This window comes from Lolium rigidum, chromosome 6 (genome assembly GCF_022539505.1).
Source record: "Lolium rigidum isolate FL_2022 chromosome 6, APGP_CSIRO_Lrig_0.1, whole genome shotgun sequence".
Lineage (NCBI taxonomy): Eukaryota > Viridiplantae > Streptophyta > Magnoliopsida > Poales > Poaceae > Lolium > Lolium rigidum.
In genome coordinates this window covers 25,544,389-25,606,210 of record NC_061513.1, presented here as the reverse complement: position 1 = coordinate 25,606,210, position 61,822 = coordinate 25,544,389, and the positions used below count along the sequence as shown (strand labels likewise).

Genomic DNA, 61,822 nt, shown 5'->3' with positions numbered 1-61,822 from the left:
CCGACCCGGACGTTTGGGACCCGGGGACGCTGGAGGATGATATCGAGGTCACTGATTCTCTGTTGAGATTTGTATTTAATATAGTGTTCAGTTTATACGAGAGGATTACATGAATTATACATGCAGAAATACAAGTGGTGATACGAGATATTTAATGTCTGACATACATCTTTAAATGCCACCAGAGTACTTCCATAAAAATCAATCACATCGACTACAGCATATTGAATGCAATCAACCATCTTGCAGTAAAACGGGTTTTTCCACCGGACACCATATTTTCACAAAACAAACCGAATCTCCGCTTCTAGTAAAATTTTGAAAAACAATTGTTGTGCTCATGGTTCCCCAGTATAACAGTAATTCTGAGAAAAAAATTCTCTATAATGTGTGGAACGTTTTGCTGGCAGTGATTAATTAGCAAACACGGTTACAGTGGAGGGATTAACTTAGTTAATTCATCTTGTCATGAGACGGACACAACCATATTATATGAGAAAAGTTCGAAGTTGGCCACTATCCACTAACAGTGATTATGACGATAAAGCTCATAATTTGAATTTGTAATATGATAAAAAATGGACATTGGAATATATAAACCTAATTTTATTTATATTCTATAAATTTTTACCTTAGAACAACAAATAAAGCTCAAAATTTAGTAATTAGGCTTTGGAAAACATTATTTTTAAAATAGGGAAAGATCCATTGGCAGTTCTCTCCAATCAAGTAAAATTACAAAATCATAATAAAAACCTATTGCATTTAAAATTATTAAGTTAATAGATCGATTTTGTGCATGCATGTTGAGTAATCCTCTTTCTGATTTGTCCATGTGATAAATATATTTAGTTCACCAATTGTTCGGCGAGTTCTGGATAAATTCATGAACACAAGTAACATTTTCTTAACACTGAACCATTTGGATCGGAAGAAAAAATATACTACTCCGTATGTTCTTTCTACCAAATAGGAATGAGATCAAGAAAAATCTGTACAAAATCCAACGCACAAGACGACTGCGAGAAAACCAAAAGAAATATGTCAAGAGAATCCGGACGAGGACGACTAGGCGGCGTAGAGGGAGACGAAGGCCGCGACAACCGTGATTGTGCCGGTCGCGAGCACGGCGACCAGGAAGCAGAGCGCGAAGAAGAGGAAGCAGAGGTGACACACGAACCTGCGCAGCTCCACGACGGCTTCGCCGCGTGACCTGGCAGAGAGCGTGACGACCTCCCCTGGTGGACACGAAGAGTGCGCCACCGAGCGTGCTGATGGCGACGAAGGAGACGACGCTGGCGAAGATGTCCGTCGCACCGTTGCCGAGCGAGAGGAGCGTGACCCCGAGCCCTGGCTCGCCGCGTCCTCGCCGGTGAGCATCTGAAGGAGGCGCCGCCTCGACTCCCTGTCGGCCTGGACGAAGGTGGGCGGCACCTCGACTCACCATTGACGGCCGCTGCTCACCGCCAAGAAGCCCTTCTCCGCCGCCCGAGCTATCTCGCAGAATCGCATTGTCGCCATGTTGGGGCATGACGGCCAGCCAGGAGGTGCGCTGGAGCTCGAGTGCACGCATGCCGGTGAGCGTCTGGATGGCCATGGCCACTGGAACAAGCAACAACCCGGGACAGTGGGAATCCTCTATTAATGGAGGTCATCTGAAATATAGAGCACATGAGGGCAATCAACAAGGATTCGAACGAGAACCTACACATAAAAACTCGGATTTGGAGAACCGGATCTGGATCGACTGAATAATTAGGATTGAACCAAAACGAACAACTTACGTTGCAGGTCGTTTGGAACGGAATCCATCCTGGTGCTTGCGGCGTCCTTCGTTCTTCGTTCTTAATCAGGTACAGAGTTAGGAATCACCGCCGCCCGCGCCTACAGAGAAGCCGACGGAGGTGATGAGCAGGCCGAGATCCGGGTCCAGCATCGATTAGAAAATCCCTCCAAGGCCGCCAAGCGCCTACCAAGAATCCGGCGGAGGTAATGTGCCGGCGCTGAAGGCTTGTGCGCCCCGCCGAACACCACCTTGACGGCCGATGCGCCCCGCCGCCGGCCTCCGCCACCAGAGCTAGCCCGGCCAACAATCCCTCCTCCACCGCCCGACCAAGCCCCCAGCACCGGCATTGCTGATGTGGTGCGGCATCACCGCAGGAGGAACGACGGCGCGCGGGGCCGGTGAGCTCGAGGGCGCGTGGGGGGGCAACCATCTGAGGATGGCGAGGAGGAAGAGGGGATGCGGTGTGCGGCGGTCGAGGAGGAAGCGGTGGGAAGGAAGGAGGAAAGCAGGACGTCAGAGGAATTAATGCGAATATGCATCGATGACCAAAATATACATATCGTATACGGGATGGAAATACACACGTTGACGCTCTCTGATTGGCTGGTTTTCGTCCTCGCGCGTTGCCGGGTTCCGATTGGGGTTTTCGGGAGCCAGACTAGTATCACTGACATAAAAGCTGTTTTGGATGACAGTGTTTTAGACTAGTCACAATACATAGTACATATAGAAGTATCATAAGTATGATACTACTGCAATGCATGGTATCATATACTAGTATCATAATTTTCTTATATTAATTGTTTTGTAGAATCTCAATGCAAATATATATATATATATGCACAAGATTTACTTGACATTAATTTTTTCTAGTAGTATGTGATATAATACAGTATACCTATGATACTTCCATTGTGAGTAGTCTTAGCATGAAACATGGGTGGATGTAGTACCAGACGGTTAAAATCTTTCCGATCACGCTGCTCTATGTCTTTTTTATGTCGATGTAGATATTTTTCGATAAAGATGTCGATATAGATATAGATGATTCTTTCATGCCAAATGTAATAGTAGTACACATGCGAAGTATATAGCTTGTGTATGTACGGTTGCATGAACAAATGCATGCTTTGGAGATGACACAGGCTTATATCCAGCGAGAAAAAGGATCAACATACTTTGCTGATCCTTTTTTTTCTTGGACTTTTGCTTAAATTATCTCCCTCTGTTTCTTATCCTCTTCATACTTTGAGAGGCTATCTAGTATCTCTGCACCGTATTTATTTTTATACCCACTTGCTCTTTCTACAACTAACACCAAGGACAAAGCTTCCTCCGTCCTAAAAAGGATGTCCCAAATTTGTCAAAATTTAAATATGTCTATACACTAAATCTTTGTGGCATCAATAGTTATCTCCATGTCTCACTAGTAGGAAAACCCTTATAGGCGATTATTAATTCTGTGGCGCACCGTTTAAAATGCGCCACAGAAAGTTATTTTGTGGCGCACCAGACACGGTGCGCCACAGAAATAGCTTAATTTTGTGGCGCACCAGGGATCCATGCGCCACGTAAATTTGGTGGGGCCAACCCCAATCATTGGTTTCACTATTTCGTGGCGCACAGATCACGTGCGCCTACGTAAATAAGACATTCTCGTGGCGCATCGGGCCCGGTGCGCCACCGAATTAAGACTTTCTCGTGGCGCATTGTTCCCGGTGCGCCACCGAACTAAGACTTTCGTGGCGCACGTGGGATGGTGCGCCACGTAAAGCCTTATTTCCGTGGCGCACATGAGTTCCATGCAACTCCACACCCCCCCCCCCGTGGATCGCCTTTTTAACCTCTCGTAAAAAATAAAAAAATAGATAAAAATTTCAAAAATAAATCCCTTCAAGATGCCTATGTATTATGTCATCTTTTACCACCGAGAATTAACAAACAATAATTTCGACTTTTTTTGCAAAATTGCGTGGGAAAATCATCAAACTCTGATTTCTGGTTGCATACGAACTCGGAAAAAAACGCATAATATATCAAAATGTTCCCACGAAAAATCTACATCCGAATTCACCCGGGCTTGCCCGGTTGGACAATTTTTAGAATCCCAAAATTCGAAAAGAGTAAAAAGTTACGGCCAGCTAAAGATTTTTTGCTGCAAAATACAAAAAAAAGAAAAAAATTCTGTGGCGCACCAAGTGCCCATGCGCCACAGTAAATAACGTTCGAAATTTGAAATTTCTGGCGCCCACTTCTCCTTCTCTACTCCATTTCTCCACTTCTCCCCTTCTCCCATTCTCCACTTCTCCCCTTCTCCTCCTCTCCTCTTCTCTTCCTCTCCTCCACTTCTCCACTTCTCTCCTTCTCCTCCTCTCCTCTTCTCTTCCTCTCCTCCACTTCTCCACTTCTCCACTCTCCTCTCCTACTCCGGCGACCAACAACTCCGGCGAACTACTCCGGCGACCACGACTACCAACACCTCCTCCGGCGACCACCTCCTCCTCTACCACCACCACCACCACCACCACCACCACCACCTCCTCCTCCTCCTCCGGCGACCACCTCCTCCTCTACCACCACCACCACCACCACCACCACCACCACCTCCTCCTCCTCCTCTACCACCACCACCACCACCACCACCACCACCACCACCTCCACCTCCACCACCACCACCTCCACCTCCACCTCCACCTATTCCACCACCACCACCACCTCCTCCGACCGGCCTCATCCTCCACCCACCCATCCCACCCACCTCCGGCGACCTTCCAGAAAAATTTTAAAAAAAATTCGGCGGCCCCAGATCTAGATCCAGATCTAGATCTGGCCGCCACTTTTTTTGAAATTTTAAAAAAAATTCTGTGGCGCACCGGCGGTGGTGCGCCACGTAAATAAGACTTCTCGTTTCGTGGCGCACCACCGTCCGGTGCGCCACGTAAATAAGCTTTCGTGGCGCATTGGCCGGTGCGCCTACGTAATCCTTATTTTTGTGGCGAGAATTCTGTGGCGCACCACCCATGCGCCACAGAATGTGTTTTTGGTGCGCCACTGATGAGGCTTTTCCTACTAGTGTCTACTTTAAACGTCCATTTCTTCTTCTCCTCTCTAGGTTTGATGCATTTTTCTTTGTTGAAACATGCTACTCCCCTTCCTACTGGTTTTATTAGGGTAACAAGTAGTTCAAGAAAAAACTCACTATAAATATAGTAACCAAATATAAATTATATACCATGACAATTATACCACTAGAACCTATTTAAAATGTGAATTAAATAATGTAATTTTTCTAACATATAATTCAAATTTTGTTGACCAAATTAATGGCCAAACTTTTATTTAAACTACGTATTACCCTAATAAACCGACACATATGAAGTATAGTCAATCCCCTAAACTTGTGCATATTACTGATTAGGGCCGCCGAGAGGAAAAATGCGTCGGGTCCTGCTCTAGCGGGGCGACGCAAAGTGATCGGGACGTCCGCAACGATGCAAACCGGGCCCAAATATGCGCCTCGGATGTGTCTCTACGGATGCTGCGCGGACGCGCAAAGTGTCCGCTCGCGTCTGGCGGACGTTTCGTCGGGCCGCCTGGCAGCGACCCTGCATCGATGCGTCTTCTCAGGCGCGCCAGCGACTGGCGCCGCTGCGTCGCTTCGGCAGTCTGCGCCACGTTAATGGTGATGCCTCGCCTGCCGAGCGGCCGCCGCCCACCTCCGCCAACGCAGTAATGGCGACCCCACGCGTCTCGCGGCAGTCGCCTGCCTCCGGCCTATATAAAGAGGGCGTGAGCTCTTCTTCCTCATCCACTCCTCCACACAAACCCTAGCGGCCACAATCTCTACTGTAGAGCTGCCTAGCTCTTCCTGCGACCCAGCCAGGCCCGCGAGGAAGTCCATGACGGGTCCTGGTGGCCAGCGAGGCGGTTGAGGCTGCGGGCCTGGGCGCCCTCAGGGATGGGGCAGGGGCCGCTGTTGTGGAGCAGCTACGGTCCCACGGTCGCTGTCATCTGCGTCCTCCTCGTCTTCGCAGGTGGAGCATTACTTCGAGTTCCTCCTCCGCATCGACGATGACCCACTCGGCATCAATCGGCTCCCGGACAAGTTCGCCGAGTTCGTCGATGGCGTCGAGCCGGCGCATTTGCAGCTACGGGAGGCTAGCTGCAACTTCTATCGGTGGACTATCGATATGTATTAGTTTGTGTTAACCATGTTCCAAATTATATATTAGTTTGTGTAAACCATGTTCCAAATTATGTATTAGTTTGTGTAAAACCATGTTCCAATATATAATGTTTGGAGCTATATGTTTAAATGGAGAAGAGAAAAAAAAACCAAGTAGAAAAAAATGTGTCGCCCCACTGGAGCCATCCCCAGACGCAAACGGACGCGCGAACAAAAACAGTCATTTTCACGTCCGCGAGGTGATGTAAATGGACGCTCGCCGATAATTAAATGCGTCGCCTCGTTGGAGATACCCTTACAATGAGCAGCAAAGATAACCCTCTGCACAAGTCAGCATGCATGTTGATTGACAATCATTGTTGGGATAGTAAAGATGAAGAAACGAAAAGCTGTTTCAGAAGTCATGAAATCAGTGCATGTTGAATTGTTGATTGACGCAAGCTGGATTTTGAGTGTGATGAATCTTGAAGAAGTCGAGCACGGCTTCCCTGTTGCCAGCAGCGGCCTCATACGCCTCCGTGAACTCGCTGCATACGAAGTCCTTGAACTTGGGAGGGTTTGTCTCCTCATCCAACATCGCCGGCGCCGGACCAACCCTGCAATCCATCTTGGGCGTGATAAGTGATGCCACCGACATCCTCGCCTTTGCCGAGTTGGTCACCGCTCGATGCTCCACGCTTGAAAGTAGCCCATTGGTCACAATCTACAAAAGAAACAAATATACAATTAGCTGATGTATGAATATGCTCTCTTTGATCTAAAATAAACTGGCCAGCACATCTGTAGAATTGATGCCATGTGAGAGTGTGAGACCTCCATCTGAAGCCCGAAGTTGATAACAAAGGCGTTGCGTATGGGTTGGACACAGATCCAGCGTCCCCTGTGCTTGGCCTGCAAACCACTGACTTCGCCCTGGGACAGAATGGTGAGCAGGTGGCGGTCAGAATGTGGCCGGATGCCCATCGTAAGGCTCGGGTCGGGGCACCGCGGGTAGTAGTTCACGTTCATCAGCGTCTCCCCGCCGCTGAGGTCCCCTTCGAAGAAATCATGGTTATCGAATCCGAGCCCCTCGGCGATCAACCGGAGGAAGCTTCGCGCCAGCTCCTGTACTGCCACCGCGTACTTGGCAAGATGCTCTCTGCGTTACCCGATAAACAATGCTGCATTAGCAAGTAGTAAACCATGTAAACATAATTTAATTGGCTCACTAAGAACATAATGTCATCAGTGGTGAAAGATTGAGGAATGAGGATGCACATTTTTCCAACCGGGCTTCCACCCCTTTCCATTGCAATAACGGAAATAACAGGTCTTACAAAGTCATATTTTTACAATGAAGAAAGGGGAGTAGGATGAACGGGAAGCGAGCTGGTGCAGTATCAGGAAACCCACTGCAAGTATTCGACATCGAATACCCGCCATGGGACAAAAACCTCATACCACAAACAAACTAGAGTTTCAAGCGACACACACATAAACCTCCACATGGAAGGACAAGATCCAAAAGCTACAGAGACTAGGGATGACAGAAACGACCACCACAACTCTGGAACAGATCCAACCAACAGCCAAAAGAAAGGCACGACTCCATCAGGTGCAAGATCAGGCTTCAGTAATCATCAACAGTTGCCCTGGAGCGGTGGAGCTGGGGCGCGAAGCATAGATGGACGAAGCTGCTGTCATCATCTTCTGGGCGCCCATCGACAGACGGCTTTTGTCCTCAGCCTTCAGTAACCCTGCCCAATAGATCAACAAAGCAATAGAGGAGAAAGTGATTTCACTAGGAGACCTCAACACATGATCATCAAAGGTCACTTTATTCCTTACCGTCCAAATGGCCCAGCAAGTAGCCGCAATCAAAGTCATAAAAAATCTCTCAAAACCAGGACTGAATCTATGAAACCAAGCCATCGTTTACCAAAAATTAGTTGGAGCACAGCTAGCCCCCATTGTTGATCCTAAGACCCCCCAGACCACTTTGGACATGTTGCAAGCAAAGAACAGATGATCACTAGTCTCAACCTGATTGCAAAAAGAGCATAAAGGGGAACCCATCCAATTTCTTTTCCTCAAATTCTCTCTGGTAGGCAAGCCATTTCTACAAAGTTGCCACATGAAAATCTTTATTTTCAAAGGTATTTTGGCTTTCCAAATCCATTTATTATGAGAACCGGCAAGAGGTAACTCCAAGAGCTTATAAACTGATTTGGTCGAGAAGATACCGTTTCTATTTAGTTTCCAAGAGATTCTGTCAGAGGTGCTAGACAAGGAAAGATTCTCAAGCTTGGAGGTAATGCGATTCCAGGTTTCAAGCAAGCCTCCATGAAGCCTTCGCCGAAAAGGAATGACATAATTACTATCAACACACTGTTGGACAGTACAGTCTTGCATTTGACAAAGATCAAAAAGAACAGGGTGAAGATCACAAAGAGGAACATCATCCATGTAGGTATCTTTCCAAAGCCTACAAATGTTGCCTTGACCTAAGGAAATTTTCCTCCCCGCCAGATAGGTATCTTTTACTTTTATTAACTTTTATTAACGCCTTCCAACATGAAGAGTCGCTAAATTTAGGTGTTACATTCGTTATCGTTTTCCTTCTCAAATATTTCGCTTTAACAATGGTTTGCCACAAGCCATCTTGCGTTTCAAGTTTCCACCACCACTTGCAAAGAAGGCTAATGTTTTGCTTATGGAGGTCTTTGACCCCAAGGCCACCTTTGTTTTTAGAGCGGCAAACTCTAGACCACTTTACCATATAGTAGCCCTTTTTTTCTTTTTGGCCATGCCATAGGAAACATCTTCTATGCTTATCAAGCTTGTCAATGAACGTTTTGTTCAAAAGGAAGAGTGACATGATATAAGAAGGGAGATTTGAGAGGCAAGCATTCACCAGCACCAATCTGCCCCCAGATGAGGAGACGCTTTTCCAAGCATCCAGCTTCTTGACAAATTTTTCATCGATAAAAACGAGATCAGAATTTTTAAGATTGCGGAATGAAACAGGAACCCCTAAATATTTCATAGGCAAAGTACCAATTTGACAACCAAACATAGAAGAGTAATGATCAGCAATGGTATTATCACCTCCAATGAGGAACAACTCGCTTTTTTGGAAATTTATTTTCAAGCCCGACATTAGTTCAAAGATGTAAAGGAGGAGTTTGAGATTTAAAGCTTTCTCCAAATCATGGGAAATACAAATGACAGTATCATCAGCGTATTGCATTATCGCCACCCCTTTATCAATCAGGTCAGGAGCTAAACCAATCAACAAGCCATTAGCTTGGGCCTCCAAAACCATTTTTGTTAAGCATTGAACCACATAATTAAAAAGGAAGGGGGAGAGAGGATCGCCTTGCCGAACCCCTTTTGCACTTTGAAAATAAGAACCCATCACATTATTTATCTTCACCGAGATAGTACCATTATGAAGGATTTGCTTGACCCTATTGCACCAGAAATCACCAAAGCCCATGGCTTTTTGACAATCAAGGAGAAACTCCCAATTCACTTTATCGAAAGCTTTCTCGAAATCAAGTTTGAGGATGATCCCCGTATGTTTCTTACTGTGTGTATGGTGCATCAACTCATGAAGGGACATAATACCGTCAACAATATTGCGGTTTTTTATGAAAGCATTTTGATGGGTACTAATGATTTTTTGCAAGAAAGGCTCCACCCTGATAGTAAGAACTTTGGTAAGCAACTTGTAAATGCATCTGAGAAGACAGATAGGTCTATATTGAGTTATCTTCTCGGCATCCGAGATTTTAGGAAGGAGGGTAATGATACCATAGTTAAGCCTTTGAACATCCAAGGAACCTTCATGGAAGGCATAAAATAAATTCATGATGTCACCTTTAACAATGTCCCAACAATGTTGGTAAAACTCAATAGGAATATTATCGGGACCCGGGGCTTTATTCTTTTTCATAGAGAAAAGAGCATCCTTAACCTCTTCCATAGTAAAAGGTTTGCTAAGGATTTCATTGTCCACATCATTAATTTTTTCATGTGATTCCCACATATCATGATTAAACTTGAAGATGTTGCCAGGTGCAGGACCGAATAAGCTTTTATAGTAAGTTGTAGCATGCTCTAACAAATTATCTGTCCCTTCAATCACAAGGTCATTATATTTTAAAGAGAGCATGGTGTTTTTTCGCTTGCGGCCATTAGCCACACGATGGAAATAGCTTGTATTCGAGTCCCCTCAAGGAGCCACTTTTCATGAGATTTTTGATACCACAAGAGCTCTTCATTAGCATATAACTCCATGAGTTCAAAAGAAATAATGGTTTTCCGAATGCTAAGAGAAGGAGGTAAATCAGAGCTTTCCTCAAAAGCCTCAAGAGTTGCTAATTCCTCTTTAAGTTCCAATTTTCTTTTCTTGGCATGGCCATAAATATTTGAGCCCCAGCCTTTGAAGAATTTCTTAAAACGTTTCAGTTTTATGTTGATGATGTCAATAGGATCACTGCTGTACACCTTTTTCCTCCAAATCTCAGTTACTAAAGGAAGGAAGTCATCCTTTTTGAACCAAGTCGTATCAAAACGAAATTCTCTACTCTTAACATTGCCAATTGGGATAGAGCCCGAGTCAAGCAAGAGAGCATTATGATCAGAGAGCTCTCTAACTAGCTTCCTAACCGAAACCAAAGGGAAAAGGTCCTCCCAATCAGGGGACATGAGAACTCTGTCGAGCTTCTCCAAGGTAGGCGACGCTTGTTTGTTAGACCAAGTAAACTTCCCTCCATGCATGTAAATTTCACGCAAACCAAGGGTATGGATAACAGAGTTGAAGAGATCTGAGGAGTGGTTGGCTACGAAATTAGTGTTCTTCTCTCCACTATGTCTTAAAATATTAAAGTCACCCCCTACAATGTAAGGCATAAGGACATTATGGCAAAAAGAGGACATTTCAGTAAGGAAATCTGGTTTATCCTCCTCATGTGGAGCACCATAAACCACCATCAAGGCCCAATTACATTTTTTCATTTTATCCCAAAGCACAAATTGAAGCATGAAACGACCAAGCTTAACCGCACTCACATCCAGGGAATCAGTTTTAATGCCACAAAGGATACCACCTGATTTGCCCACAGAAGGAATCCACTTCCAGAAATAGTTATTGTTGGGGTCCAGCTTACGGAAGAAACTCATCTTATACTCTTTTTTCATGGTTTCCTGGATACCAATGAAATCAAGGGAATAATCATGCATCATATCTTTGATGCAGGCCACAATACCTTTTTTCCCCACACTTCTACAATTCCAAAAGGCACCTTTCATTTAAAACGAGATGGTTTGTTTTTCTCTCTGACAACCCTGCCAGGATTCTGGGCAGATTTGTTATCAGAGATATTCGCAACATTCGATCTACTTCGAGTTTTAGGCCTAGAGCAAACTACAACAGGTTTCTTCCTAGCAGATCTTTTTTTCCTACTTTCAACAATAACAAAAGTGTTTTCATTGTCAGAATTATCTGCCCAGTCCATAGATAAAGGGGTATTTTCGCCTGCGTTATCCTCAATGAAAAGGGTATTAGCATGTGAGGATTTATTAACATTTTTATTAGCCAAGTCATTTCTAGCACTTTCCAAATCTCTAAGCATATTAACCGAGGAGAAATTGTTATCAGGAATATGAACACCCAATTTGTGCGCACGCAACACTAGCTCATCATTAGAGAGGACAGCAAAGGAGTTCTGGACGGGCAATGATGAGTGAGTCGACATACCTTCAAGATCTCTCTTTCTGCAGCCTCGGACACTTTCTCCATAATGTCCATGTTGACGTTGCCCGCAAGCCTGGTGCTGCATCTGGTGTCTTCAGGTATAGACTTGTCCTCCTCCATAGATGCCGAGTCTGGAGATTGCACAATGTACGCCGGAGAACCAGCAGGTGGCGATGAGGAATTCTCTGCCATCTCAGTAATGGTGGGCAGAGAAGGCCAAGATCCAGCAGACAGGTTTTGAGCATAAGGAAGAAGCAGGTTTTGCAGCGGAACCTCTGTAGGAGACAGCATCTTGTTTTCTTGGAGAATAGGACAGGGAACCAGCCACTTATTCGATGTAATTGCCTGAGAAACTGCAGGGGGAACAGCTTGAGAAGCTGCCATCTTCGCCTCATGCTCTCTAGCCATAGTCTCAATGAGCAACTCAGAGCTCCCAGCCTCATCATCTTCCTGTGAGTCTAACTCGGTGTTAACGTCAGTCACCACGACATCATCCTGTTTCCTGGTGTGCCCAACTGTATCAGACTGGCTGCCAAGGTTTTGTTTTTCAGAACTTTCATCATGGAGGTTGCTATTTTGATCATATCTAGCCCTTTTAGGGGAAGGAGCTCCCGAATGGCCACCCACCACCACAGAAGATTGAGTTTTAGGAGGACCTCCCACGACAATTTTGTCAATCTCATAGAAGAAGTCATAGAAATTATCCCCAAGACAGCCTTCCGCAGAAGCAGGGATCATCTCCACATCACGACAGCCAATAAGAACTCTGACATACTCAGGCTTGTGCAGGGTCGAAGGATCCAACTCCAGAGAGACACCAACCAATCCACCAGCATAGAAAACATTGGCATCACATCTTTTATCAAGGGGAATGTTGCTCACCTTGACCCAGGCCTTCTGTAGGACAGCTTTGGCCCCAATTGAGGTTGTCCAGGCAGATAACCTCACAGTCGCTTCTATTGTCTTGAGATGCATCTTAGCCCCATAATAGACAGCACGCTCAACCTCCACAGCAGTAGGGAACCTCATAATATACTGGTTAGGGCCCAAGGATCTTGCTGTACATCTCCAACTGTCTCCAAAAGCGACATTGAACTCTTTCTCAAGCTCTCTATGAGTTATGTCCCCCTCCAACACAGTAATCACTACACTGCTGGCTCTCTCTTTGCTCTGCTTTGCAGAACTATGGTCCGGCATATAGAAGAAGCCACGCCCATGAGCCTGAAACCCACACATTGATGGAACACACTCCCAGGGTAGGATAGTTTGACAGATCTGAGCAACATGGCCCAATTTTTTGCACCGATCACAGCGAATGGTAGGGCAACGAGCAGTATAATGTCCAGAGATGTTGCAATGGAGGCAGGGAGGGGGATCAGCGGCAACCATGGGACGATTGGGACCAGGCCCTTGAGCAAGCATGGTCTTACCAGACGGGGCTGAGGAGATAGCTTCCTGCCGGCGCTGCTTCGACTCCCTCGCTGCCCTCTCCCATCGGTCATCGGACTGCAGTGAGCCAGAGCCCCTGTTGTTGTTGGAGGAAGTCTGAGGAACATCCTCCCTCTGCCAGACATGCCGGCCGCGCCCACGAGCTGCTGGCTGGTTTCGGTTTCCCCTGCCCGGGCCGAAACGCCCGCCACCGCCATCACCCATGACACGCGGAGGAGAAGCCGCCACTTGAGCAAAGGACCGAGGATCGCCGGCTACTTTCCCACTCCACCAACAGAAGGATTCGGTAGCGGGGGACGGGGGGAAGGAGGAACCCTAGTTTTTGACCAGAAATGAGCGAGGAGGGAGTCGAGATCTGATCCGGTGGCGGCGCTGGGGTTGGGTATAAGAGGCGTAGGGTTACCTGTCCCTACCTGGCGGCGACCACCATTGTTGCGAGAAACGGAGGTCGTAGGATCAGGACACGTGCTCGGATCTCGCGTCGCCATGGCCGAGAGGGCTTTTGGGCCACGGCCCGGGTCCAGCCGACCGGGCGATCTCTCGGTTCCGAGTGGCCATGGCAGCCCACCGAGAATTCCCGCCGCCGGCGAACGCGGAACGAGCCAATCCTTCCACCGCCCTGGATCAATGAGGTGGTCCTCCCTTGGACGCGACGGCTGCGCCACCGTGAACTGTTGATGAAGAGCCCGGGGACGTGGCATGATGAGCTCCTCAATAGAGGCTGGGAATGGCGTCGGATCTGGTCTCTGCGTCTGAGGAGCCGCATCTCCCCCGCCGAAGAGCGACTCCGGCAGCAACGGCCGGGACAGGATACGAGCGTCGTGCCGGGGAAAAGCGATCGCGCCGCCGAACTTGATAATCTCATTCGCACCGAGCGCCCTCGAATCGACGATGAGCTCCTTGGAATCGAGAAGGAGGAGGCGCGCCCGGGCGTCGTGAGCCACAAGGACTCCGTCGAGGAAGGGGAAATTCCGGCGATCGCCGGGAATCGGTCGGACGGCGTTAGTCACACGCCAGGACGAGACACGCGACGAGGACGCCATCCCCTCTCGAATGAGGATGCACATGAGAAGCAGTTGTCATGCCGTTACGAGTAGATCACCATAAAATCATTTACCTGAACATTTCTGGTTGCGATGGACATTGGTGCATCAGCTTCTCGACTGGGTAGCACCGAAGCTTGAGGCAGTCGCGCCAGTAGCGTATGTCATTAGCGTCGTTATGGGACGTGAGGGAGCCGGAGAAAACCCGAAAAGGCTTGTTGTGGTCAGTGGAGTAGTACTTGAGCTTTGCCTCCTCCGGCATCCTAAAGAACTCCATTGCCGCCTCTCGGAAGCCCTGAATCACGTCTTCCCCCACACCGTGGTTCACCACCTACAAACAGCATGCATGGAATAATTTATGGTAAGGAGCACAAATTACCTGTGCATGGCAATGAATTAGCAACGCAAAGCAACGCCCATATTTGTATGCACAGAGCTAACATGCCTGGATGAAGCCAAACTCCTTGCCGGCCTCCATGATCTCGCCAACGACTTGTCGGCGGCCTTCTGCGACGGCTCTTTGGAGGTCGATGACAGGGAGGGCAACCGAGAGATCATCCAGTAGCTCGTGGTCGCAAGGGCGTTTCTCCGGAGGCAGGACATACTTGTCCGGCACGGACTTGTGTGCTGGGAAATGGCATATGAGCTTCATTGTCTATGTGCTAAGGCTTCGACTTGTGTATGTTGGCAAGTTCAACTTCCTCCACAGCAAGATCTACATCTATGGGCGTAAGGATGATCGGATCTAGACAACGATGATTCTCAGGGTATCCCATGCGGCGCCTGCGGACTACTCAGGGAATAGCCTTATTATATATTCAAGAACAAGAAAGTCAACAGCAACTCAGTCCGTTGTGGCAATCAACCCATCTACACCATTCCACCTATAGATCAATAGATAAGTAAATCAGAATCGGCATCGGATGGTAATATAAAAGGTTATCAAGGACTCTCAGCGAAAAAGAAAGTAATGAGCCATCACCCTATGCACTAGCACTACCGGAAATCACATTGTTGCTGAGTATTTCGGTCTTTGCTGAGTGTCAAATCTCGGGTACTCGGCAAAAAAAGCCTCTTTACCGAGTGGCAAAGAAAAAAACACGGCAAGGTAAATCTGTGCTGAGTACAACACTCGGCAGAGAAAACTCTCACGCCGAAATCACTAAAATACACTCGACAAACAAAAACACATGGCAAAGGATCTCTTTTCTTAGTGTCGACATTTGACGCTCGGCAAAGGGAGCTGCCATGTTGTTGTCCCCTCACACGCATGGCAGACGGATTGACATCGACGGCATTCTCTTTGCCTATTGTTTTTTAGATGGCACCCCGGCAAAACCTATTTGCCTAGTATTTTTTTGGTGGCACTCGGCAAAGATCCTCTTTGTTTTAGATGGCACTCGGCTGTCGTTGTAAGGGATTGGAAATTCCGCAACTCTTGGGACGCTAGCGTGCAGGGAAACACTCAGTTTGCCATGGAACCTCCAGCTGGCTCACATTAGGGATTTAGGGTGGCCTCAGATTGCATGGAGGTGATCAATAGCATTGAGAGTACAGAGGGCCCACCTTAGCAAGCTTAGTACTATCATTTGATTCAATCAAGAGATAAAAGGCTAGAGCGAAGGGCTTTACTACGTCTTCGTTTGTTCATGAACAAAGAAGCTCGAACATGGACGCCCATGGTCTGGCTAGGTCATCTGTCAAACCGTGAGTATGGTCATCAAGTTTGGTTTCTTGATACTCCGAACAATTTTAGTATCCCTAAAATTATTATTAATAAAAAAATCGAAAAGGGGAAACACCCCAGCCTCTGCATCATGATATGCACACGGCCTTTATTATTATGAAGTCTCCAAATCACATAGTACTTAGTACAAAAGTCACAAATCGCTCGTAGTCGATACATATATCAAACAGCAAAATTCGAAAATAAAGCCAAAATAAGCATCCTATAGTCGACTAGTTTGACACCAACCAGCATGAGACAAGATATCCCGAGCAACCGTCTGGAGATGGTTGCATCCAGTATCCATAATATCCCGCTGGTCCTGAGGTAGCAGCAAGGCCCATAGTTACACCCAATGGACCACCATATGAATAACCTGCAAAATATTGAAATAAGTTGAATTATTAAAGACAATGTTATTTCGGCACCTCCATATTAACCAGCACAAGGCCGATACACCAATGCGTATCCGATCCTTTGCTTTTTTGTCAACTCCATTCAACCAATTGCCAAACATATTAGTAATATTAGTTGGAGGTGGAAGATTAAAGTGAAATAAACCATGCGCCATAGTAACTTTGCAAAAGGACAAGCTAAAAAAAGATGTTCAATAGATTCTTGTGCACCACAAAAACAATACTTCGTACACCCTTTTCAATTTCTTTTTGCAAGATTATCTTTAGTTAACAACACTTTGTTATTACGGAACCACATAAATTTGTTGATCTTAAGTAGGATTTTTAGCTTCCATAAATATTTCCGTAGAAAATGAGTGTGATCATTCATCAAATCTTCATACATAGACTTAACAGTGAAAAGTCCTTAGGTTGTAAGATTCCAAACAAAGCTATCCGGTTCATCACCAAGATTAACATTCATTAGTCGTCTACATAAGTGCAGCCATGATGTCCATTTTTTCTCATTTAATACTCTCATAAACTGAATATTAAGAGGTATATGAGCTAACACATCTGCAACCAAGACATTTCTATGTTGTGCAATGTGATATAGAGATGGATACTGCTGCGCTAAAGTAGTGTCCCCCAACCAAACATCCTCCCATAATCTAATAGCCAAACCATCACCCAATTTAAAATGACCACGGGCAAAGAAATCATCTTTCACATGCATCAATCCCTTCCAAAATGGGGAATTAGATGGTTTAGCTTGAACTTCAGATAGAGTTTTTTTGAGATAGATATTTATTTTGTAGTAACTCATGCCACACCCCTTCCTCATTCAGTAATTTTAAAAGTCATTTACTTAACATACATTTAGTTTTTAAGACCTCAATGCCAAGACCACCTTGATCTTTTGGCCTACATATGATATTCCACTTCGTCAATCTATATTTCCGCTTCTCTTCATCTCCTTGCCAAAAAAATCTCGATCGATAAAAATCAAGTATTTTCAAAACCCCTTTGGGAATCTCTAGAAAAGATAACATAAACATTGGTAAACTTGTCAAAACAGAATTGATTAAGACAAGTCTGTCCCATAGGATAAGAGCTTGCCTTTCCAGCATCCCAATTTGCCCTCAAATCGAGTTTCTACTGGATATCAATCTGAATTTCAAAGAGTTTTGTAGTGAATGGGAACTTCAAGGTATCTAAATAGCAAAGAACCCACCTCACATCCAAAAATATGTTTATATTGTTGCTCCTCTTCCCTAGCTTTTCCAAAACAAAATAATTCACTCTTGTGGAAGTTAATTTTCAAACCCAATAATTGCTCAAATATACACAAAATCAATTTCATATTCAACACCTTTTGCAAATCATGCTGCATGACCATAATTGTATCATCTGCATACTGTAAAATTGAAATACCTCCCTCAACAAGATGGGAATCAAGCTTCCCACTTGGCCATCTGCCTTAGCACGCTCGATTAAAATAACCAACATATCTACAACAACATTGAAAAGAATAGGAGAGAGAGGATCACCCTGTCTCAGCCCCTTCCTAGTTTGGAAGTAGTGTCCAATATCATCATTTACCTTGACCGCGACGCTTTCATCTTGGACAAAGTTTTTAATAAAGCGACACCATTCAGGCGAAAAACCTTTCATGCGCAGTGTTTGTTATAAAAATGACCATTTAACCTTGTCATAAGCCTTTTCGAAATAAATTTCAAATAAGACTCCATCCATTTTTTTTGAATGCAGCTCATGAATAGTTTCATTCACTATAACAACCCCTTCCAAAATATGTCTACCCGGCATAAAAGCCGTTTGAGTGGGTCTAATCACTTTCGAAGCAATCTCCGTCGCCCGATTAGTACCCACTTTAGTAAACACTTTGAAGCTTACATTAAGTAAACATATAGGCCTATACTGTTAAATCTGAACTGCATTATCCTTTTTATGAAGTAAAGTAATGATTCCATAATTCAGTTTAGATAAGAACAACTCCCCATTATGCAACTGATTAAATAACGCAATTGAATCTTCCTTGATTACTTTCCAAAACTTTTGATAGAACTCAGCTGGAAAACCATGAGCCTTGTTGTGATCCATTTGAGAAATTGCTTCATACACCTCCTTCTCAGTAAAAGGAGATGTAAGAAGAATATTTTCCTCAACGGAAAACTTAGGTATATCCTGATTTTCCTCCTCAATTAAATACACATTGGACGGAATTGGTTCCCCAAAGAGTTTTTTTTTAATAAAAGTCTGATATATAAACCCTCAGATTGTCGTCACCGATAATGGTTCATTCCTCTTGCTCAAGTTGGTATATTTTCTTTTTTCCTTTTTTTACCATTAGCAATTAGGTGAAAGTATTTGGTATTACTTCCCCTTGCTGAATATGTTTAACCTTAGCTCTCTGAGCCCATTTAGTCTCTTCATCCCTTCTTAATTTAGTTATCTTTTCATTTGCATCCTTTAGAGTATCCCTTTCGGCTTGACTCAATGCACAAGATTCTGCTTTTAAATCAACCTCATCAATAATACCAATTAGTCTCTCTTTCTCTTTTTTATACTTTCCACTCATATTTTTTGCCCAGCCTTTTAAGAACCGTCTCAAGTGTCGTATCTTATTTTTCCATCGCTCAGTAGGGTTACGACCTGAGGTGAATGAGTTCCATTCATGTGTTACCATCTCATAAAAACCTTCTTGTCTAAACCAGAACAACTCAAAAGAGAATCTCGGCTGGTTTCCATTATGAGCTTTAATACCAAGTCTATAAGGAGAAGAGTATATATGATCAGAACTTGACCCTGTTCTTGATAGATCTCTCACAGAAACTAGTGGACATTTTTGTTCCCAATCTACTCTGGCCAAAATTCTATCCAACTTTTTATACGTGGGATTATATCGACGATTAGCCCATGTATATTGTTTCCCCGAAAGGGCAATTTCCCTTATATTGAGAGTTTGAATTATTGTATTAAAAATAAAAGGTCATCTTGCATTAAAATTATCATTATTCTTCTCTTCCTTTTTCCTGATAATATTAAAATCTCCACCTACCATCATAGGTAAATCTTGATGTTCACACATTCTTACTAGCTAGCTCGGCCAAAAATTCTGGTTTTTGTGATCTTGGGCAACCCCATAAACCGGCACAAACTTCCACTTGAAACCATCCCTTTTGCATTTCATGTGCATTCATACAGAAAAGTCCCCAGTGGTTACTTTTAGTACTTCAAGAGTATCTGAATTTATTCCCACCAGAATACCTCCAGACCTCCCATGAGGGGGGAGACAAAACCAGAAGAAATTAAAAGGACCGTCTAGACTCAAAAATGGGGTTGCAAAATTTGATCTCCCTGTCTCCAGTAAAGCAATGAAATCAAATGTATGTTTCCTTATTGACTCCTTAAAAAAGAGGTGTTTGGCTGTGTCACCAAATCCCCCTCCATTTTAAATCATACCTTTTAAATTCTGCATTTTAATAAATTTTCTTTACTCTCTTTATATTGCTTCTTCTTATATTAGATGAATCATACACCCTTCTTTGTCTTACTTTTTTCTCTTTTATAGGTGGTAGAGGATCCCCTATGAGATCATCCACATCACTAAATTCCTTTTCATCAACAACAAGATCTTCACATAAAGATGATACATTTGACATTACTAGAGTTGAGGGACCATTATCCCCTTCAATGTCATACTCAACATTTTTTTGGAGGTACTGAAAATTTCAGGTTTCTTCTACTTTTTTAATAAATAAAGTGGCGACGACGTAAAGGTCATGCTAACCATAGGCCGATGGGAGAACACCTGAGGTTGGATCGTTAGGAGGGTGGTTGTACTTCTAGCCCATCAGAGTTTAAATCCTAGGTTTGACATTTGTGTGTCTCATAAAGACGGAATACTCATTCAGTGAGAGGCGACGTTCCGTCGACAGCGAGGCGCCTGTGGTAACTTCGTCAATTTCAAGATCCAATCCGCCGGCTAAGTCTTCCGGAGGTGCTCATAGGGGTAGGATGTGAGTGTCTGCGTTCATAGGGGTGAGGGTATGCGCGTGTATATGAGCGTATGCATTTGTACTGTGTTTCTCAAAAAAAAAAAAAAAAAACAGGCCGATGGGTAAAGGCGCGGACCCGTGGAGAGCTAATGTAAAGTTTCGGCCGCAGGAACAGGTGAGATTTGCTGGAAAGCGAAAAGGCAGTTTCGATTCCAGGAGAGATTATGTATTCATGGAAGTTGTGTGCAATCGGTTTGACCTGAAGTGGGACAAACAAAAACAAAAGGGGTAACAAGAAGACTAGTGAAGAAACTTTTCTACACGTACAAGAGATTTGGACTATTTCTCTGATGTTTTCGTCTTGCTTTGTACGCTGAAAGGTGATGTCACCGAGGCGGCAACGAAGTGGTTTGGATGTGCAGTTAAGCAGGAACCGAGGACGTGTGTACAGTGTTCAAGGAGCTTGTAGTGTGACGTGCAGGATCATGTACTCTCTGCATGGCATCAAGAAATGTATGGTGATTTAACAGGCTGATAAGGCGCAATGTGAACCATGGTTGCAGTTGGGATGTTTTACGGTAGGGACAGAGGAATATGGACCGTCCAGCCAGCAATATTTGATGGACTAGATTAACTAATACTTGTGACCAAAAGGAGTAGTATATTTTCAAGAAAAGCCAAACATGGTAGGCGATTAAAACAAATCTGGCACTACATTAAACAGAAAATCACAAGGAAGGACAATTTTAGGAGCGAAAATTGCTTCACGTATGACTTTCCCGTGTACGATCTTCATGCGTGAAGCAATTTGTTGGACGCCATGGTTGCAGAGCAGCGGCGCCGGCGACTAAGGACAGCGGTGCCGGCGGCAGCAGGGGAGGACGTACGTTCTAGCAGGGGCTCCGATGACCAAGTGGCAGCAGCGAAGAACGTCATGGTTGCTGCAGAGACGCCGGCGAACAAGCAGCAGCAGCAGCGGAGGACGCCATGGTTGTAGATCAGCAGCTGCGCCGGCGACCAACTTGCTGCACCGGTACATGCTAGCTTGCTCTCGTCGATTTGCTTTCACGCGTTTGTTGTGTTTCCAGTCGGCGACGTGCAGTTTGTGCTTGCTAAAATGATCCACCTATGTGCATGTGCTTGGTTGCTTATCTTAGTTTGTAACGTGTGCATCGCAAGGCTCGCAGCGGGGCTTCAGCTAACAACGCCCAGGACACAGCGCGGTGATAGTAGCATGGACACAGCAGATAAATTATGCTCTAATCATGGATCAAATTGCACTTAGACAAATAGAAATAATATGGAAATAGACAAAGTTAATTGCCTAAATTACCCTTGCAATTAATGTGGATATTGACGCAATACTACTAGCCCAAACGACTAGTAATCCCTACCGTAAAACACCTCTTAGACACATAAGCATGTGGATGTCGATGAAATAATATAAAAGGATGACGAGCTTAGGGACAATGACATATAAGTGTAACGCTGGTGGTTCCTGGATTTTGTGGTGTGGCAACACGCATGCGCATTGAAATGCGCGCTTCAGCATGCAATGGCACGAAATCGATAAAGACGGTGTTACCTGGGAGCTTGAAATCGGCAGGATGTGGGGTGCACTTATCATCTACCATGGAGCTATGCTGAAGCTGGAGCTGGAATATGGCAGAAAATTTCACTCATCTTATAAGGGGCTACAACGTAAGCTGGCGGCTGGCGCCCAAGGGTTTGAGATATAAGTGAACTCGTCATGGATCGCGAGTGACACTTTGTTTGGACTGTCGCCCAAGGATTTGTGGTATAAGTGACCTCGTCATGGATCGCGAGTGACTACAGTAGGGCTAGGCTGAGGTGGTATTGGTTCACGGCCTAGGATACTCGGCAGGATTGTAGACAAACAACAAAGGAGGGCACTCGTGGTTAGACATGAGGTCAGCTAAGTGTGGTTGTTGTGGCAAGCAAAAGGTGCATGCTGATGATTGTCTATGAAGAGTGGGAAATGACAAGAATAACCATGGAGAAACTACAAAAATGGATGAGACAACTGCGAATTTGACTTAGCATGACTTATAGCAATAAAGAAATTCTCTCATACTTTCAGATGGGAATTTGATGTGTGATGATGTTGAGCGACTAATTTGGGAAATTAGGAGCACAAAATAACTGAGTGGTAGAACTTAATTTTGGTGAAAGCGCTGAATGTGATAAAGCGAAAACGAATTATGGTTGTAGATGGAGTCATGTGAAATCAAGGTGTTCGTGAACGGTGGCTTCAATGGGGCGGACAGGTCTTGTTAGTTAAGAAGAATTTGTTAAACATATGCACAAGTTGTGTTTGATTCCTTGATAGATGGATTTGCGTTTCCGGCAATAACATCTTATCTCTTTTCTCTTCTCTACTAATAAAATCTGAATCAGACGTGATGGTTCGTGATGGTAGGTCGAGCATTTTCGTGCTTCCCACGCATCTTCTTGGTAGGATGACCGGATTGGCCTGCTGATCGATCAAGAAAAAAAAACCAGACGTACGGGGAACTTCCGTATCGGATCCAATCCGAAAAAAGATGATACCCAAGAAAAAGTCGGAAAAAGAAAGGTCATGCCTATTCCTCGCTGAAAAACAGATGGGTCTCTCGCTCCTCTTCCTGGCAAGAAAACAAGATCAGACATAGGGGACAGCGGTGACGGGAACGCCATGGCAAGAACAACGGATTGACTCCCAGATCATACTCTCTAGGCCCGCGATGCCGTGATCTGTTGCTGGTTGAGGAAGGAGATATTGTACGAGTTGCAAGCCAACTCCTGTTGGGGCTGCAACCTGCAGCTCCCTCTTCTCTCTTCTACCTCTCAACTCTCTCTTCCTCTCATGAACACACACACGCGCACACACCATGGAGAAATAATCATGGCTTTGCCAAGAAAAATTCTATCCATGGTGTAAGAGAGAGGCTACATCTTTTCTCATTGACTTGCTCGGCTTATATGAACAGTACAAGGAACTGCCCACTAACAGGTGATCCTAAACTCATGCCATCACCCACACGTTGGGTACTACCACACCGTTCGGCCACAAAAGACTCGGCCAAACTTCAACAACCTCTAGCTAGCACCTGCACGTCGAGGCCACATCTAATATGTGTGTGCGGGGCTAGTTTACTGGTTGGCTAATAACCGTGACACTAACAACTAGTCTCACTACTAACTCAATATCAGCTTGTCTCAATAACAAGATCAGTTCCAACAACTCAATTGTCCAGATTAATGAGGTCACTATCATGTGTTCTTCCAGATTTCATCCCTACTTTATTTGGAAATATTATGTTTGACATTCTGTAACCTAAGAAAAGATTTACATTCTCGGTGGACCTACATAGTAGAGCAATGAAACATGGCCAAATAAGAAAGTGCGTTTGAAGCAAAATCGTGAGAATGTTACATAGGTATACACTCTAGATATTCAGATATTTATATATGCAACTAGGACCAAACATTTTTTTAATTCCGACGTGTAAGAAAGATGTATTTAGGTTGATTGTTTGGATTCCATAAGAACAAAATCTCATAGTTTTTTTCTAAAAAAAAAGCTAAATATTTGGTTTATTCGTAGCAACGCATGGGTAATATGCTATGCCTAATACCAGTGTCAACAAGCAATCTCTAGTAATGTTTAGCGTCTTGAAATAACAACGCGTCAAATATTTGCAAAATAGAAAATGTGGACATTCTAGATTCTATCATTTCGTAATACCAGTGTCAACAAGCAATTGCTATTAATGTTTAGTTTCTTGAAATGACAAGGCCTCAAATAGTTGCAAACCAGCAATATGTGGACATTCTACATTCTATATTTCATATAACCAGTGTCAACAAGCAATCGGCAGTAATATTTAGTGTCTTGAAATGACAAGGCGTCAAACCTTTGCAAACCAGAAATATGTGCATATTCTAGATTCTATCTTTCATAATACCAGCGTAATGAAGCAATGGCTAGTAATGTTTAGTATCTTGAAATAAACAGGCGTCAAACATTTGCAAACCAGAAATATGTGGACATACATTTTTTGATTTTCTTGGTATTAATATTAGTTTCCGGAAATATGTGTAAGTTAGGGGGGTCACCCCCCTCCCCCGACTTGGAAAAATTAGTGAAGCACATATTATTTTAGGGTGTGAAATTAAAAAGGTAGACCAATTTGCCACTCCAACATGTTGTATTTTCTCTTTTGATCCCCAACAGATCTCTCCTAGTTCTGCCACCGTATGGTTTCTACTAAATTGGAAAACTAATACGGAAGTTAATTGATTTTCAGATGAAGACAATCACGTCCAACCAAGAATACGGTATGGGCCAGGGAGGAGTTGGTCGCAAATCTTCACCCCTCCTGCCAAACGCAGATGGCCATCGTAGCGGTGCTTATTGCACTGGCGGTAGTAGTCGCAATCGTCGTCTGTGGTTGTTGCTGCAATGAGATTTGCCGAAGGGGGAAGACGAGGATTATTCACCAGCGAGTGCATCCACTCAGCCAATCCGTCTTCGACGCCTCCATACCAGCTCCTGCTCCAGCCGTAGATGCCATGGTTATGAAAGTTTGAGTCCTCGTTACATTGTTCCACTTTTGAGCAAGCTATTTCTATTTGTTTTATCAACCAATTTGGTGCTTATATATAAAATTCTGGAATTTGATGGTTGAGTGCTTCAAACTTGTGCTTGCCTTAGGTGCATGCACATTTAAAACGAATACTAAAATCTTGCAGTTAGAACTATATTTATATGAATGGTTTACGAATGGACACATATTGATTTCCAAATTAATGGGGGCACTATCATGTGTTCTTCCAGATTTCATCCCTACTTTATTTGAAAATCTTATGTTTGACATTCTGTAACCTAAGAAGAGAATTACATTCTCGGTGGACCTACAACCATAGTAGAGCAACGAATAAGAAAGTGCCTTTGAAGCTAAATCGTGAGAATTTTACATAGGTATACACTCTAGATATTCAGATACTTACATATGCAACTAGGACCAAACATTTTTTAACTCCGACATGTAAGAAAGATGTATTTTCGATGATTGTTTGCATTCCATAAGAACAAAATTTCATAGTTTTTTTTTCTAAAAAAAAGCTAAATATTTGGTTTATTCGTAGCAACGCATGGGTAATATGCTAGTATTCTTACAAACTTTCATGCGCTGCCAATGATTATTCAGGTGCAGATAGGATCGAGTTTTTAAGTGTGGAGTACAAGAGCTGGCAACCCGCTTGTTTTTTCCCTCTGGGTATCTGCATCATCTGGATCTAGCGGGGGCAGATATGGGGAGGGGATAGGCTTTGCTTGATGTGTCTTGCTTTGGTGTCCTTCCCTCTAAATTTTGGCATGTTTAAATGGCCAGGATTCCCTGATATCCCTTTGTGGGTTAACTTCATATGTGTGTTTGGTTCATGGAAAAACATGTACGGACCAGGATGGGATGAAATATATTTAATTAATAATTAATAGAAAATGATAAATATGTCATTAACACAGTGGTTAACATGCAATTAACGGGTCCTTTTCTCTTTGTGGCGGAGGCCGGACCTAGCGAGGCCGATCTCCTCCTCCTTCTCTGTGCTTCTAGGCCCCGTTTCCGCACCCTGGCTCGCTCGAGCACACTCGCAGTGGATCCCTTGCTCTTGTCTCTGTGAAGCATGCAGGGGATGTGCCAAGACCTGCCGCCCTCCACTCTGCCTCGAACCCTCGATGGCCATGCTCCCCGCCCCGCGTGTAAGACACCAGCCTGCAGTTTGAGTTACACCACGGAGGTTGCTGCCCCTACGCGACGGTGGCTTGGACACAAAAAGTCGCACGAGATGAAATGAAAGCCAAACCAGGAGTCACGCGTAGAGGAGAGTCGTGGGTGCGACAGTTTCACGTTCCTCGGTGCACACAAGGATGAGAGAGTGGATTTAAGGATTTTTTTTAACCCCAGGCAAAAGTTTTGGCTGTTCATTGATTAAAAAGAAGTTGCCTGGTTAATTATGGAAAACAAGGCGAAAACCGGTATATCATCAACACACACGCCAGTCCCGAGACCACACACCAATCGAGCCGCCGACCATGTCACCAAAGCAACCGGAGATGACACCGTACCACACATGAGCCACCGCTCTGATACCCACACCGGCCCCAAGGCTGTGCACGTGCCGAGCCGGCAACTCTGTCGCCCAAGCAACCAGAGAAGCTACTCTTCCACACTTCAGAGTCGCCGCTACGGCTACAACACCAGCACCAACATCTTCCGCTTGCCACACCGGTAGAAGCACGACTCCGAAGACGAAGCCCACAAGAAATGTCGCCATCGTCTGATCGCAATGATCAAGGGTTTCCCCTGAAGTTAACTTAGGGGAGGAACAAGAGCTTCACCACAACGGCGCCTCCAAGAAGGAAACAGCGCCCAAGGGCGTCGACACCGTTGGCTCCGGCCACGACCGGAGACATGGCTTTCACCCGAATCCAGCTCATGAACCACCACCAATATACCTTAACCGGCCTGAACAAGCTCCACACGCCAACCTCGCCATCGCGCCCTAGACTGGCCGATGGCTCCAACACCCAAGCAGCCGGAACCCACAACACTGGGAGCCGCTGCTCCGCCTTCCACACCGGCCCCACCACGCCCCAGACTAGCCGATGGCTTCGCCACCATAGTAGCCAAAACCAACACCGAAGAGCCGCCGCTCAGCCTTCCACGCTGACCCCCGAGGCCACGCACCCAAACAGATATCCGTGAGAGCCGCCCAAGTAATCAAGCACGACATCAACAAACCAAGGAGCCGCTCCTCCAACTTCCACACCGACCCCGAGGTCACGCTCGTGCCTTGCTGTTGACGCCTCTGCAGCCACACAAACACCCTCCACAACAACACTGCAGCTGGCAGCCGCCGAACATATCGTATGTCGGAGAAGGGCCTCTGGTCGTCATGCCCCTGCGCTGCACTGGACGTCACGCGCTGCTCCTCGCCGGGCCAACCGCATCAGCTGGCCTCCACATGTCGGCACAAACACCACCACGTCCCCCTCCAGTAGCCCAGCCTCGCGCCACGGTCAGGCCGCCCGCCCCGGGCCCAGATTGAGCCTGGAAAGCACCGCACCTCTGCCCCCACAATTGAGTCCCACCGCAAAACCTCCGCACGTCGCCTCCGAGCTAGAAGTCGCCACGCTTGCCGCTTTCCTCACGCCGCTCACCGCACCCTGCATGCCATGGCCTCGAGAAAACACCGCCCCGCCACCACCTTCCATGGGATTGTGTGGCTCCGTTGGCTCCTCCTCGGCGGCGGTGATGCCGGGCAAGGGTGGGGGAGGCCTCAAGGGCCGGCGTTGGCTAGGGTTTCCCCGTGTTGCCCCGATTTAAGGAATTTTAACTTACATGAGATTTAATCCCTCTTAATTTTCTTCAATTCATTTCAAACCCTGCCAGCTAACTGAACAAAGACGTCAAGGAAGCGCGGCAAGGTGAATGAGGATACTGGACGCTGATTTTGGACACACGTGACCGCCGACACCCAGCAAAACGGTTGGCCGTAGGATCTTGATCGCGCGATCGTGAGCGTGAGCGCGCTAATTACTAGAAAGTGGTCAGCCAGAAACTGGATTTCTGTTTTTTAAACTAAAATATAGATCACTCTCAGCTTATATATATACTACATCCCGCCTAGCGTATCTCCCCGCGTACGTGGTCTGAAGGGGAAAAAGCACGCTGATAACATTTCCTGTTCCTATTTTGTTTAGACGAATACACGAGGTCTCAGCCTGAAGAAGTATATGTCTCGTTAGCTCTTGCATCTTGTCTTTGATCCGCATAACCAACCACTAGTTTCAATTCGCAGGCATGGCCGACACCAACGGTACCTCTTCACTGACGCTCCACGGGCGCGTGGCGATCGTTACAGGCGGCGCCGGCGGCATCGGCTCCGCCGTCTCGAAACACCTCGCCTCCCTCGGCGCCCGCGTGGTGGTCGCCTACTTCGGGGACCCAGCGCCGGTGAGGGAGCTCGTGGTCGGCATCAACGCCACGCACGGCGCCGATCCTCCGCGGGCCCTCGCGGTGCATGCCGACGTGTCGGACGCGGCGCAGGTGAGGGCGGTGTTCGACGTAGCGGCCGCGGCATTCGGCGGGGAACTCCACATCCTGGTGACGACGGCGGCGGTGCTGGACTTCTCCTACCCGACGCTGGCGGAGACTAGCGAGGCGTCCTACGACGCCATGTTCGGCACCAACGCGCGGGGCACCTTCCTGTGCTGCCGCGAGGCCGCAAACCGGCTGGCGCGCGACGGGCGTGGCCGCATCGTGACGTTCTCGTCGTCGGGGGTCGGGTCACTGCGCCCCGGCTACGCGGCGTACGCGGCCAGCAAGGCGGCCGTGGAGGTGATGACAAGGATCCTGGCGCGGGAGCTGCGCGGCACGGGGATCACCGCCAACGCCGTGGCGCCAGGGTCCACGGCAACGCCCATGTTCTACAACGGGAAGACGCCGGAGGAGGCCGACCGGTACATCGCCGAGGCGCCGCTGGGGCGGCTCGGCTTGCCGGAGGACATCGCGCCGCTCGTCGGCTTCCTTGTCAGCGACGCCGGCGGATGGGTCAACGCTCAGGTCCTGCGCTGCAACGGCGGCACCATCTAATTGCTGTACTTTTTCTGATGAGTCCTTAGGATCCATGTGGATCTGTCGCTGGGTACACTGTTTTATGATTGCTCTCTTCCTGTTTTTTCAACGTGTTGTTAATCTTAGTGCTCGATCAACAAGCCGGCAAGGGTGTGGTTAGCGGGTTAGTGATCGATGACTTTGAGTTAATCACTACTTTATGCAATTAAAAATAGTTACTATTCACTTCGAGATAATCATTTCTTGACATAAAAATTGAATAAAAGGACCTTCTTATTAATTTGGGAATAATCATCTAATGGAAAAAAAAACAACGATGATATTCATGTTAATTTTGACTGATATCGATCTAATAATATATGCGAGTTATCAAGTTTCACGAAAAAAAAATATTTGTTATAATTTATGTAAAAAGGAGAAAATTTATCTTCTGAAATGTATTATTTTTAGCACTGTATTTTGTCTTTTTTACACATGTCACATGATAATTTGATTTTTTATGAAATAACCTTTTAAGCGTGTAACACGTGAAGATGTACGTGATAATTTTTTGTTTTAAATTTCAAAATATATGAGAGATGTATTTTAAAATAAAAGGAGCATATGTTTCAGAACACATATATCTTCAATCAATCAATCAATACAATAAAATACGTAAGTTGTCCGTCTACCAACAACAAACAGGCCATGTCCTGGCACAACTTGTCGTGTGAAGAACGAAATTTGCGTGACAACAAGCCGGCAAGCCGGCAAGGGTGGTTTATGTTTAATCTGTACCTACGGCAGAGCGGCTCGGAGCATAGATAAGAAGAGCGACTTATCCTTAAATAGAGGTTTGTGTTTAACTTGTTAAATATAATTGATAGAATTAAAGAGGAACTGTTTCAAACCTGTGAATAATTTTACACTCTAACAGTGGTGAACATATTTTTGGAATGCGAGCTTTTATTTAATACTACCTCCGTTTTAAGAGATAAGGCGCACACGCTATATCAAGATTAACTTTCATCAAATTAAGCAATAAAATCTTAATTATATTATATAATTAGTATTGGACTCGTATCACGAGGGCGTCTTCAAAAGTGATATCATTGCGGTAGTAATAGCGACTTCACCTCCGTCTGTGACGTTTAGACGAGATTTACTGGGTCTGAGATTGGCTGCGTGGAATGCCTTACTTCTACGTCTGGAATCCATTCACCTCTCGGAAGGCACCGATGAATTTCGTTGGAACTTACACTTTAATGGGAAATTTTCAGTAAGTTCATTATACAATGCGATTTTACATCCTAGTATTCCAGTCGATAATAATAAGAAAATTTGGAAGATGAAAATACCACTTAAAACTAAAGTTTTCTGTTGTCGGTACTTACGTCATGGGGTGATCCTAACCAAAAATAATCTTGTTAAGCGGCATGAAAGAAGATATTGTGTGTTCTGTCAACAAGATGAGATAATCAAACACTTATTCTTCCAATATCGCTTTGCCAGGTCTGTATGGTTATGCATCCAAGTAGCTTCGGATCTATATCCTCCGACTAGTGTAGCCAATGTCTTTAGGAGGCTTCATGGTATCGATCACTGGTTTAGAATTCTTATTAGGGTGGGAGCGCTTACTATTATATGGTAGCTTTGGCTGTGTAAAAATGATAAAGTTTTTAATGATAAGAATTGTTCTCTCTTGCAGGTTATCTACAGATGTACCGGTACTCTACGTTCGTGGTCTACGCTACAGAAGGTAGCGAATCGCGACCTGTTTATGGAGGTCTGTACATGGTTGGAGTCTACGGTGAGGGATACGTTTTCCCAACATGGGTGACAGCATAATCTACGGATCGGCCACCAGTGGTTGCGCCACAGTTTCTCAATATTGATATGTACAACGCATTTTTTTATCTTTTTAGAACTTTCGGACTATCAGACTTGAACGGCTGAGTGTATCTTGGTTATGCAGAGATCGGGTGTAATTGCTTGTTTCAAGTAATAAAAGCTCCCATTATAAAAAAATAGTCTTGAATGATGAACACATTTTTGAAAATCATGAGTTTTTTCGAGTAAATGAAATAGAAGTTATTTAGTAATCATTTCTTGACATAACTGTATAATTACTGACCAAATTTGCATCTTATTAATTATGGGATATTCACTGTATGATGGAAAACAATGATTATACTCATGTTAATTTCAACTAATATCAATCTCTAATTATTCTAGTGCTTTATTTTACCAGTAGTCTCTCTTCCAAAAAATCTATAAGCTGTCCGTCTTCCAACAACAAACATGTGAGTAAATGGCCTGTCACATCTTGTTGTCTGATGAACAACATTTGCAGAAGTAGTGGGTCTAGTAATTAATTATGTGTTAAATGGCACATTTAAAATCATTGCTACCAACGATGGTAGAGATATTTAATTGTTTTCCACCTAAGAGTAGCCACAGTGGTAATATTATAAGTAGTATCATGCATACCATGTTGGAAAAAAAATTATGTGGCGTACCAATTAATAAGGTGAGAGATGGGAGCGGTATCATAATATGATACCGTATCATAGCACGTAAAACTAAAAAAATTAATTGCAAACACATCATGTACATAAATTTGTATTGAGATTCTACAAAACATTAATTATGATGATACTATGATACTATTTTATGATACTATGTATTATGGGGGTAGTATCATGTGCACTAGTGTATGATACTTCCCATTGTAACTAGTTTAAGATATGCACTCCAAACTCATTTTTGCACATGTCCCAGTGGAAAAGAAACACATAGTCAAGGTAAAGAGAACACTAGTGCTCTTAGGTATTACACGAAATATGTTTCCTTAGGCTGGTCATAGTGGGGAGTAACTTAGAGCGGTAACACATGCCATATTACTAGTCTAAGTTACTACCTTCACAATGGATACTAACTTATACTAGGTATGTGATGTCATATATTGTGTCATTAGAGCAATTTCAGTAGTGCAGTCGGGTGCTGGCTATAAGGCCAGCTATAGTCAGCTTATAGCTAACTTGTACAATAGTTGGCTTTAAGGATTGATAACTTTATGTGTAAAAGGCTCACCACACATACTCACAAAGTGCCTAGGAGCACGTGCAAGAGCTCTCTCCACTTCTCTCTCATCCACCTAAGCAAAACAACACTATTTCAATTCTTATAGCCTGCTGAGTCAGTCTTATTGTACTTGCTCTTAGTATGTTGTAGTCTCATCTTGCATTGCGGTGTGTGATGTTATGATAACATAGCTAGTTGCCACCTCACTCGTTTTTCATTTATTGGCATCCCACGTCACCAAAACCTCTTAAAATTTGTGATGTTACTATCTGTGTTATTCTCACTATAAGTAATCTTACACAAAAACTGATCATTGAGCCGCAGCATCATGGGCACGTTTGGTTTTGAGCTAATGTTGGACTTACCAAAAAGTTGGCTTGACCTTGCCCATTGGCCGCTGCTTGGTTGGCCACCAATAATTTGGCTAGCTCAAGCCCCGCAAATCCCACCCTATGAAACTTTCGTCAATCCCTGGCCATCTGCGGGCGGTGGAATCCATCGCCAAAAAATTGGTCATGTCCAGGAATTGGTAGGACACGTCTGGGCTTGAACCAAACACACCCCATATCTCTGGCGTCCATATATCATAAAGGTTGGAGCATCTCCAGCCGCGTCCTCCAAAGCGTCTTCTAAATCGCGCCGGATCGAACGTTTGAGGGATGCGTTTTCTTCATACCGCGTTTGGGGGACGTCGGTCCGCCGCCGCGTTCCCAAACGCCCCCCTAAATTTATTTTTTGATACAGTAGTTGAAAACACAACCATTTTATTACACATAGCATACAAATAAATATGTTTTGCTAAAAAAAATCATATTAAAATATAACAAACAATAAAGCAACTAAATAAATATAATAAGTAGGGCTATATGAAGGCGCTGTGGCAGTTGCTGATAATTCTTTGACCCTCCACATATACTCAACAATATCATTTTCAAGTTGCTCGTGGATATTGCTGTCACGGATCTCTCCATACATGGTGAGGAAATCAGCAAATATGCAGGCACCTCATGATCAACCTCCGTAAGAGGGCCTAGGGACCAACATGTCTCCTGACATTCTTGCGGTCATCCTCGATGATCATGTTGTGCATCATCACACAAGTCTGCATCACCTCCCACATTTGGTCATGAGACCATCTTAGAGCAGAGTACCCGAACAATAGCAAATTGAGCTTGAAGCACTCCAAATGCCGGCTCGACATCCTTCCTGCAAGCCTCCTATTGCGAAGCAAAGTTGCAATTCTTCTGACCTGATGGGGCCGGGATTGTTTTGACAAAAGGCGCCCATTTTTTATATATACCATCGGCTAGATAATAGCCTTTGGTATATTGGTGGGCATTGATCTCATAGTTGCACGGTGGAGCATGACCTTCCACTAGTTTGTTGAACACTGGAGACCGCTGCAACACGTTAATGTCATTGTGTGATCCCGCCATGCCAAATAAAGAATGACAAATCCACAGGTCATAATCTGCCATAGCTTCAAGCACCACACTGCAATATCCATGAAGCTCTTTGTATATACCTTGCCAAGCAAACAAGCAGTTTTTGCATGACCGGTGCATACAATCGATGCTTCTAAGCATCCTAGGGAATCATCTCGCAACATTTTGTGTCATGATCCTTGCGGTCTCTTCTTCAGGGAGCCAGCCGCCACGACGGTGCCCGACTCAGATGAGATTTTCCATCAAGACGGCTGGCAAATCGAGCGGCAGCGGAAGGGTGGGAGGCGCGGGAGGGGAGACACGACGAGAAATAAAAGATGAGAGTCTACCGTTCTGGATGTGGTCGCCGACAGGTGGGAGCTCGCCTCGCTTCTCGCTCTGTCCGCCGTGCCTGGAGCGTACCCTGTGGACCAGTGACGGGTTCGGGGCGCCAGACACCGTATTGGGCCACGCCGGACGGAATGAGGTTTTGGGGCGCGCCCTAAAAACCTCTGGGGACGCTTTGGGGGACGCGGAGCATCTCCACTCGTCTTCCCCAAACACCTCCAATAGCCGATTTGGGGGCGTCGGCGCGAAAACAGATGCCCAACCACGGCCCTCAAAACTTTTTTCCCACCGGTGCGGCCCAACTCTTCATCCTACGCCCCCAGGCTGAACCCAATATACAGGGGGGCTAGCAGGCGCGCCGGCGTGGCTAGAAAACGCCGCGGGATAGCCCCGTCGACGACCAGAGCCAAAAACACAAATATTTTTCTCCTTTGCGCCTCGCGAGCACTGTCGCCGCCGTAACCACCCCTCGCCGCGACGGTCCATTGCCGCCAGTAGCAACCCACTCTGCTGCCACATACAATCCGCCGCAAACCCTCGCCACATCGTCGACCGTTCCCACCATCGTTGTTCACCCACTCCCGCCACCACTGCTACCTCCATCCCCACCGTGCTCCCACCTTGCACGCGAGGTGTTCGGCTATTTTCCAAGGTGACGGACTCGGACGACGAGGACATCAGGGCCGCGCTCATGGACGAGGAGCTCGCAGTCGCGGCTGCTACCAGGGAAACCGCTGGAGACGACGAAGATCTAGCGATCCTCGTCTCCCTCTTGGCCATGATCACCGAGTAGGACAAGCCGACTATTGGTGGCTCCACGTCGGGGCGCCGCAAGAGCAAGCCATGGCAAAGGATGGAAGGCTTTTGCATGCTCTACGCCAACTACTGCGCCGACGATCCATTGCACAATGATACCATATTTCGCCTTCATTTCCGGATGAGTAGGAAGCTCTTTCTGAAGATAGTCAAGAATTTGAGGGACATCGACTACTTCAAATTGAAGAGAGACGCCGTCGGCAAGCTTGGTTTCACGATAATTTAGAAATGCACGGTGGCTCTTCGGATGCTTGCTTGTGGAATTGCGGGTGATACACAGGATGAGTATATGCGCATGGCAGAGTCCACGGTAACTGATTGCATGTGTAGATTCTGCAGGGCAATTGCGGCGGTGTTTGGAAAGACCTATCTGCACACACCCAATGCGGCAGACACAACTTGGATCTTGACACAAAATAGAGAGAGAGGTTTTCCTGGGATGTTTGGCAGCATTGACTGTAAGCAGTGGGCATGGAAGAACTATCGATTTGCAAACCAGGGAATGTATAAGAGACACAAGGGTACATGCACTATGGTGCTTGAGGCAGTGGCTGACCAAGACATGTGGATTTTGCATGTGTTCTTCGCCATGGCAGGATCACACAATGGTATCAATGTGTTGCAGTGCTCTGATATGCTCCATAAGCTTGTCGAAGGCAATGCCCCTTCGATGCAGTTTGAGATCAGTGGCCACCAATATGACAATGACTACCATCTTGCATATAGCATCTATCCAAGATGGTCAACATTTGTGAAGATAATCTCGAACCATGTACCTTGAGGGAAGAAAGCTTGGGTTTTGCTCAAATGCAGGAGGCTACCAGAAAGGATGTGGAGAGGGCATTTGGTGTGCTGCAAGCCCTCTTTGGCATTGTGCGATACCCTTCTCTTACATGGTCCAAAGAGCAGATGTGGGAGGTCATGACATGTTGTGTCATACTGCACAACATGATTATCGAGAGCGAGCGGGAATTTCCATTGTTTGACACTGAACCATATGAACGGATGTGTCCTCTTGTAGATGTTGATCACAATATACCTCCCGCATTTGCTGCTTTTCTCGCCAGACGTCAAGAAGCGCGATACTCCAACACTCATCACCAACTTCAAGATAATATGGTGGAGCATTTGTGGATTCTCAAAGACGGCGACTAGTTTGTTTATTTGTTTGCCATTATAGTTTGAACTTTTAAATTTGTGTGGTTTGACGAACCTAAATTATTTGTGTGCTATGTTGAACTTGTTAAATTATGTCCAACATTTGTTTAAGTTATAGTAAATTATCATAGTTTATTTGTTGTTTCACTTCAAATTATATATAAAATTGTATTGGGTTCCTAAAATGACCGGGTCGGACGCCGTAGAGATGTTCTTAGATTCGTGTATATGGGTATTGACAAGTGCTCCTGGTAGCGTGGAGTTTTGGCTCCAGGGTGCATTTTCTCCTGGCAGCTGGACCACTGGATAGTGCTATGAGTTGGTGTTTTAGGGACAATACTTCAGTAGCAGCAAAAAATAGGATACGGTGGTGGAGCTTTGTACAATTGTAGCTTGTAGCCGTTCCCAGCTGAACAGTAACAAGCGGTAGCGGAATAGGGTGTGCAGGATTACATGGATCATGGTGCAGGAAACTTGTGCAGATATGAATGCTCCCGAGGAGGCGACGGAGTTCGGAGCGACCTACATAGACTACTTGTGCATTGACCATTCGAACATTTGTGTATGTGAAGCAAATAAGAAAATGCACGGTCGAGTGTTGAGGGTATGCGCCTTGTTGGGAAAAATAGAATATGTCACTAATTTGCACTCATAATAGCACTGATCTTCCATTAACCATGTAGAGGACATTTTTTGATAAAGGATGCTTTATTACTTATGAGAAAGCAATTACATCCAGCCTCTGCATAACCAGGATGCACACAGCCGTTTCTTTGAGGACTCGAGTTCAAAAAAGATGCCAAACTAAAAAATCTAGGCGAAATACATATCGGAACGATGAATCATATAACGCCTAAGGTGTGGGTGGGGCTTCAATCCGTAGACTATGCTGCCACCCATGTAGGGAAAAAGTATCCCTCGTCGTAGCCTCCAATCGTGTACAGACCTCCGTAAATAGGTCTTGGTTCCCCATGCGCTGAAGAGGTAACCATGAACGAAGAATCCCTGTACATCTGTAGATGACCTGCAACAAGGAGAAATTTTTGTCATTAAAAATCTTGTCATTTCTACTCAGCCAAAGCGCCCAGATAACTGCTAGCGCCCCCACCCTAAGAAGCAAGAACCTTGCATCTATTCCATGAAGCCAATTACCAAAGACATTGGCTACACTAGTGGGAGGATACAAGGTAGACGCTACTTGGATGACAGACCAAATAGATCTCGCAAACTGGCATCGGAAGAAGAGGTGTTTAATAGTTTCATCATGATGACAAAAAACACATCTAGTATTTCCGTGCCAATTCCGCTTAACAAGATTGTCTTTGGTGAGGATGACTCCTCGACGAAGATACCATCCAAATATTTTTATTTTTAATGGTATCTTCATCTTCCAAATTTTCTTATTGTTATCAACCGGTAAATCAGAATGAAGTATGGCGCTATATAAAGATTTTACCGAGAAAGAGCCATCTACATGTAAATTCCACCTAAATTCATCTGGTTCAGGCGACAGGTTAACATCCCCCAACCTCTGAATTAAAGTATTCCATGCCAGTAGCCTTTGTCCTAGCAAAACTCGTCGGAACGTCACATTCGGTGGAGAGGTAGCCATTACTGTGGCAATGGTATCTCCTTGGCGACGAACGATACTATACAACGCAGAATATTGTTCACTTAGAGGTGCATTGTCTAACCAAGCATCTTCCCAGAACCGTATCTGTGCTCCATTCTTAATTGAGAAAGTACCATGACGAAAAAATATATTTTTTGTCGCCATTAGACCAGCCCAGAAGTGTGAATCTCCGGGTTTCCAAACCACCCGAGATAACGTCTTGGAGCCGATATACTTTCTCCGAAGAATAGTTTGCCAAATCCCATCCTCGGTAAGGAGCTTAAAAAGCCATTTACCCAGCAGGGCTGAGTTCTTGACTTCCAGGTCATGAACTCCAAGCCCGCCTTGATCTTTGGGACTACAAACTACACTCTATTTAACCAGTCGATACTTCTTTTTCTCGCTATCACCTTGCCAAAAGAATCTGGATCGATAATAATCGAGTTTATGCAGAATACCTTTTGGCAAAAGGAAGAATGATAACATATACAGTACCATATTTGTCAGTACCGAATTAATGAGTACCAATCTTCCTCCCAGGGATAGCAATTTGCCTTTCCAACTACTAAGGCGTTTCTGTAGTCTTTCTTCTACAATTTTTCATTCAGCAATCGTGAGTCTCCGGTAATGAATTGGAATACCCAGATAGCGAATAGGAAATTGGCCTTGCCCACAACCGAACAACTCGTATATAGAGCTGTATCATCTTGGGCGTCACCGAAACAGAACAATTCACTTTTATGGAAATTAATTTTCAATCCCGACAACTGCTCAAAAGCCACCAAGATTAATTTGAGGTTTTGAGCTTTTGCGAGATCATGATCCATAAATAGAATTGTATCATCGGCAAATTGAAGAATAGATAAACCACCATCAACCAGATGTGGAATCACCCCTTCAATTTGACCATCAGACTTGGCCCGCTCTATGAGTATAGCCAGCATATCCGCCACAATGTTAAATAACATAGGTGATAACGGATCCCCTTGGCGTAACCCTTTTCGTGTTTGGAAATAATGGCCGGTGTCATCATTAACCCGAATTGCCACACTACCTCCATACACAAAATCATTTATTAAAGCACGCCATTCGGGAGAAAAACCTTTCATCCCGAGTGTCCGTTGTAGGAAAGACCACTTGACCTTGTCATAAGCCTTTTCAAAATCTAATTTCAAAATAACCCCATTTAATTTCTTAGTATGCATCTCATGTACCGTCTCATGCAAAACCGCCACTCCATCAAGGATATTTCTTCCTTGCATGAAAGCGGTTTGTGATGGCTGAATGACATGATCCGCAACCGTATTAAGTCTAATGGTGGCCACTTTCGTGAAAATCTTGAAACTTACGTTTAAGAGGCAAATAGGTCTATATTGTTGAATCCTTTCTGCCTCATCAACTTTCGGTAGCAAGATTACTTCACCAAAATTTAGACGAAATAATTCTAGTTGTCCCATATGCAAAGCACGGAACAAATCTAGAAGATCCACTTTAATAGTGTCCCAGAAAGTTTGATAAAACTCTGCTGGAAATCCATCAGGACCCGGTGCTTTGTTGCATTCCATTTGTAAAATAGCCTTCTGCACTTCTTCCTCGGAATAAGGTGCAGTGAGTAAGCCATTTTCTTCCATAGAAACTTGGGGTATATCAGCTGTTAAGTCCTCGTTTAGAGAAAGTGAACTTTCATCCGGAGGACCAAACAAGCCTTTATAATAATTTGTAATATAAGATTTGAGTTGCTCATGACCTTCAATCAACCCTTCATCTTGAATAAGAGAGTGAATACGTTTTTTCCGATGTCTCCCATTGGCTATGCCATGGAAATATCGCGTATTTGAGTCTCCTTCCAATATGAACTTGGCTTTGGAACGTTGATACCATTTGAGTTCCTCTTCGCGAAGGAGACTCGCTATCTGCGCGTTGGACTAATTCTTAAGTTCAATCTCATGCGGAGACAACGGTCTCACCTCAGCCAGCTCCTCTAGCTCATCAATCAAAGTTGATAAGCGACTCTTCTCTTTCTTAAGGATACCAGCCATATGGGCCGCCCAACCAGAGAGATGTATGCGCATTGCGCGCATTTTATTATTCCATCTCAATATAGGAGTGCTACCACCAACCGGCCTTTCCCAAACCCTCTTAACCATCTCATGGAACCCTTCTCTATGTAACCAGCCAAGTTCAAATTTGAACGGCCTCTTACAAACAGATCGGGGGTTACCAGTAGTTAGGAGGATAGGAGCATGGTCTGACAATTTTTCAATACGTTCTAGTGCGCGGACAGACACCATAGGGTATTTATCTTCCCATTCGGTATCCATCAACACGCGATCTAGCTTTTCGTATGTGGGTTCAGGCAAGCTGTTGGCCCAAGTAAGCCGTCGACCGGACATAAACACCTCTCTCAAGTCAAGGCTATCAATGACAGCATTAAACAAGAAAGGCCAATGTCCATCAAAATGATCTTTACTTTTTTCATGAGGAAATCTTAGTAAATTAAAATCACCTCCGATCAAAATCGGATAGGGATTATCTTTAGTAAGATTTACCAACTCACGTAAAAAGTCAGCCTTAAAAGCGTCTTGGGCAGCACCATACACGGCAACCAGACTCCACATGAAACCATCGAGCTTTATTCCGAATGTCGAGCTTAATGTGATACTCGCCATCGGAACTAGCTAGAACCAGTCATGGTGTCTATGCGGACGCCAAGTAAAATGCCACCAGACCTACCACGAGGGGGGCGAGAAAACCACTGAAAGTTAATCCCGCCTGATAAACGGTCGAGGAAATTCTGTGAGAAATTCCGCCTACCTGTCTCGGATATTGCAATAAAATCTAAATCATAATCTCTACAACCGTCGGCGATGTGAGAATGCTTAGCCAAGTCTCCAAGACCTCTGCTATTCCGAAACATACCATTCATTGAGAAACTATTTTAGATTTATAACCCTTGCAAAATCTACGAGACTTCTTCCCAGCTGAAGACCGAGACCCACGTGTCGAAGCTTTTAGGTCATAGACTGAACTAAGCTCCGAGTGTTCTAAGTCAACTTCTGAGATATTACCAATGATAGCCGAGAGAAGCTGACCATCTAGGATGTCATCATCTTCATCATCTACTATCACAGACGTTTCAGGCCCCGTGGAGACGTTCGGAACAACCGTTAAACGGTCAAGTTCCGTCTGTCTCAACACATCAACCGAAACCGAGATCTCATCGGATGTATTACCCAAAGAGACCCCAAGGGTACTCAAATTAGAAGCAATACGCGAATTAGAAAAAGAAGTAAAAGACTTGGACATATGCTTAGTACCTGCCGTGTCGAGATTAATCTCCGCCTTTCGTCGCATGGCCCTCGCGCATGACGTCCTCATCCGTGACCCCGGTCCCATCCTCTGCAAGCGCATACCTCCCACTCCTCCGCACCGTCGGCTGAGCAACAGGTGGGATACTAGTGGGACGAGGCTGCTGCAAGGCGGGGACCGGCGATGGAGAACTCGAGGGCGGAGAAGACGCTGAGGAGGCGGGGCGTCGAGTCAATCGATGCGGGGGTAGAAGGCGGTGTAGCCCCCGCAGCGAACCAGACCGCGGTGGAGAAGTCTCTGTAGGCGTGGGCGTAGCCGACGCCATGCAAGGAGACCCCTCCTCCGTCGTCGTCTCCAGGCGTGTCGAAGAAGACTGCTGCGGTGGTGTGGACGTCGGAGCCGGCTGGTGCTGCTCCTCACGTGGCGAGGCCGGCTGGAACGCATGCGATGGCGGCGCGCTCGGCTGCTGCTGCGCTGCGGGAAGCGTGTCCGGCTGCAGCACCTGCACCGTCTGCGAGGCAGGCTGCAGCTGCCCCGTCGCGTGGGCCGAACCCGGCTCGCTGCAGGCTGCGCTCGTCGGCAAGGCAGACTGCAGCTGCGTCGCGCGGGCCGAACCCGCCTGCTGCTGCATGCCCACCGTGGCCACTGCCTGCTGCTGCTGTAGCGACAAAACCGGCGACGCCGGCTGCAGCGGCTGTGAAGCCAGCCCCAACGCCGGCGTGGTCAGACCTGCAAGCGACCGCTGCGACACCATCGACACGGCCTCCTGCCGTGTCAACGATGGGAGAACCAGCTGCGCCATAGGGAGCGTCTCACCTCGCCGAAGCTCCGATCCCGTCTGAGTCGAAGTAGGAGACGGAACCGGTGCCACCTGCTGCGTAGTCGAAGTAGCGGAGCGCGAAGGAGCGGGTCGGGTACGCCCTTGCATGAAGGTGCGGACTCGTGACGGAGAAGAAGACAGAGCAGCTACCGGAGGAGAAGCCACCAAGTGAGGTGACACCGTCCTAGCACGAGCCACTATCTCCCTCCCTCTATCAGTTCGCGGTGAATGGTTGAAAGGGGTCAAAGCCACCTGAGCAACCGGCACCGCAGAACACCGACGAGAATGAGAAGGCGCCTGACCATCAACCTCCATATTAGCTGTCCCCGGCGCCGCATCCGCTGCGTCATCCCGAAATCCCTCCTCCTCAAAGCCGTGGGAGCCGTCATCCCCCTCTTCGTCCTTCCAGAAAAAAGGACGAAGCGCGGGTCTGTCTTAAACCCCTCTACCTCTCGACGAAAGCGAAACCTATAACCATTCATCTGCAGCAAAGCTATGACCTCAAGGCAGCCATTATCCTTCTCCAGCACAGAAGGGTCTCGCATGGCAACAAGAACACGAATAATCCCCTGGTTCCTGAGGGCAAACAAATCAACATCCATAGTAGTACCAATAAGAGAACCCACTGCCCAAAGACCCAGAAAATGTCTCACGAGTCAGGAACACCATCTACATGTACCCAAACTGGCTTCATCACAAACTCCGGAAGAACATCCCGATGTACCCATGAAGAAACAAGAGCCTGTGCATTAATCTTGGGTACACTCATCTGCATGCCATCGATCCTCGATAAGTCCTCAGCTGTAGGGATCCCAACAAGAAAAGAATTAGCACCATGAGGTACCGCTGCCCACTTCCAAGAGGGATTGCCTGGACACATACGAGCCATCAGACTTTGGATATCCTCCGCGGTGAAAGCTCCCTCTCCAGAAACCTGCACCAAAGCTGTAGGTGCTCCCGAAGCTATGACCTGAGGCTTATAAACTGAGTCTGGAAGCTGAAGATCAAGCGTGGCATCATTCCCACGGCCAACAAAAAACTCGTGGGTCTCGGCAACTTCAGGACTGGGCATCGGATGGTCGGGTGTGCCCCCGAATCGCAAACCAAACAGTAATGAGGAACCTTACAGTCTTTCGTAGCATGAGTATTCACAGCGCATTTCCAACAGCGTCCCACCTTCTTCTGCTTCACCACCGGTGCCTCAGGAACAGGGACAACCATAGGCGCCTGCAAAGGAATCAGAGTAGACTCAGAAGTGGCCACTAAGGTCGGCTGTCCCATAGGCATCGGCGCGGCCTGCCCCATAGGCGGCACGGTCTGTCCCACAGGCGGCGCATGCTGCCCCATAGGAGTCACAGTCTGCCCCCCGGCGTTAGCACTCTTCTTCTTCCTTCTCTTCTTGACCTGTCCAGGTTGTGGCGGTGGCTGTTGATGCATAACCTGTTGCACGGGCGGCTGAGCCATATTCTGTTGTCCGAGCACCGGATACTGGTAAGGAACTTGGTACTGATGATACTGCTGCTGCGGTAAGAACTGCATCGGAGGCACCGGCATACGCATAGGCGGGCGATACCCCGACGGCGGTCTCACAGGCGGCGCTGCCGGCCTAGGAGCAGCAGGTGTAGGCTGCGGCATAGGAGTCCCCGTCGGCCATCCTTGAAACCCCGGGGGACCCAAGTACGGGGGTCCGGCAACAGCAGCAGCAGCAACCGCGGGCGGAGCCGCTCCTGGCGCGGCCGGCGCAGGTGGAGGCGTAGCTAGCGGCGCTCCAGGCGGCACAGACGGGCGCGAGGGCCCGGCCATCTCCTCCCCCGAGCTTCTCCCGACCAGGGCTTGGAGGAACGTGCGACGAGAATCAGGGCGCGACGAAGCAACGCGATCGACGACGGGAAGAGGTCCGGCGGCGGCGCGACAATGGTGATCTGCAGAGCTCGAGGGAGAGTTACGTATCGCGTGATGGCTTGGTCGATCGTGATCGAGACCAGCCTTACGCATACGATCACAGAGACGATTGGGCCGTGTCGCCAACTGAAGGCCCAGGATAGCCCTGCCGAAACCGGCCCACTGCGGATGAGCTGCCGATTCCGCGCCGATGATTTCGAATCGCGGCCGCGTCTGCTCCCCGATCGTCGTCTCCAGCGACGGCACCGCGGACCGCTCAGCCTGCTGCCTCGGCTCCTCGACGGCATCCACGCGCACGCCACGCCGCCTCCACGCCGCATCGACGAAGTCCGCGAAGACCGCAGGCGGCGTGACCCGTCGCTGCGGGAGAGGCCCCTTCCAACCCTTCAACCGAATCTGGGGCTTGGGCAGCCGGAGTCCAGGCGGCGAGGCCGACGCCGGTCTCGCACGAACCGAGAGCTTCTCCGAGCGTTCCGGCGACAAAGATCTTGGCCTCACCTCTACAGGGTCTTCAGCCGATCCCGCCACCGTCGTCTTGCGTTCCCATGACCGCGAGCCCGCCGTGGGAAACCCAATCTTGGACCAGAACTCGTCTAGCAGCTCGCCATTGCTGCGATCATCCTTTTGGCCAATGGGTAGCACACGAGGAACATCATCCATACCACGTAACGCCACCTCCTCCGCCAACGAAACCTCGCCCTCCTCCTCATCCAGCACTCCAAAACGCGAACCAGATCCGAGGGAGGACACCACCGGCTTCAACACGGGGCAGATGGGCGGCAGGAGCAGCCTCCGCCGCGGCCGCCGCGTCGGCGGCCTCTCCCAGGTCGCCGTGGATCCGTCCATCCCGCGGGATCAGCGCATCATCCGTATATGCATCATATCTTCCAAAGTAGGCCTTTTACGTCCGCATGGCAATATATGTAACAGACCTACTAGCATCAGGAGACGCAACACAGCAGGATCATCGATCTACTATCGATTATATAACCAGAACCTCTTACAGATGGATGAACAAGTCTCAGGGTTTCAAAGAGGAGGAAGAAGAAGGCACACACGACACCCAGACTCGGGACCGGTCAGTTCGGTGATCTCCATGTAGAGGACATAGGTTTACATGATGATTGGTTGTACATTACAGGTACCTAACACGCCACATGGCCTAAGTACGGGACATCATACGGATACATTTTCATAGTAATATAGCAAAATGTACTATAAGGCGGAATGAACGAGGTCGCAATTTAGTCGGACTCTCGCATCCGGATCTGATGGTACTCGAAATATACATCAAGTAAACAAAGGGTGCGGCGTTAGTATGGATCACTTGTCTAATAAATCTTAGCTAATTCCTTTCATAGGGCGCGGCGTTTCTTGTCTCCAAAGCATCTCAATACTTTCTTTACCGGTTTGGCGCCGGGGTTGATGTTGAGTGAATGCTCGGCGAGTTCTCTAGGTACTTCGGACATGTCAGAAGGCTTCCATGCAAAGATGTCTCTATTCTTGTGGAGGAACTCAATGAGTGTGTCTTCCTATTTCGGGTCCAAGGGTGCTCCAATGTTAGTGGTCTTGGAGGAATCTATGTCAACAAGGTTCACCTTCTTGGCTTCTTCATCAACTTTGAACGAAGGGTTCCGGTTGGAAATATGCTTCTTGAGGGCGGGCATCTTAGCTAGATCCACCTAGCTCCTTATGTCCTTCAGCTCTTTGGCATTGAAGACTGATTCAGAAAACGCGGTTTCTCCTTCCTCCCACTCTTAAGCTTTCATGTAGTTGCCTTGAACGGTTATGGTATTGTTCGGTCCAAGTATCCTGAATTTGTTGTAGATGTGGCATGCCCTTGCATGGAACTTGTGGTAGGCTGGCCTGCGGAAGATCACATGATATGAACTCTTGAAGGGAACGACTTCAAATGTGATCCTTTCTTTGCGGTAATTTTTTACATCGCCGAAAGCCACGGGAAGTGTTATGTTGCTCAATGGGTTTGCTTTCTTACCCGGAACCACCCCGTGGAACTCGAGGTTGCTATGCCGGAGCTGAGTTTCTGGCATGTTCATTTTCTTCAAAGTTTCCAAGTACATGTTGCTCAGGCTAGCTCCACCATCCATGAGGCACTTGGAGAAGTCGTATCCATCAATCTCAGGGTTGACTACCAAGACATAGTGCTCCTTAGGGATCAGCTTCGGGTGATCCTCACGTGTCATGTGATGGATTTTTCCGACCGCTTCACATATTGAGGAACTTGTGGCAGTGTGGCCTTCAAAGTCCGCAGGGCATATTTGTTAGCCTTTGCAGTAGGCCTTTCAAGGAAAGTGTGATACGCAGCTATGATTTTCTTGTCGTACGGATTCTTGGATTTGGTTGCGGAATCTACCTTGGGTTCCGGCAGAGTCTCATCCTCATTCATGTCACTCGTTTCTTTAGCTTGTTCCTTCTGTTTGCCCCCTTTTTCACACGAATGATTTTTCCAAGCACGCCTGTAGCTAGCATCCAAATCTGCCTTGACAAATGCGAAGTTCTTGAAGCTATCCATGAGAAGGAGCGTGGATTGAATTCACTTGGTAGTAACATGGTCAAATAACTGGAGCATGGACAAAGGCAGCTCTTTTGTCTAGGTCGGGCACTTTTTGAGAAGGTGTCCTATCTTAGACCTTGATGAAGCAACAACATTTATGGATAGTACAACTGATGTTATCCTTCAGAAAATGATCCGGCCAAAATTCAAACATTTGCACCGTTATTCCAGTCGCCCACCGAATCTACCAACAGTTATAAACTGCAATATGGTGCTTGCAGTGAGCGATTGTATGGCCCAGTCTATTGAAAATATTGGAACCCTAGAATTGTGTTGTATTGCTTGGAGCCTTGTGGGGGTATATATAGAGGTACAAGGGGGCGAGAGACTTGGAGTACAAGAAGATCATTGACCTAATTCTATCTCCTAATCTGAGATGTACATTTATTCTAACATCTCCCTCAGTCGTAGCGAGAGTGAAGCGAACGATTGCGACTAGATTTGAAGTCTCGCGCTCCCGTCGCTTCTCCTCCTTGTCATCATCGGCATCCTCTTCTGGTTCCTTCTCTTTCCTCCCGCAGTCACACCGGGAGTATCGTGGACGCAAGTGACGACGTTGACTCTATTGACTAGAGTTCTTCAGTTGTCGTAGAGGTTTTGTTGATGTCGATGTCGAGGTAGCCGATCATGATGTAGCCGTGGTCGATGTTTCCGTCGTCATATGTGGTGTATCCGTACTCGCTGAAGGCGCAAAAAAAATGTGCGTTTTTGGTCGTGAGATTTTAGGTTTTATGCGGCGGCGACAGGGATCAGCGGCGGCGGGTTTTTGTCATAGTGCGGCGGCGGCAGCGAGCTTTTGCGCGGCGGCGGCGATAGCGGGTCTGCGGCAGCAGCGGGGTTTTGTGCGGCGGCGGCAGGTTGTAGGGTTTTTGTTGTAGGCGAAGACATTATTGACGAAGATGTCGATGAATACCATGTTAATGTAGCCCTTGGCGATGTAGAACTCGATGTAGGTCTTAATCTAGTCGTACATCTTGACATAGTTGTTCGGCTTGATGTAGACGGTCGGGTCGGTGCAGTAGATGTAGATCGTTTGGCAGCAGGTCGGGTGATGCATGTAGTCTTGTATGCTGGCGCACCACATCACGTCTCCATGGTTTGGCCCGCGATCAAGCATATTGGACCTGCTACGTCTGCGCTAGCTTGCACCAGTGCAGATCGAGGGAGCTGCGCATGCGCGCTAGGGAGAGTTTGGTAGGCTACATGAGATTCATGGCTCATTGCGTCAGCGAGATGGAGCTTCCATCTTGTTTCAGACAAGCTCCGGTTTACGAATCGCACATCATTTGATAGGTTGGGTTGCATCGGGTGGCACCCAAGTAACACTTTGATTGATTAGTGTTAGCGAATATATCTGATTAGTTTGTTAGTTGTTCATATCTGTAACAACAGCTAGCTAGATAAGTACTAGTCCAGCCGATCTCCTCCGTAGTTTGTTACTTGAGAGATATGCGCCGATTGTACAGCTATATATAGCTGCACCATCTAATCAATAAAGTTCAGCTGTTGCATCGCCTATCTCTTCTACCTAGCTCAGGCTCTAACATGGTATCAGACACCTAGATCCAATCTTCCAAACTTCCTCTGCCCACCCTCTCCTCCGCCATGAGCGACTTCTACGACAGATCGTCCGACTCCGACGACGGCTCCGTCGAGAACTTTGGCATCCCCATTGCAACTCAGCCCCTTCCCACTCCTCAACTCCATGCCCTCCGGATTCGCGACCACGTCCTCGTCACCCTCGACTACGAGAAGGACAACTATGGTCTCTGGAGCCGCCAATTCCTCACCGCCCTCTGCAAGCTCGGCCTTCGGGACCATATCGACGGCTCCCCCGCTCAGGGAACATCTGATTGGGTGCTCAACGACTTCGCCGTCATCTCGTGGTATGACGGCACGGTCACACCCTCGACCCTGGCGATCGTCGAAACACGGGGCGTCACCGCCTTCTCCCTGTGGCGCTCCCTCCGCGCCGTCTTCCGTGACAATCGCGACACCGGGCCACCTTCCTCCGCGACGAGTTCCACGGCTTCAACCAGGACGATCTCTCGGTCGTCGAGTACACCTCGAAGATGAAGCACATGGCCGACACGCTGGGCGATCTTGGCTCCCGCGTCAAGGACCGTGATGCGTGCAGTCGACACGTCCGTTGGGAACCCCAAGAGGAAGGTGTGATGCGTACAGTAGCAAGTTTTCCCTCAGAAAGAAACCAAGGTTTATCGAACCAGGAGGAGCCAAGAAGCACGTTGAAGGTTGATGGCGGAGGAGTGTAGTGCGGCGCAACACCAGGGATTCCGGTGCCAACGTGGAACCTGCACAACACAATCACAGAACTTTGCCCCAACGTAACAGTGAGGTTGTCAATCTCACCGGCTTGCTGTAACAAAGGATTGGATTATAGTGTGGATGATGATGGTTGTTTGCGAAGAACAGTAAAGAACAATTGCAGCAGTTTGTATTTCAGATGTAAAGAATAGGACCGGGGTCCACAGATCACTAGCGGTGTCTCTCCCATAAGATAGCAGATGTTGGGTGAACAAATTACAGTTGGGCAATTGACAAATAAAGAAGGCATAACAATGCACATACATATATCATGATGAGTACTATGAGATTTAATCAGGGCATTACGACAAAGTACATAGACCGCTATCCAAGCATGCATCTATGCCTAAAAAGTCCACCTTCAGAGTTATCATCCGAACCCCTTCCAGTATTAAGTTGTAAACAACAGTACAATTGCATTAAGTATGGTGCGTAATGTAATCAACACAAATATCCTTAGACAAAGCATCGATGTTTTATCCCTAGAAGCAACAAGCACATCCACAACCTTAGAACTTTCTCGTCACTCGTCCCGGATTTAATGGAGGCATGAACCCACTATCGAGCATAAATACTCCCTCTTGGAGTCACAAGTATCAACTTGGCCGAGCCTCTACTAGCAACGGAGAGCATGCAAGAACATAAATAACATATATGATAGATTGATAATCAACTTGACATAGTATTCAATATTCATCGGATCCCAACAAACACAACATGAAGCATTACAAATAGATGATCTTGATCATGATAGGCAGCTCACAAGATCTAACATGATAGCACAATGGGGAGAAGACGACCATCTAGCTACTGCTATGGACCCATAGTCCAGGGGTGAACTACTCACACATCGATCCGGAGGCGATCATGGCGATGAAGAGACCTCCGGGAGATGATTCCCCTCTCCGGCAGGGTGCCGGAGGCGATCTCCCGAATCCCCCGAGATGGGATTGGCGGCGGCGGCGTCTCTGGAAGGTTTTCCATATCGTGGCTCTCGGTACTTGGGGTTTCGCGACAGAGGCTTTAAGTAGGCGGAAGGGCAGGTCAGGGGCCACACGAGGGGCCCACACAACAGGCCGGCGCGGCCAAGGCCCAGGCCGCGCCGCCCTGGTGTCTGGCCACCTCGTGGCCCCACTTCGTAAGTCCTCCGGTCTTCTGGAAGCTTCGTGGAAAAATAGGCCCCTGGGCGTTGATTTCGTCCAATTCCGAAAATATTTCCTTACTAGGATTTCTGAAACCAAAAACAGCAGAAAACAAGAATCGGCTCTTCGGCATCTCTTCAATAGGTTAGTGCCGGAAAATGCATAATAATGACATATAATGTGTATAAAACATGTGAGTATCATCATAAAAGTAGCATGGAACATAAGAAATTATAGATACGTTTGGGACGTATCAAGCATCCCCAAGCTTAGTTCCTACTCGCCCTCGAGTAGGTAAACGATAACAAAGATAATTTCTGAAGTGACATGCTATCATAATCTTGATCATACTATTGTAAGCATATGAGATGAATGCAGCGATTCGAAGCAATGATGAAGATAATGAGTAAACAGATGAATCATATAGCAAAGACTTTTCATGAATAATACTTTCAAGACAAGCATCAAATAAGACTTGCATAAGAGTTACTCATAAAGCAATAAATTCGAAGTAAAAGCATTGAAGCAACACAAAGGAAGATAAAGTTTCAGCGGTTGCTTTCAACTTCAACATGTATATCTCATGGATAATTGTCAACACAAAGCAATATAACAAGTGCAATAAGTAAACATGTAAGAATCAATGCACACAGTTGATACAAGTGTTTGCTTCTGGGATAGAAAGAATAGGCAAACTGACTCAACAATAAAGTAGAAGATAGGCCCTTCGCAGAGGGAAGCATTGATTACTATATTTGTGCTAGAGCTTTTCATTTTGAAAACAAGAAACAATTTTATCAACGGTAGTAATAAAGCATATGAGTTATGTATAAGACATCTTATAAGTTGCAAGCCTCATGCATAGTATACTAATAGTGCTCGCACCTTGTCCTAATTAGCTTGGGTTAACACGGATTATCATTGCATAGCATATGTTTCAACCAAGTATCACAAAGGGGTACCTCTATGCCGCTCGTACAAAGGTCTAAGGAGAAAGCTCGCATTGGATTTCTCGCTTTTGATTATTCTCAACTTAGACATCCATACCGGGACAACATAGACAACAGATAATGGACTCCTCTTTAATGCATAAGCATTCAACAACAGTTAATATTCTCATAAGAGATTGAGGATTAGTTGTCCACACTGAAACTTCCACCATGAATCATGGCTTTAGTTAGCGGCCCAATGTTCTTCTCTAACAGTATGCATACTCAAATCATTTGATTGTGAAAACCGCCCTTACTTCAGACAAGACGAACATGCATAGAAACTCACATGATATTCAACAAAGGTAAAAGAGTTGATGGCGTCCCCAGAAAACATGGTTATTCGCTCAACAAGCAACTTACTAAGAAATAAGACACATAAGTACATATTCTTCACCACGATAGTTTTTAAGCTATTTTATCCCATGAGCTATATATTGCAAAGGTAAAGAATAGAAATTTTAAAGGTAGCACTCAAGTAATTTACTTTGGAATGGCGGAGAAATACCATGTAGTAGGTAGGTATGGTGGACACAAATGGCATGGTTATTGGCTCAAGGATTTGGATGCACGAGAAGAATTCCTCTCAATACAAGGCTAGGCTAGCAAGGTTGTTTGAAGCAAACTCAAGTATAAAAGGTACAGCAAAGCTCACATATGAACATATTGTAACTATTATAAGACTTTACATTGTCTCCTTGTTGTTCAAACACCTCAACCAGAAAATATCTAGGCTCTAGAGATCAATCATGCAAACCAAATTTTAACAAGCTCTATGTAGTTATTCATTAATGAGTATAAGGTACATGATGCAAGAGCTTAAACATGACCTATATGAGCACAACAATTGCCAAGTATCACATTATTCAAGACATTAAACCATTTACCACATGCGGCATTTTCCGTTTCCAACCATATAACAATGAATGAAGTAGTTCAAATTTCGCAATGAACATTAAAGATGAAGCTAAGAACACATGTGTTCATACGAAACAGCGGAGCGTGTCTCTCTCCCAAACAAAGAATGCTAGGATCCGATTTATTCAAACAACAAAAACAAAAACAAACAGACGCTCCAAGTAAAGCACATAAGATGTGACGGAATAAAAATATAGTTTCACTAGAGGAACCTGATAAGTTGTCGATGAAGAAGGGATGCCTTGGGCATCCCCAAGCTTAGACGCTTGAGTCTTCTTAAAATATGCAGGGATGAACCACGGGGGCATCCCCAAACTTTGACTTTTCACTCTTCTTGATCATATTGTATCATCCTCCTCTCTTGACCCTTGAAAACTTCCTCCACACCAAACTCGAAACAAACTCATTAGAGGGTCAGTGCATAATTCATATATTCAGAGGTGACATAATCATTCTTAACACTTCTGGACATTGCACAAAGCTACTGAAAGTTAATGGAACAAAGAAATCCATCTAACATAGCAAAACAGGCAATGCGAAATAAAAGGCAGAATCTGTCAAAACAGAACAGTTCGTAAAGACGAATTTTAAAGTGGCACCAGACTTGCTCAGATGAAAATGCCCAAATTGAATGAAAGTTGCGTACATATCTGAGGATCACGCACGTAAATTGGAAGATTTTTTTGATTTTTCTACAGGGACTACTGCCCAAATTCGTGACAGCAAGAAATCTGTTCCTGCGCAGTAATCCAAATCTAGTATTGGCTTTACTATCAAAGACTTTACTTGGCACAACAATGCAATAAAATAAAGATAAGGAGAGGTTGCTACAGTAGTAAACAACTTCCAAGACTCAAATATAAAATAAAGTGCAGAAGTAAAATAATGGTTTGTCTCCCATAAGCGCTTTTCTTTAACGCCTTTCAGCTAGGCGCAGAAAGTGTGTATCAAGTATTATCAAGAGATGAAGCATCAACATCATAAGCTCCCCCATCCGTAGTGGTACTAAGGGCTTTATCAATTTTAGGCCTATAATAATATTTTTTTGGTTTAGGCACTTTAGAGACATACATAAACTTTTGCTCCTTACCCACATAAGCTTTCTCCTTAAACTTAAGAGAAGAAAAAGTTGAACCCAAGGTTCCCATAGCTTCTTCAAGTTCACTAATCCTATGGGTTCGATTATCATGAGTAGCACAAGTTTCTAAAACAGCAATTCTTTCATTAATTCCACCTAGAGATTTATCAAGTTTATAAGTGCTATTAAGTAATATTCCCAATTTAGTCTCAATACTTGGAAGATCTTTCTCTATGGCCTCCAACTTTTTCATGACATCTTCAAGAGAGATTTCAATTTTAGCTTCATTAACAGGTGGTATTCCAACTAGACTCTCAATAATGCAACTAGCTTCTAAAGCAGGAGTGCCTAGAAAATTACCTCCCGCAAGAGTATCAAGAACATACCTATTCCAGCTAGAGATACCAACATAAAAGTTCCTAAGTAGTATAATAGTGGAGTGTTTCTTAATGCACCTATGATGAGCATCGCTAATTCTATACCAAGCATCTTTAAAACTTTCTCCACCTTGTTGCTTAAAGGAACGAACTTCAACTTCCGGATTACTCATTTTTAGCAGTAGTAAATAAAGCAAACTAAATAAAGTAAATGCAAGTAACTAATTTTTTTGTGTTTTTGATATGGTGAACAAGACAGTAAATAAAGTAAAGCTAGCAACTATTTTTTTGTGTGTTTTGTTTAAGTGCAGCAAACAAAGCAGTAAATAAAATAAAACAAAGCAAGATAGAAACAAAGTAAAGAGATTGGAAGTGGAGACTCCCCTTGCAGCGTGTCTTGATCTCCCTGGCAACAGCGCCAGAAAAATAGCTTGATGCATGCAGTCGACACGTCCGTTGGGAACCCCAAGAGGAAGGTGTGATGCGTACAGTAGCAAGTTTTCCTCAGTAAAGAAACCAAGGTTTATCGAACCGAGGAGCCAAGAAGCATGTTGAAGGTTGATGGCGGAGGAGTGTAGTGCGGCGCAACACCAGGGATTCCGGCGCCAACGTGGAACCTGCACAACACAATCACAGAACTTTGCCCCAACGTAACAGTGAGGTTGTCAATCTCACCGGCTTGCTGTAACAAAGGATTAGATGTATAGTGTGGATGATGATGCTTGTTTGCGAAGAACAGTAAAGAACAATTGCAGCAGTTTGTATTTCAGATGTAAAAAATAGGACCGGGGTCCACAGATCACTAGCGGTGTCTCTCCCATAAGATAGCAGATGTTGGGTGAACAAATTACAGTTGGGCAATTGACAAATAAAGAAGGCATAACAATGCACATACATATATCACGATGAGTACTATGAGATTTAATCAGGGCATTACGACAAAGTACATAGACCGCTATCCAGCATGCATCTATGCCTAAAAAGTCCACCTTCAGATTATCATCCGAACCACTTCCAAGTATTAAGTTGTAAACAACGGACAATTGCATTAAGTATGGTGCGTAATGTAATCAACACAAATATCCTTAGACAAAGCATCGATGTTTTATCCCTAGTAGCAACAACGACATCCACAACCTTAGAACTTTCCGTCACTCGTCCCGGATTTAATGAAGGCATGAACCCACTATCGAGCATAAATACTCCCTCTTGGAGTCACAAGTATCAACTTGGCCAGAGCCTCTACTAGCAACGGAGAGCATGCAAGAACATAAATAACATATATGATAGATTGATAATCAACTTGACATAGTATTCAATATTCATCGGATCCCAACAAACACAACATGAAGGATTACAAATAGATGATCTTGATCATGATAGGCAGCTCACAAGATCTAACATGATAGCACAATGGGGAGAAGACGACCATCTAGCTACTGCTATGGACCCATAGTCCAGGGGTGAACTACTCACACATCGATCCGGAGGCGATCATGGCGATGAAGAGACCTCCGGGAGATGATTCCCCTCTCCGGCAGGGTGCCGGAGGCGATCTTCCTGAATCCCCCGAGATGGGATTGGCGGCGGCGGCGTCTCTGGAAGGTTTTCCGTATCGTGGCTCTCGGTACTGGGGTTTTCGCGACGGAGGCTTTAAGTAGGCGGAAGGGCAGGTCAGGGGGCCACACGAGGGGCCCACACAACAGGCCGGCGCGGCCAAGGCCCAGGCCGCGCCGCCCTGGTGTCTGGCCACCTCGTGGCCCCACTTCGTAAGTCCTCCGGTCTTCTGGAAGCTTCGTGGAAAAATAGGCCCCTGGGCGTTGATTTCGTCCAATTCCGAGAATATACTAGGATTTCTGAAACCAAAAACAGCAGAAAACAGCAACTGGCTCTTCGGCATCTCGTCAATAGGTTAGTACCGGAACATGCATAATAATGACATATAATGTGTATAAAACATGTGAGTATCATCATAAAAGTAGCATGGAACATAAGAAATTATAGATACGTTTGGGACGTATCAGACCGCGAGCTCGTCCACAACGTTCTGCGCTGCCTCGACGAACGCCTTCAGCACGCCGTCCCTCACATGACGCGCGGCCGCCTCCCCACCTTCATCAAGCTCCGCTCCTTCCTTCTGCTGGAAGAGCAGCGCCTCGGACGTCAAGCGCGCGTCATCGCCCACAACGCCCTTCTTGCCCAGGCATACCAGGCCGTTGGCGCCCAGGCTCTTGCGCATCTCGCCCAGGCATACCAAGCCGCTGGCGCTCCTTCACCCTGCTGCGCTCGGCCTCTACGGCGCTGGTGCCTCCCATGCGGGCGCATCTCCTTCAAGCGGCTCCATCGGCAACGGGAAGAAGAGAGGGAAAAAAGAACCCCGCCACCGGCAACGCGCCTACCGGCGGCGCTCCTACATACGGCCCGAACCTGGGAGGCCCTCCGACCGGCTATCGCCCACCTGTGCCGCGCCCCCCGCAGTCCACGCCCACCGTGGCACCGTGGCTGGGACGTTCCAGGCATGGTCTGCCCCTGGACTTCTCGGGCCTCGCCCGCAGTTTGCACCGGCTCCGCGCGCGCTCACCGCCGACACCGCTGCGGCCAGACACACCGCGTCTAGCCCCAGCTGGGATCAAGCCGCTCTGATAGCTGCTCTCAACCAGATGTCTCTCCGGGCCTCCTCGGACAATGGCGGCCAACCTGGCTACGGTGGAGACTGGGTTTTCGACAGCGGCGCGTCATCCCATATGGGGTCTGGTTCCGGTATAACTCCACAACCTCTCCCCTCTCACTTTCCATCTCAAATCATTGTCGGTAATGGTTCCGCTATTCCCATCACCGGCTCTGGTTTTGCTCGCCTCTCTACAGCTTCTCGCTCCTTTTTTCTTCGCAACATTCTCATATGTCCAAACCTCATCAAAAATCTCATTTCTGTTTGTGCCTTTACACGTGATAACTTGGTTTCAATTGAATTTGACCCCTTTGGTTTCTGTATCAAGGATCTGGCAACGGGACGGGTTCTTCACCGATGTGACTCCACCGGCGACCTATACCCCTTCGTTCATCCGTTCCACTGCTTGCACGCCACTGTCTCGGCGGCATTATGGCATCAGCGGCTCGGACACCCTGGCGCTCAAGCTCTCGCAAAGGCATCCAATTTTTTTGATTTCAATTGTAATAAAAGTGTGTCCACACACTGTGACTCATGTCGTTTAGGCAAACACACTAGGCTCCCTTTTAATTCTTCCACCACCAAAACGTCTTTTCCCTTTGAACTTTGTCATTGCGATTTATGGACAAGTCCTATGTTAAGCATATCAGGTTACAAATACTATCTTGTTATCTTGGACGATTTTACACATTTCGTATGGACTTTTCCTATTCGTCAAAAATCCGAAGTTCACCAACTCCTTTCTCACTTCTACGCCTACGTCCGCACACAATTTTCACGTCCCATCAAGGCCTTTCAAACTGACAATGGACGAGAATTTGACAACACTGCCAATCAAGCTCTCTTTCACTCAAACGGCACACTCCTTCGCCTCACTTGCCCATATACATCCCAACAAAATGGAAAGGCTGAGCGCCTTCTTCGAACCATCAATGACGGCATCCGCACTCTCCTTATACATGCCTCCATGCCACCCAAATGGTGGGCTGAAGCCCTATCCACCTCCACCTACCTCATAAACCGACGCCCATGCAAGCCCAAGCTCCTTACCACACCATTCGAGCTTCTTCATGGTCAGGCTCCCGACTATCGGTCCTTGCGCGTTTTCGGATGCTTGTGTTACCCTAATTAACGTGGCCACCACGGCTCCACACAAGCTCGCTCCTCGATCAATCGCTTGCATTTTCCTCGGCTACCCGGACAGGTGCAAAGGCTAACGTTGCTACGATCCTATTTCCAGGAAAGTCATTTTCTCGCGGCATGTCAATTTCGTGGAAACTGTTTTCCCTTTCAGCTCGTCTCTTCGGCCAGCTGCCTCCGTGGACGAGGCCAACACCATCGACGAGACGACGACCCACCTCCTGTGTACGTCGATCACTCTGCATGGCATCCCTCGTCGCCCTCCACTCACGGCCCGCCAGCTGGCTCCCCATCCAGCAACATGGGCCCCGGCGGCTCCCCAGCCCACGCTTCCCCTGCACCGGCCTCGACCGTTGGCAGCGGCCCAGGATTGCCGCCCGACCCCAGCTCCCCCATGGCTGCTCCATCCTCGCCGCCTCCTCCCCCTGATCGGCATCCGATGATCACCCGTGCTCGCCACGGGATTCACAAACCCAACCCTCGCTACGCCAATGTCGTCACCACTTCCATCTCTCTGATCCCATCCTCCGTTCGTGAGGCACTTCGGGATCCCAACTGGCGGGCTGCCATGACGGAAGAATACGACGCGCTCATGTCCAACAAAACATGGACGCTTGTTCCTCGCCCTCCTCGAACTAATGTGGTTACAGGAAAGTGGGTTTTCAGGCACAAGACTCGGGCGGACGGCTCTCTCGAGCGGTACAAGGCGCGGTGGGTTGTCCGTGGCTTTGCGCAACGCCCAGGAATCGACTTCGGGGAAACTTTTTCGCCCGTCACAAGCCAGCGACGATCCGCGCTGTTCTCACCCTAGTGTGCTCTCGTCAGTGGCCAGTTCATCAGCTGGACGTAAAGAACGCCTTCCTCCACGTCGTTCTTGAGGAGCAAGTTCACTGTCATCAGCCGACTGGCTTTGTCAACGAGCTACACCGCGACCATGTCGGCAAGCTTTCCAAGTCTCTTTACGGCTTGAAGCAAGCACCGCGGGCATGGTTCCAGCGCTTCGCCGCCTTCGCCATCACCATCGGCTTCGTCGCATCTCGTTCCGACGCCTCGCTCTTCATACTACGGCGGGGTTCTGAGGCTGCGTACCTGTTGTTGTACGTCGATGACATCGTCCTGTCAGCCTCTACACCAACTCTGCTCCACGACATCATCAACAAACTCAAGCATGAGTTCGCGATGAAAGACATGGGACCTCTGCACTACTTCCTCGGCCTTGAAGTGCACCGCACTCCTCGCGGATTCTTTCTCAGCCAGGCCAAGTACGCTGAAGCTGGCATGGCTAACTGCACACCCGTGTCTACACCCATGGACACCCGCTCCAAGGTGGCTGCTGATGTTGGTTCTCCGGTTGCCGATCCATCCGAATATTGCAGCCTCGCCGGCCGTTTGCAGTACCTCACCATGACACGTCCGGAACTAGCCTATGCGGTGCAGCAAACGTGTCTGCACATGCATGACCCACGCGACTGTCATGTCGCCATCATCAAGCGCATACTTCGGTATGTCCGTGGAACTACATCCTCCAGTCTTCTTCTCGAGGCCACACCCTCCACCGACATCGTCGCTTACTCCGACGCCAACTGGGCTGGATGCCCGGACACACGCCGCTCCACCTCCGGATATTGTGTGTATCTTGGCGGCGCTCTTGTCAGCTGGTCCTCCAAGCGACAAGCCACGGTTTCGCGATCAAGTGCAGAGGCGGAGTATCGTGCGGTGGCCAACGCCGTCGCTGACTGCGTGTGGCTCCGACAACTGCTTGGTGAGCTCGGCTGCTCCGTTCCCAAAGCCACGGTTGTTTTCTGTGACAACGTCTCGGCTGTGTACATGTCCACCAACCCGGTTCATCATCGACGGACGAAACACATTGAGCTGGACATACACTTTGTGCGTGAAAAGGTGGCTCTCGGTAAACTACGAGTGGTTCATGTTCCTACTACTCAGCAGCTTGCTGACATCATGACGAAAGGATTGCCCAAAGCTTCATTTCAGTCTTTCCGATCCAGTCTTTGCATTCTCCCAAGTGAAGATGCTGTGACTGTGGCGGGGTGTTAGCGAACATATCTGATTAGTTTGTTAGTTGTTCATATCTGTAACAACAGCTAGCTAGATAAGTACTAGTCCAGCCGATCTCCTCCGTAGTTTGTTACTTGAGAGATATGCGCCGGTTGTACTGCTATATATAGCTCTACCATCTGATCAATAAAGTTCAGCTGTTGCATCGCCTATCTCTTCTACCTAGCTCAGGCTCTAACAGCTAGTCGCATATTTTTCGTAGCCTCACCTATATGGCAACATGGTGATCTTACCTCACCTATCACAAGACCACCATGGCACCGCTGTTCACAAGCTTCGGCACGTCGCCGATGGCACCGCCGGTCAAAAGCATCACCACGTCGCCGACCATGGAGACGAAGACCACCAAGACACCATCGATGATGCCGGTCACAAGCATGGGCACGCCACCGACCACGAAGACGAACACTACCATGACACCATCTGTCATGCCGGTCACAAGCATCACCATGTTAGTGATCACGAAGACAAACACCACCAGGACACCGTCGGTCATGCCGGTCACAAGCATGGGCACATCACCGACCACGAAGATGAACACCACCATGATACCGTCGGTGACGCCGGTCACAAGCATCGCCATGTCGCCGACCACGAAGACGAACACCATCAGGACATCGCCGGTCACGCAGGTCACAAGCATGGGCGCGTCGCCGACCACGAAGACGAATACCACCATGACACCGTCGGTCACGCCGGTCACAAGCATCACCATGTCGCCGACCACGAAGACGAACACCACCAGGACACCGCCGGTCACGCCGGTCACAAGCATGGGAACATCACCGACCACGAAGACGAACATCACCATGACACCGTCGGTCACGTCGGTCACAACACGTCGCCGACCACGAAGACGAACACCACCATGACTCCACCACCATGGATTATCATCTCTCACTTCTCACCAATCATCACGACGTCGATGTCCATGAAGATGGCGAGCCGGAAGTTGAGCAAAAGTAGTCCAAACCTTACTCACACATACGTACAGATTAGAGAGTCATTTATCTATCAGTGTATGTACACCGAAACAAAAACCTGTCTTTTTTTAAACGAGCCAAAAGACTTGCCATTTTCATTAATAAAGAAGAATTACAGAATTTGGCCAGTTTATTAGCGGGAAACCGGCCGAAAACCGAAACAAGTGCCCCGACGACCGTCATGGAGCACGACTGTCGCGGGAGCACAGAGCCACCCTGGCAACCCACACAAGATACACAGGCCGCCGACGCGAGAAGTCATCGCGGTTGACCTTCAATGTCATCGTCATCACTCTTCATCGACTCCGACTTCACCGAAGAACCAACCACCAAGACCTCGCCGAAGCGGCACCGTGAAGCTCAAGCCGGCCACCGCCAAACAAGCGACTCCTCGTGAAGCAACAGGCAGCTCCGCCTCTGATGACGAGCTCTGAAGAGGATAAGCGCAAGACATGCGCCGAGGAAGATCATCGCCAGAGGGCCACCCTGCAGGTCATCGTACGCTGCTCAAATGAAGACTCTTGACAAACCATAGCAGCTCCGACTCCACCGCAAGCGAAGCACAAGACGAAGAAGCTCGGACGCTCGCCGAAGCCAAGGTCTTGACGCTACCAGACCATCGCTCACCACCTCCATCGTTGCCACACAAGCCACCACACGTACCTCACACATCGCCGGCCACCCGCCGCGATGCCGTACGAGTCCAGCCTCGGGAAAGCACGCTAGGGAACAAAGTCTTCAAGACGACGCCCCCAAGAGGGAAGCGACGTGGATCGACGCCGTCGTCCGGCCCTGCCACGGCCTAGGTTTTCACCCGAAAAACTAAGATGCGGGAGCGGAGGAGGTCGAAGGCTCCATGAAGGCCCCCAAGACGATAGCGACATCCGCAGCTGCCGCGCCATCAGCTTTCGCTCGGAGAAGCCGAACCTCCGCACTCCCACATTGCCGAACGGAGATGAGGGAGACCCACAACGCCGCCGGCCTACGAACCACTGGCACAAGCACCTCCCACGCGGCGATGACGCCACACCACGTAGGACCACCAACCTCACCGCCGGCAGGACCCGACGGACCAGATCGAACCGAACCTGCCACGGTCAGATCTGGCACCTCAGGATGACGCCGCGACGAGCAACCGGTAGCAACCGGCCGACCACCACCTGCAGAGGAAGAAGCAGGGGAGAGGGGCCGCCACCCCGCCCACCCTCGCCGGACAGCAGCTGGGAGCCGACATCGACGCCACCACATCTGGGAGGAGCCGGAGCTCCGCCCGCCGCCGCGCTGCTTCGGACCACCGGGGGTGCGGATAGGGTCGCCGTGGGGTCGCCGAACTAGGCCGCCGCCACGCCAGTCGAGCCGCCGAGGCCGAGCCTCCTCCCACCACCGCGGGCTCCCGCCGCAAGCCGAGGCCGTCGCGCGCGAGAGGAACCCCCGCTGCCGCCGTCCTCCAGCGCGGGCTTTGCCCGGTTGACTCCTCCGGCGGCGGAGGGAGGGAGCAGGGGAGGGGGGGCGGCAGCGGCGACGCGCTAGGGTTCCCCCGAGCCGCCCAAACAAAAACCTGTCAATATGAAAGTCATGCATATACTAGACTACGATGTATGTAGTATATACTGTACAACAATACAAGTCTCATACCGACAAGTACGCCGGTGCAAGAGCTACTAGCTAGTGTCGCCACGACAGCGGGCTTGCCATCTTCCCTAGTTCCTCGCCCGCTGTTGCCTGCAGCTCCATCTCCCTCCAGCGCCTCTTGCTCCACCGCACTATGGCGGCCACGGTGACTCTCACCAAGCTCAGGAGCCAGAGCACCACCCCGCTGCCGCCACCAGAGCTCCCTCACCGTCTAGCCGCACAGCAACACCGTAGTGCCCCGTGCCGTGCAAGCGAACAATCAAGCTCAAGATTTCCGGTCCCAAGTGAATAATCAAGGTGCAAAGCACTTTCCAGATTGCTTATATGTGCGACGTACTGGGACAACGGTGACATCGCCTCAGAGATGCCGCGATCGATGGCCAACCTTCATAGCCTCAAGCTAGCTGTTGTAACACAACTCCGAGGGAGTAAGTGAAATATTTTGCTAGTGTCCTTTTTTTTCTTATAGCTGACCCTA

The 61,822-nt window shown here is 47.2% G+C and overlaps 3 protein-coding genes across 3 annotated transcripts in view; 1 reads left to right on the top strand and 2 right to left on the bottom strand.

Annotated features, from left to right (window-relative positions):
• Positions 1-6,381: 6,381 nt before the first annotated feature.
• Positions 6,382-14,856, bottom strand: LOC124662318 (2'-deoxymugineic-acid 2'-dioxygenase-like). The gene is made up of 4 exons (XM_047200169.1): positions 14,650-14,856; positions 14,279-14,535; positions 6,786-7,110; positions 6,382-6,675 (listed from the first exon to the last, which is right to left on the bottom strand). Exons 1-4 carry the CDS (start codon positions 14,854-14,856, stop codon positions 6,382-6,384), a joined length of 1,083 nt encoding a protein of 360 aa, XP_047056125.1.
• Positions 14,857-28,215: 13,359 nt separating this feature from the next.
• Positions 28,216-29,193, top strand: LOC124662317 (NADPH-dependent aldehyde reductase-like protein, chloroplastic). The gene has a single exon (XM_047200167.1). It carries the CDS (start codon positions 28,216-28,218, stop codon positions 29,005-29,007), a length of 792 nt encoding a protein of 263 aa, XP_047056123.1. The 3' UTR covers positions 29,008-29,193.
• A 32,436-nt stretch (positions 29,194-61,629) lies between these two features.
• The window catches only part of LOC124666079 (thioredoxin H-type-like), a 1,178-nt gene continuing 985 nt past the window's right edge, over positions 61,630-61,822 (bottom strand). Inside the window, exon 3 of the mRNA XM_047203427.1 lies at positions 61,630-61,822. This exon is cut by the window's right edge and continues 454 nt beyond it. The gene's annotated coding sequence lies outside the window, so the exon portion shown is untranslated.

What these genes read in the sequence shown, in the direction of transcription:
- LOC124662318 (XM_047200169.1), bottom strand. Translation starts at nt 14,856, where the DNA reads ATGAAGCTCATATGCCATTTCCCAGCACACAAGTCCGTGCCGGACAAG. An exon ending in AGGAGTTTGGCTTCATCCAG is followed by an intron (nt 14,536 to 14,649) that starts GCATGTTAGCTC and finishes TGCTGTTTGTAG; the next exon opens with GTGGTGAACCACGGTGTGGG. An exon ending in ACTTCGGGCTTCAGATGGAG is followed by an intron (nt 6,676 to 6,785) that starts GTCTCACACTCT and finishes TTTCTTTTGTAG; the next exon opens with ATTGTGACCAATGGGCTACT.
- LOC124662317 (XM_047200167.1), top strand. Translation starts at nt 28,216, where the DNA reads ATGGCCGACACCAACGGTACCTCTTCACTGACGCTCCACGGGCGCGTG.